The sequence below is a fragment of the Apodemus sylvaticus genome, chromosome 15 (genome assembly GCF_947179515.1).
Source record: "Apodemus sylvaticus chromosome 15, mApoSyl1.1, whole genome shotgun sequence".
In the NCBI taxonomy this organism is placed as follows: domain Eukaryota; kingdom Metazoa; phylum Chordata; class Mammalia; order Rodentia; family Muridae; genus Apodemus; species Apodemus sylvaticus.
Window position 1 is genome coordinate 73,666,981 of NC_067486.1, and position 72,089 is coordinate 73,739,069.

General features: G+C 37.3%; 1 protein-coding gene across 1 annotated transcript; it reads left to right on the forward strand.

Moving 5' to 3' along the window:
* The first annotated feature begins 3,124 nt into the window (after positions 1 to 3,124).
* Positions 3,125 to 60,414, forward strand: Gmnc (geminin coiled-coil domain containing). The gene is made up of 11 exons (XM_052158151.1): positions 3,125 to 3,158; positions 22,655 to 22,786; positions 24,243 to 24,353; positions 28,074 to 28,110; positions 30,680 to 30,810; positions 52,004 to 52,199; positions 52,387 to 52,555; positions 54,643 to 54,817; positions 56,490 to 56,578; positions 57,416 to 57,532; positions 59,791 to 60,414. Exons 1-11 carry the CDS (start codon positions 3,125 to 3,127, stop codon positions 60,412 to 60,414), a joined length of 1,815 nt encoding a protein of 604 aa, XP_052014111.1.
* The last annotated feature ends 11,675 nt before the right edge of the window (positions 60,415 to 72,089 follow it).

Here is a 72,089-nt window from a genome sequence, read left to right on the forward strand (position 1 = left end):
GTAGTGAGTTAATCTTCCTCTGAGCAGCAGGTAGCACCCGCCAGTCTGTCTGTTGGGGCTGTTAGTAACCCAGGGGCAGATCACAGAACAGCAGGGAAGGGGATCAACTCAGCCTGCAAATGCAGTCAGGAATGTGGCAGGAAATTATTTCTGAAAACACACTTTGCAGCATAAGGGCAGCCATCAGATGCTACATGATAATCCATCTCCACCTCATCCTGGCAATTACCCAGAGCTCTACAGGAAGGTGTGAACTTAAGTTATAGTTATAGATGCATTGTGCATGTGATTTTTCTTTCATGAGGCAGCTTGCATTAATATAATTATTCTGTATACACCTTAAAAGAAGATATATAGGCAGAAATATTTTAAGATTATGAAAGAGGAAGAATTTATGTAGGCTATTTATACTAGTAAAGAGCATGAACCTATTCAAAATAACTATAAAAACAATTGACTTGATGTATAGCTAAGTGGAAGATGGATCTAGACAGTTTTTCAGTTAAATAGGAAACTAGAGAAAAAAACCCAAAATTAAAAAAAAATAGCTTAAGATTAGGTTGAGAGCATGAAAAGGCTGAGTTATGAAACCAGTAAAGCATGAGAAATTTAAAATCCAAGTCTATCTATCATCTATCTATTGTCAATCTTTTCTTCTGTATATCAGTCCATCATATATATAATTTATCTATCATCTATCCATCATCAATCTATCAGTCTATCATATCTATATTCTATCATCTATCTTACTATCATGCCATCTATCATCAATTTTTTCTTCTATTATTATATCATATATAATCATTTGTCTATCATATATCTATTTTTTTCTATCAATCTGTCATATATAATCTATCTATGGTGATCTAACTAAAATCTATCAATCATTTACCTATCCCTATCTATCTATCTATCTATCTATCTATCTATCTATCTATCTATCTATCATTTTCCTTTATACTATAGTGTGAGGTCAAATGTTAAGAATTGGCATATTCTCATGTTCACAGGATTAAAGTTAAGGTACTTATAAAAATGAACTAGACCAAGAAATCTGCTTACATGTAGTCTTTTTGTTACTTAACCCTGAAAGTAAAGCAACTAATTTTCCTAGACTTACTAATATTAAAACAGTCAGAACATTGCTTTCATATTTTAAATAATGAAGAAAAAAGTTCAAAGAGATAAAATCTTCAATGAGTAAAAGGAAAGTTGATTTAAGGGGATCACTTCTACTTTCAGGACTATATGTTTTAGATGATTTAAAATGTTTTCGTAGAATATTCAATGTATAGCGTGGAGAGATCGCTAAGCTGTTAAAGGTTAGGCTCACAACCAAAAATAAAAGAAAATTACACTTATCCCCACCAACATCCTTCTTCCCATGAATAATTACAATAATTAGACCTCGTATTGGAACATTGACCACAAGATACAAATGACCAATGTTATATTTTTGAAAAAGAATTGAGTGCCTAATATATACAGTTTAATTTCCCCCAAGAAATGCTGAAAGACAGACAGATATAACCGAGATATGGCTAGTGTACTACTTGCTGTTGCATAGATTGTAGATCAAGAAGCATATATCTGCATGACCTTTATTAGCATGAGTGTAAACAGTAGGAACAAATGGCTCTAGGAAAACCCTACTGTAATTTATATATTAATACACAACTTTTGAAAATATAAACATGTCTTTAATTGCAAAGATCTTTAGGATATATTCTATAGTGGAGAAAAAAATGAGCATGAGCAGAGTCTGAGTTCATGTGTGCTGTGTGCTGGCGAAGTTCACTCTCCTGCTCCTAAGGTCTGGCTTTTGATTTCAGAGCATGCAGTTCACTTTCTGTGAGATATTTCCAACCAATTTTCTTATTGTTTTTAAGGAAGACATTGTGAACAAAATGGCTTCGGAAGAAGGACTTGAAGTTTTATGTAATGAAAAGGAGAGAAGTAGATTTTCCAAGCAGACTCCAAATTCCAGGATGTGTCCAGAGTAACAGTGTAGCGTGATGGGAATTTTAATTATATTGTTTCTAAAATCCATGCAGAGACTTCACAAAATGTAACATTCAAAATGTGATAACATACCAGAAGTTTTATAATGAAAAAGACAGTAAGCTTACAGAAATGAGCACTAGGCAGAGACTGATGATTATCCAAGGTAGAAAAAGACAGCAGCAACAAAACTCTAGTCTCTTGTTACTTAGCCATCAAAGTAACGTAATTATATTCCCCTACACTTACCAGTAGAAAAACAGGCAGACACTTCAGGATAATGCTAGCAATGATTTTAGCATCTAGTGCAAAGTTAGGTATGTGCATTTTAGACAAAAGATTAGCATGTCTTTAGGTGAAGAGTACTCATGTATCTTTTCAAACAATGGAAACTTGAATTTTACTTACAAATACACTATTTTTTTTTATTTACAGATAACCCAGGACAGTATAAAACTATGTCATTAAAATAGGCCACAATCACAACTGTACATCTCATGTACAGGTTATACAGAAATAACCCATTCCCTCAGTATTTTAGTGTTAATAATTCTTTTCCCTTAAATCTTGGTAATGTCTGCAGAATCAATTATGCTGTAAAATATCAAAATGGTGGTATTAAAGCAATAAAATCCAATTCTATTCATTTATAGCACTTTTTGAAAGACATAAATGTCCATTGTTACCAATATGCTTTTTAAGCAATATAATCTACAAGTGTTTCTGAATATGATTGTATTCATGGTTTATAGTTATTTTAGCATGTCTGTTATTTTTAACTCTAATATATACATCACTATTATCCTCCTTAACAAATCTATATAAACTGAAACAAACCTTCCAAATCTATGTGTCTCTGTAGCTTTCCAAACACCTTGGAAATTTGGGCTTTGCTTAACCTATACAAAATTTTATATCTACACACTCACTATCCCTTATTGTAAACTTACAAGTGAAATGCATTTTAGAATTCAGTAGTTTTGGGACATCAAATATTACCATAAAAATTCACACATTATTTAACATAGGCCTGAGGATAAAGTATATATGAGAATGTAGGATTTTTTTCTCATATGAGGAAATATTCTTGTGAAGACACTTTATATTGTCCAGCATAATACGGATGGCGCATACCATTGCTCGGGTTCTCTCGGAGAGTAAGTTGATAGCACTTCAACTTTGGCAGATGGTGGATCAGAGAAGAAAGCTGACTTTTTAATCTTAGATTTGAAAACCATTGGTGAGTGAATATGGAAGTATATTAAAGAACAAATTCTAATAAGCTATTACTGTACTTAGTCTTTGCTTTAGAAGAATGGCTTCACTTTGTCCTTTCCATTCATTGTGTAGACTTCACTTTGGAAAGACTTCTTACTAAATGTCTTCCTTTAAATCTGTACTTCCTGGCTATAGACCACTTACCTGTGTTCTCTAGCAGATTCAATTTGCCTGTTGGCTGACTCAATAAAGTGCATATCAACAATAGACTTACATCACTTTGTATGACAGTCATGTTTATTCACATGTATCGTCATTGTTCATTTCCATTATTATGGGCATACATTAGCTTCATCTACTTTTCCCACCCAAAGGCATTCCTATGAGCTCACTGAGAATACGAGAGCCTTCCCAGCCGACCCTCTCACCAACCTGCCAACCCAGCCCAACATGCACATCGACATTTGCTTCAGGTTTCCCACAACATATTTAATTGCTCCTCAATCAGTATTCCATCCTGGAAAATCTTTTGATGTATATTTTGTTTACAAATGCCTCTTATATTTTACATTTGGAATATAAATATAAAAGTATAGTTTTGTTTAAATGTAAGCATATTCATACATATTCATATAGCTTACCAGGAATGATTATAAGTATACACACACATACACACACACACACACACACACACACACACATATAATTTTACATGTTATCATATTAATTTTCTTTACTAATTTTTAAACCAAAACCACCAAACAGCAACTACTAAGAGTAATGCTATCAAGAAGCAAGATGCCAAGGTGCAGGACATAAATCATCATAATTTAAAAATATTTTTAAGTTCAATGTAGAATGCAGTACACACAAAATAACAACTCACATACAACTCTAAAGTATGAGTAAATGAAACAAACTGCTGCATCCTCATGAAAAATTCAGAACAGGAAACTGACTACAGTTTCTAGTCACTGTGGTTGTCTCATTTGACCCTACAGCAAGAATGTATGAATGATGAAATCAAATAAAATTATAAAATGTACTACCACCACAGTAACCAACTTAGCATACATAAGACTTATCACAGCTTGTTACTCACCTAAAGTTTCACAATAGACTTTAAATATCTTACAAACTATAGTTTAAAACTAATATAATACAGCAAAACTAACAATTTTTACATGTGTCACTTAGGATTTAAAGGGATCTCCCAAATTTCTGAGTTCCACATAACATGACTAAGTACATTTCAAGGTGTTAATTACTGTAGGTTATTTGGAAGTTTTTATTTAAGGAATTAAGGCAGTAGCATTGAATTAGTACTCAGAAGGGGAGGGGGAATTCTTTTTATTCATTTGTTGAAGTACATGTTGTTGAAATTTTTTTTATGAGAGGGAAGCGACTACTTCTAAGGTCCCTATATTAAACCAAGGAACAATTCCATGAGAGTTCGTCTTGAAAAATGAGTGTGTCAGGCTTACTTACAGAGCAATGAGTAAGAGCTTGTGAACAGAGTATAAGTAACATTAGAATAACTGCATTGGAAGGTCTAAACCTAGCAAGGATGACGAGTCCCTGTGGCTGGGTAGAGGGAGGCCCTTTCCTTTCAGTCCACTCCTATCTATATATTTAAAGCTCTCCCAGGGACATCAAAGGCACATGGCAGAATTGTATCCAATTTATTGAGAGTACTGGCCGGACCCTCAGGTGTGGGTTGCCTGACCTTTCCTATGTCCTCCTTCCAAGAAGGTACACCAACAGTCTACAAGCCTAGCTACGGTGATCGCACACTCAGCAATTTGTCTTAGCCAACAGTATGGACAGCTGACACACAGGCTAATCCTGCAACATGCCTATGTGAGCAACATTGGAGTAAGCAGGAATGTGTAATTATATTGTTAGTGTGGGGGCTTAGATTCCTTTTGTTCTATTCAGTTATAATAAGAACAAATGATGGTGTCTCGTGAGATTGCTCAGCAGTTAAGAGCAGTGACTGCTCTTCCAGAAGTCATGAGTTCAATTCCCAGCAACCTCTTGGTGATTCACAACCACATGAAATGGGATCTCATGCCATCTTCTGTTATGTCTTGAAGACAGTTACCATGTACTCATATAAGTAAAATAAATAAACCTTAAAAAAAAACAAATGATGTTATTTTCATATTAATGAGTAGAACTTAGTATCATGTGAAATGGGCCAGACTCAAAATATGAATATCTTTTTTTGGCTCATCTAGAGGTGTGTATTCTGCAAAGAAAACTATTTTAGAAGAGGAAAGGGAGCCAACTAAAAAACAGGAGAGAAAAAAGTGAAGTGTAATATGGGCAGTTACTATCAGAATTTTATGAAAATGCCAATGAAATTCACCATTTTTAAAATTTTTTATATTCATACATAAGGCCAAAAGACCCAGCCCACTCAGTTTGTTCCATTTTTACAGCTTCTAATATCTACTTTCTTCATTTTCATTGGCCAGAACCAGCTTTTCCTTTCACAACAATGTTTTCTAAGTATAAACACCTCTATTTTATTCATATGTGAGAAGTACCAGGGAACTAATTTCCAGGAATACTACTGAACCAGGTATTGATAAGAATTGTTGTGTACACCTATGGCCACTTGATCCTCAACAAAGAGGCTGAAAGCATCCAATGGAAAAAAGATAGCCTTTTCAACAAATGGTGCTGGTTCAACTGGAGGTCAGCATGCAGAAGAATGCTAATTGATCCATCCTTGTCTCCTTGTTCTAAGCTCAAATCCAAATGGATCAAGGACCTCCACATAAAGCCAGACACTCTGAAGCTACTAGAAAAGAAACTGGGGAAGACCCTTGAAGACATCGGTACAGGGAGAAAGTTTCTGAACAGAACACCAATAGCGTATGCTCTAAGAGCAAGAATTGACAAATGGGACCTCATAAAATTACAAAGTTTCTGTAAGGCAAAGGACACCATCAAGAGGACAAATCGGCAACCAACAAATTGGGAAAAGATCTTCACCAACCCTACATCAGATAGAGGGCTAATATCCAATATATATAAAGAACTCAAGAAGTTAGACTCCAGAAAACCAAACAACCCTATTAAAAAATGGGGTACAGACTTAAACAAAGAATTCTCACCTGAAGAACTTCGGATGGCAGAGAAGCATCTTAAAAAATGCTCAACTTCATTAGTCATTAGAGAAATGCAAATCAAAACAACCCTAAGATTTCATCTTACACCAGCCAGAATGGCTAAGATTAAAAATTCAGGAGACAGCAAGTGTTGGAGAGGGTGTGGAGAAAGAGGAACACTCCTCCACTGCTGGTGGGGTTGCAAATTGGTACAACCACTCTGGAAAGCAGTCTGGCGGTTCCTCCGAAAACTGGGCACCTCACTTCCAGAAGATCCTGCTATACCACTCCTGGGCATATACCCAGAAGACTCCCCACCATGTAATAAGGATACATGTTCTACTATGTTCATAGCAGCCCTATTTATAATTGCCAGATGCTGGAAAGAACCCAGGTATCCCTCAACAGAAGAGTGGATGCAAAAAATGTGGTATATCTACACAATGGAGTACTATTCAGCCATTAGAAACAATGAATTCATGAAATTCTTAGGCAAATGGATGGAGCTAGAGAACATCATACTAAGTGAGGTAACCCAGACTCAAAAGGTGAATCATGGTATGCACTCACTAATAAGTGGATATTAACCTAGAAAACTGAAATACCCAAAACATAATCCACACATCAAATGAGGTACAAGAAGAAAGGAGGAGTGGCCCCTGGATCTGGAAAGACTCAGTGAAACAGTATTCGGCAAAACCAGAAAGGGGAAGTGGGAAGAGGTGGGTGGGAGGACAGGGGAAGAGAAGGGGGCTTACAGGACTTTTGGGGAGTGGGGGGGCTAGAAAAGGGGAAATCATTTGAAATGTAAATAAATTATATCGAATAAAAAAAAAGTTAAGAAAAAAAAAAGAATTGCTGTGTAAATAGGTCACAGAGTAGAGCTACTGTCTCTTCAACTGGTCAATAAATTTATCCCTATGGTAAGACGCAGCTCGGGTAAATGAAGAAGTCTTTGTTTGTTACTACTGCTGCTGCCGCGGCTTCCTTGCCTCTTCCTCCTCATCCTTCTCCTCCTCATCATCCTCATCTTCCTCCTCTTCGTCCTCTGGATGAATCCATATACCCAGAGGATTCCCCAGCATGTAATACGGATACATGCTCCACTATGTTCATAGCAGCCCTATTTATAATAGCCAGAAGCTGGAAAGAACCCAGACGTCCCTCAACGGAGGAATGGATACAGAAAATGTGGTATATATACACAATGGAGTACTATTTAGCTATTAGAAACAATGAATTCATGAAATTCTTAGACAAATGGATGGAACTGGAGAACATCATCCTAAATGAGGTAACCCAGTCTCAAAAGATCACTCATGGTATGCACTCACTGAAAAATGGATATTAGCCTAGAAGCTTGGAATACCCAAGACACAATTCACATATCAAATGATGCCCAAGAAGAAGGAAGGAGTGGCCCCCTGGTCCTGAAAAAGCTCAGTGCAGCAGTGTCAGATAATATCAGGGCAGGGAAGTGGGAATGGGTGGATTGGGGAACAGAGGGAGGAAAAAGGGATTATGGGACTTTCGGGGAAGGGGGATCCAGGAAAGGGAAAAATCACTTGAAATGTAAATAAAGAATATATCGAATAAATAAAATAAAATAAAATAGATATTGCTTTCTCCTGAAAAAAAAAACAGCATAAAAAAAGCAACAGGTCCACAAGTAACAACCCTATAAAAAAAGGGGGAATCAAAATACCTATGGCTCACAGCCAACCAATGGACTGAGCATAGAGTCCCCAGTGAAGGAGCTAGAGAAAGGACCCAAGGAGCTGGAGAGGTTTGCAGTCCCATAAGTGGAACAACAATATGTAGCAACCAGTAATTCCAGAACTCCCAGGTACTAAACTATCAACCAAAGAGTGCACATGTAAGGACATGGGATTCCAGTTTCACGTGTAGCAGAGGATGGCTTTTTCAGACATCAATGAGAGGAGAGGCCCTTGGTCCTGTGAAGGCTTGATGCACCAGTGTAGGAGAATGCCAGGCCAGAAAAGTGGGAAAGGGGGAGGTTGGTAAGCAGGAGGAAGGGGCATGGGGTAGAGAGTTTTGGAGGGGTAACAGGAAAAGGGGATACCATTTGAAATATAAATAAAGCAAATATCTAATAAAATAAAATAGGATTGTTTTTTAGTACCTGGGATCAAGTTTAAGTACCACTTTATTGTAGAATTTACTCATTCCTTTCATGCCTTTAATACAAGTTCATATTAATTAATATTATTAATATTAATTAATCTCTAAGCCTAATTTCTCAACATAGCAAAGCTGAAAATTCCTAATTAGAATCTAGACTATAATTAAACTTTATATAGATAGACTTTATTAACTATGTCAACTCTTGTAACTACTAATATTTAATTGCAAATCAAAACTTGAGAGAGACCTATAAGGGGCCTGAACACACAAAAAGCTTTCACCTACAGGCATGGCATTTCTGAAAGTCAGGGTGATTACAGTCCTGTGACGGGAACTGTGTGGGTCAGTAACTCTAAAATATTTTTATTTTAGAAGTAAAGTTTGTAAACTCAGTGCCTAAGTACTATGAATCTTTACAAATGTTCAAATTGAGAAATGTTCTTTATGTCTGTTTTTCTATTATTTTGTTCTGTATCAACTTAAGTGTTATAGGTTTTCATATCAGTAAAAGATCTGCTGGGAACTTCATTTGCATATTATACCTGTACTGAAGCTGATGTCAACAGCATACTCTGTCCCCTAAGAAGGATATCATGACTCCAATTGGATGTAGACACTTCTTAGAGCAACATTTTAGGGTCTAATACTTGACTCCTTTTATCTAGTAGGTTCTTCTTAATTGCAATGTGCTAAACCTAGATAAACAAGTCATCATCCACATCAAAGTTCAGAAAGATAACTTCTCTGTAGAACTGAAAGAAAAATACTTGAAATTGTATGATACTAATATTTATAAAATTTAAGATGAAAGGCTTTAAAAAAAAAAACATAAACGTCTCAACAGAAACCAGTAGAGCTATAGTGTACAACATGTAGGTGAGCATCTTTGGGAGACTGGAAGATCTGTCCAGAGCAGGATTCTACATCAGAATAGCAACTACTCAGCTACATAGAATATTATTAACTTATAGCATTAGATTTTTCAATATTTATTTTATTGAGTATTCTCAAATTCTTCAACCTCCCTTCTAGGCCACTGACCAGAGGTAGGGGAGAAAGAAGACTAATAGGAAAAGAGAGTTGTGAACATGTTCAGAAGTCCCTTGGGGTCACGCCATTTTTTCCTTGTCAGGATACCAGAAGTCCAGTTCAATAGCAAACACCAAACATGAATCAGCAGTGGCAGCAGGATTGAGCAGAGACAGCATGGCTCTGCCAAATCAACATGAGTCAGCAGAAGCTGTAAGTTCTCTGGTATGTTTCTCTCTACCAAGAGAATAGCAAACTTCAGCGAAGACCAGTAAAGACATTGCACAGTCCATCAATGAAAAAAACGTCTTCTCACTGTTTGTGGGGTTATTATTTTACCTCTAAACATCATGTGCTTTCTTAAGGGTTTGCTTTCAGCAAAACAGCACATGCCTTCTCACAAGAAAACTGACAAATTTAAGTGAGATAAAAACTAACTGGAAACAAGGCAGTTATTTTTATAATGTTATTAAATCATCTATGAAGTGTTCTATTCTCAATTTAGAGTAGAATGTTTTAATTGAAAGGTGTCTCTTGTTAGCTCCATGAAATAATAACACAATAAAGAATAAATAGCAAATTTAAAAGAAAATGGAGAATAAAATAGCCTTTATTTAATGTAAAAGCAAAAAAGGAAAGGGTAGTATTTGGGACTGATTGGAAAACATACAAAAGTGATTGATTTAAACTTGCTATTAACACTTGTGCTAAATATGTTGCCCGAAGACCAAAATTAGAGGATATTTTTTTCTTTTTTTTTTCATTCTTTTTTTTATTCGATATAATTTATTTACATTTCAAATGATTTCCCCTTTTCTAGCCCCCCCCCTCCCCGAAAGTCCCGTAAGCCCCCTTCTCTTCCCCTGTCCTCCCTCCCACCCCTTCCCAGTTCCCCGTTCTGGTTTTGCCAAATACTGTTTCACTGAGTCTTTCCAGAACCAGGGACCACTCCTGCTTTCTTCTTGTATCTCATTTGATGTGTGGATTATGTTTTGGGTATTCCAGTTTTCTAGGTTAATAACCACTTATTAGTGAGTGCATACCATGATTCACCTTTTGAGTCTGGGTTACCTCACTTAGTATGATGTTCTCTAGCTCCATCCATTTGCCTAAGAATTTCATGAATTCATTGTTTCTAATGGCTGAATAGTACTCCATTGTGTAGATATACCACATTTTTTGTATCCACTCTTCTGTTGAGGGATACCTGGGTTCTTTCCAGCATCTGGCAATTATAAATAGGGCTGCTATGAACATAGTAGAGCATGCATCCTTATTACATGGTGGGGAATCCTCTGGGTATATGCCCAGGAGTGGTATAGCAGGATCTTCTGGAAGTGAGGTGCCCAGTTTTCGGAGGAACCGCCAGACTGATTTCCAGAGTGGTTGTACCAATTTGCAACCCCACCAGCAGTGGAGGAGTGTTCAATTAGAGGATATTTTAAGAAAGGATGCAAACGGTAAACCACCCAACACTCTACTTTTAAATACAAGAAAGTAGCGGTCAGAGAGATGGCTCAGTGAGAATACATGTTGCTCTTATGAGGAACAGAAATCTTTTTCCAGTATCCATGTTAAATTGCTCACAAACACTTGTAACTCCTGCTCTGGGATTTCTGACAGTCTCAATGGATACTTCATGTGAGGATATACACACACAAACACATATACATCCTCTTCTGGACTTAATGGACACTTGAATACATATGAACATCACACACACACACACACAAGTTTGAACTTTTAAAGAAATACCAAGAAGGTTTATATAAAAACCCAACTAGGAGCAAGTGAAAAGAATACCCCATGCTATCACCAGTTTGAAGAGGGCTCACTGGATACCTTATTTAAAAAGTAAATTTTAGAGCAAAAATATTTTTGATTATAAAGACTATCATGCCCTATTCAAAATCATTTTAATCAAATGGATTTTTTTTTTTTTGGTAAACAGCAAAAACATCAGAAAAAAATATCTCTACCCAAGCAATTTTAAAACAGTCTAATTATAACATGGAACCATTTAAGCTTTCTGGAGAATAAAAGCTGAATTAAAAATATGAACTGGAGGATGGGAGACAGCTCAGCAGTTAAAGGCACTTTCCTGCTCCTTCACAGGACTCGAAGTCAGCTTCCAGCACCCTCAGCAGAAAGTTCAAAACCACTAAAATTCCAATTTAGGGTGATCTGGTGCCTCTGGCCTCTGAAGGCACCAGAAACCATGTGTACACGTGTGTGTGCACGCACACACAATTAACTTTTTAATTAAAATGTTTTGAAGGTCATAAATCAATAGTAACACTCGATTGCTTCTCTAGAAATACCAAGATGTCCACAATTAAAATGAGAAATGGTACAACCCTGTAAGATTGTGATATGAAAATAATTTGTATTTCTAATATTAGCAGCATAGTTTCTCAGTGTTTTGGTTTTTGTTTTGTTTTGTTTTTTTACAATACTGCTAACACTAACTGAGCAATGTAGAAGGAAAGAAGATTATTGAAAAAATAGGCAAGTCGAGAAAGAATTAGACAGGCTAAATGGCATTGTATTTATTAAAATAATCATTGTTTCAGTCAAAAAATTTTCAGTAGCAAAACTTTAAGACTTACATGGCTTTTCTGGGGAATGATGAGTAACATTTCAGAAAAATACCAATTCTGCTGAAACTCTCTTCTAATACTGAAGAGGAGGGTGTATTCTGCAACTCATATTAAATCAACATTCTCTCAATAGGAAAACTGGAAAAACTTAAGCAAGGAAAACTTCCATTATGATAACTCTATATGTAAAAATTATCTTTTTAATGCTTTATTTTTTCTTACATTTATTTAATTTTAAGTGAGGGATGGTTTACATCCAAAAACACCCTGTGCCATACCTCCTCCTACTACTCACCAACCCACCCAGTCCCTCTACCTTTTCCTCGCATTCCCCTATACTGGAGTATCCAGCCTTCTCAGGACCAAGGCCTTCTCCTCCCTTTGATGACCAACAAGGCCATCCTCTGCTTGAATTTTGTTTGGTCTATGAATTTTATCTTGGGTATTCCAAGATTCTGGGCTAATATCCACTTATGTGAGTGCATACCGTGTGTGTTCTTTTGTGATTGGGTTACCTCACTCAGGATGATATTTTCTAGTTCCACCCATTTTCCTAGTAATTCATGAACTCATAGTGTTTAATAGCTGAGTAGTATTCCATTGTGTAAATGTACCACATTTTCGGTATCCATTCCTCTGTTGAGGGACATCTGGGTTCCTTCCAGCTTCTGGGTTCTAATAGATAAAAATTGATCATGATGTAAGAGTAGTTCCCATGCAAAGCACGTGCATGGGGGGCAGGCTTTATAGTATAAAGGGATGTGAGGACACACTGGTCAGAAACAGGTGCAGTCATTCTCTTAAGTGTGGTGGTGGTTTTATAAATGTAGACATAGGAGACGGAAAGATTGCTCAGTGGTTAAGACCTTTACTGCTCTTCCATAGAACCTCAGTTCAGTTCCTAGCACTGTCAGGCAGCTTACAACTGCCTGTAACTCCAGTTTCAGGGGCTCTGTTGCCCTTTTCTGACCTCTACAGGCATGTGACACATAGGTTTTATATATATATATATATATATATATATATATATATATATATATATATATATATATATATATATATATATACAAACATAAACACACACGTACAAATATTCATAAATACTCTTAAATTAAAAACAAATAAATCTTTTTTTAAACACAGTTGGCATTGAATAGTGTCCTTATTTTTTCCTTTTAAAAACCTTCTCTCATATATTAGATCCTGACAGTGGTTTCCCTTTCCTTCACTTCCCCAAGGCTCTCCCCACCCAGTCTCCCCTCTCCTGTGCCACCCTGGGCTTCTCAGAAAAGAGCAGGCCTCCCAGAGATATGAACCAAACATGGCATAGCTAACTACAATAAGATGGTACAAATGTCATCCCATCAAGGCTGGATGAGGCAGCCTAGTAAGACAAAATGAGTCCCACAGGGAGGCATATGAGTCTGAGCCCCCTTTTCTACTCTTAGGAATCCTACAAGAACACCAAGCTACTCAGTAGTAAATCATCCTAGTGAGGATGTAGAGAAAGGGGAACACTTGCAATGCTGGTGTGAGTGTAAACTTGTACAATTTTGGAAATCAATATGCTGGCTTGTCAGAAAATTTATAATCAATCTACCTCAAAATCCATTCATACCACTCTTGGACATATACTCAAAGACACTTACTTATCTACATTCATGGCAAATTTATTCATACTAACCAGAAGGCACAAAACCTAGATGTCCCTCAAGCAATGAATGGATAAATAAAATGTGGTACATTTATACAATGGAGTGTTACTCACCTGTAAACAACCATGACATCATAAAATTTTCAGGCAAATGGATAAATCTAAAGGAAAAAAGCATCCTGAGTGAGGTAGCCCAGACCAGAAAGGCAAACATGGTATGTACTCACTTATAAGTGGACATTAGCTCCAAAGTAAAAGATAATTATGCTACAATCCATAAACCAAGGGATGCTTAGTAACAAGGAGGGCTTAAGATGGGAGACAAAAATCACCCTGATAAGGAGAAATAGTTTTTTCTGGTGGACTGTGGGTGAGTTGTGTTGTATCTTAGTTTCAGTTTCCATTGTTGTGACGAGATATTGTAATCAAGGCATCTCTTATCAAGGACAATGTTTAATTGGGGGTGGCTTATAGGTTCTGAAGTTGGCAGGAAGCATATACCTAGGCAAGGAATGTTGCTGGAGGAGCTGAATTCTACATCTTGTTGTGAAAGGAACCAAGAAAAGACTGTCTTCCAGGCAGCTAGCAGGAGCTTCTCAAAGCCCACCCTCACAGTGACACAATTCCTTCCACAAGGCCACACCTCCTCCAGTAAGGACACACCTTCAAATAATGCCACTCACTGGGCCAGACCACCACAGCTGGGAACAAGAGGCATCTTGTTGGACAAGAGGGAAGGAGAAAATGGTGGAAGAAATGACAGAAATTGGGGGAATTTTAGTGTAATACAAACTCCATGGAATCTATGAGAATAACTCTAGCAGACTCTTAGTAATAGATAACAGGGAGCCTGAACAAGACATCTTCTATAATTAGTCAAGGCCTCAAGTGGAGGGATTGGGACAGCAACACAGTCACAAAACCTTTGACCTACAGTTTGTCCTGCTTGCAGAGTATTCTGGGACTAAAATCTAGCGTAATCATAATCAGAGAAACTTCATCCAACCACTCATAGGAGCAGATGCAGAGTTCCACAGTAGAGTTTGGGAGTCTTGTGGAGGAGGGAGAGGAAACAAGAGGGGTCAAGGACACCACAAGAACAAGGCCTGCAGAATCAACTGATCAAGACTCTTGGGTGTTCACAGTGATTAGGGACCCTGTAGGAGTCTGACCTAGCTCCTCTGCATATATCTTATGGCAAAAAAGCTTAAAGATATAAATTATATAAGCATTGATGAATGGTTGTAAATTGCACAGTATTGTGATGTTTCCTTGACATCAATTATAACTTGATAAAACTCTTTATTAAAGAGTACACAGTATAGAGATATGTGAGTTTATCCAATAATGATGGAGTTTAGTTTAATGCTAGCTCTATAGCTACTCAGTAAATACAAAAATCCCCTAAGACAGTCTTTAAAATAATAAGATATACAAAAAATGAAATAAACAAAAGTTTAATTTAGAAATCAAACTAATTGTAGTACAGTAAGATATTCAGAAGTATTATGAGACTTTGGAGGATTACTTTGTCCCAGTAATGATAGCATTGAGAAACAGAACAGGAAACAAGCAACATGAGTGAGAGACCCACGAAACCAAACATTTTCAAAGCAATTTGGAGCATAAGAAGATGTAGAAAAAGTACCTGAGAAACCAGGAGTCAGGAAGTTGAATTAACTTATAATATTAAGTTTGTCTGCCAACCAAAAATAGACAGTGGTTAGCAAGAGTTATCCAGTATTGATGAGTATATATATATATATATATATATATATATATATATATATATATATATAAAGTTCTCTGTTTTTTTTTTTTTTCAAAACAAAGCCTCATTGAGGACAAACAGTTCACTAGCTGCTGCTTCAAATAAAAGTACTCAGGAAAAAACTGATTTCATGCATGGTTCAGCAATATTAGTATGGGTGTTAGTGTGGGACTCTGGGTTTCTTCTTCACACTATATTATCTGCAAACTCAGTTGGGAAGATTTGAACAGCTCAGTAACCACTGCAGGCTTCCTCAGGTCCATGGGAAGTACCATGGTCTGAATCAGATGACTTTGCCACCTACATTACACCAGAGCCTATCTAGCAAACATAACTAAGGCAGTGTCCCACTGTTGTTGGATTTCTTATGCCATAAGTCGGATCAACACATGGAGTCTCTCAACAAACAAACAAACAAAAAGTTTCATGACCTTTGTTACATTTACATGGTATCATTACATCTATGCTCCAAAGAAGTAAGAGGGAGGAAATTTAGATGTTATGCAAGAGGTTCCAAATATTGAAGCTGTTTTAAAAAGCTATAACAATGGCTTTATTTTATAGAAGCGAAAAAGTATTCCTGTGCACATGAATGGACACACATATAAATGGATGGCTAAACTTCCCTGAATAATTTTCAAGAGAATACATGATATATCAGTCTTGACACATTTTTTGGGGAAGGACATGGGCTAAAGATGAGAAGAACCAGTGATTTGATAAGGAATTAAAATGTGGAGAATTAAAACACAAAGAGTAGAGATGTGGAGATTCTGCTGCACTTGGGGAACAGCGAAATTAGAGCAAAGTTAAGATACACTTTTTAACTTACTGTTTTATTGTATGTATTTGGGTAATTTTCCTGCTTGCCTGTTTATGCACTTTGTCCGTTCAGTGCCCTCAGAGGCCAAAAGAAGCTAGAGAAATCCTGAAATTGGACTTATAGATGGCTGTGAGCCACTTGGATGGTGGGAACCAAACTGGCGGCTTCTGCAACATCAGTGAGTATATTTAAACACTTAACTGTCTCTTCAACCCCCCCTTTTTATTTTTGTTTTTTTTTATTCGATATATTTTTTATTTACATTTCAAATGATTTCCCCTTTTCTGAAATGATTTTCCCACTCCCTGAAAGTCCCATAAGCCCTCTTCCCTCCCCCTGTTCCCCCATCCACCCCTTCCCACTTCCCTGTTCTGGTATTCCCCTATACTGCTACACTGAGTCTTTCCATAACCAGGCCCACTCCTCCATTATTCTTGGACATCAATTGATGTGTGGATTATGTTTTGGGCATTCCAATTTTCTAGGCTAATATCCACTTATTAGTGAATGCATACCATGATTGATCTTTTGAGACTGGGTTACCTCACTTAGTATGATGTTCTCCAACTCCATCCATTTGTCTAAGAATTTCATTAATTCATTGTTTTTAATGGCTGAATAGTACTCCATTGTGTATATATACCACATTTTTTTAATCCATTCCTCTCTTGAGGGATACCTGGGTTCTTTCCAGCTTTTGGCTATTATAAATAGTGCTGCTATGAACATAGTAGAGCAGGTATCTTTATTACATGCTGGGGAATCCTCTGGGTATATTCCCAGGAGTGGTATAGCAGGATCCTCTGGAAGTGATGTGCCCAGTTTTCTGAGTAACTGCCAGACTGATTTCCAGAGTGGTTGTACCAATTTGCAACCCCACCAGCAGTGGAGGAGTGTTCCACTTTCTCCACATTCTTGCCAACACCTACTGTCTCCTGAGTTTTTAATCTTAGCCCTTCTGACTGGTATAAGGTGAAATCTCAGGGTTGTTTTGATTTGCATTTCCATAATGACTGATGATGTTGAGTATTTTTTAAGATGCATCTCAGCCATCTGAAGTTCTTTGGATGAAAATTCTTTGTTTAGCTCTGTACCCATTTTTTAATAGGGTTATTTGGTTGTCTGGGGTCTAACTTTTTGAGTTCTTTGTATATATTGGATATTAGCCCTCTGTTGGATATAGGGCTGGTAAAGACCTTTTCCCAATTTGTTGGTTGCTGATTTGTCCTTTTGATGGTGTCCTTTGCCTTATAGAAACTTTGTAATTTTATGAGGTCCCATTTGTCAATTCCTGATCTTAGAGCATAAGCTATTGGTGTTCTGTTCAGGAACTTTCCCCCTGTACCGATGTCCTCAAGGGTCTTCCCCAGTTTCTTTTCTATTAGCTTCAGAGTGTCTGGCTTTATGTGGAGGTCCTTGATCCATTTGGAGTTGAGCTCAGTACAAGGAGATAAGGATGGATCAATTTGCATTCTTCTGCATGCTGATCTCCAGTTGCACCAGCACCATTTGTTGAAATCAACAAATGGTCAAATGGTCAAATGGCCATAGGTGTGTGGGTTCATTTCTGGGTCTTTACTCCTATTCCATTGATTCACCTTCCTGTCACTGTACCAATACCATGCAGTTTTTAACACTATTGCTCTGTAGTAATATACCTTTTTCTCAGCACCTCATGGTACCTTCTCCAAAATCGACCATATAATTGGTCACAAGACAGACCTCAACAAATATACGAAGATCGAACTAATCCCATGCCTCCTATCAGATCACTATGGAGTAAGAGTGGTCTTCAATAGCAACAAAAACAACAGAAAGCCCACATACATATAGAGGCTGAACAATACTCTACTCAATGACACCTTGGCCAAAGAAGAAATAAAGAAAGAAATCAAAGCCTTTTTAGAATTTAATGAAAATGAAGGTACAACATACCCAAATCTTTGGGACACAATGAAAGCAGTGCTAAGAGGAAAACTCATAGCCCTGAGTGCCTCCAAAAAGAAACAGGAGAGAGCATATACTATCAGCTTAATGGCACATGTGAAAGCTCTGGAACAAAAAGAAGCTAACTCACCCAGGAGGAAAGAAGACAGGAAATCATCAAACTCAGGGTTGAAATCAATCAAGTGGAAAGAAAGAGAACCACACAAAGAATCAACAAGTCCAGGAGCTGGTTCTTTGAGAAAATCAACAAGATAGATAAACCCTTAGCCAGACTGACCAAAGGTCACAGAGACAGTATCCAAATTAACAAAATTAGAAATGAAAAGGGGGCTATAACAGCAGAAACTGAAGAAATTCAAAAAATCATCAGATCCTACTATACAAAAGCCTATACTCAACACAATTGGAGAATCTGGAGGAAATGGAGAATTTCCTAGACAGATACCAAATACCAAAATTAAATCAGTACCAAACAGATCATCTAAACAGTCCCATAACTCCTAAAGAAATAGAAGGAGTTGTAGAAAGTCTCTTCAACCCCCTTAACTGTATTTTCTTCATGTAATGCATGGCAGCAAAGCAGGCATAAAGATAAAGATAAAGGTAAAGGTAAAGAGGGAAGTAAACAGGTGTAAGCAATGTGTTCAATACTAAAATGTTTGTAAATTTACAAGGTGACTGGGCATGTGGAACATCCTGTCCTAATCATGAGCTGGCACCTGATGAAAGCCTAGAAAAAAGGGACTCTGAAAAATCTTTTCATGCTAAGGTCTTGGGATAGGTTTGAATAAGAAACTAAAGACAAGTTTCATTGTCAGATTTAAGGCTGTGTTTTTGTTACTTAAAATTGTCTAGTGACTGTAAAACACAATCAGGCAAAATAGGCACCTTTTTATGTTGGATAGAGTCAACTGCAGGGACATATTCAGTTTTTAAAGAAGCAGTAGTTAGAATGTACATTTTCATAGAAGATTTTATGTAGAAATGCAGAAGCATATACATATTTGGAAGAAGAAAAACTCCCTAAATCTGTATACAGTGTGTTTTGAATAATTGCAGTTTATTATATTTCTAACAACTTGAGTATAGACTGATAATTGGTGCCCTTAAAAACTCATAAACTCAGATTTCCCCTATGAATAGCAGAATACTGAGGAACCATCAGTGCCCAAATGCTGTTCTCTCTTTATCCCATCAGGTGGGCCCCAAGCTTTTCTATCCCCATAGTTATTGCTGGACTAGTCACCCCCCTCTCCTAAGCCTTCGCCTCCCCTGAGCCATGATTCTTTATGAAGAGATGACTCATTAAGCTCTCTTCTCAGTAGGGCGCTGACACCCGATTAATGAGCTGACACTGTTCTGTGTCTCTCTCACTAGTGCAATAAGGCTCTGTTTACAAACACAGGCTGTTGTGCCTGTTAGGGAGGGCATGTTAAAATCTCCCTGCTGGGCCAGTTTGTTCAAAATCATAGGCTTTTTAAAACAATGTCTTTGTGTCTTACACACCAGATAGAGTGATTTCAGCAGGAAGCAAGTCACCCTACTGACAACATCCTGTTTGTCAGGAGAGGGACCAATGGGTTCAACTTTGGAAGGATAAATAACAAGAATTGCTGTATGCTGTCACAGAGTTTATAGCTGTAGGATGCATGGCTGATCGTTGTTTACCCCAAACAGAAAATTTTATCCTTGTAAGCCATTTTGCAGATTGAATGTGTGGCTAAATTTAGTATCTGTTTTGCTTTCTCCCTAATGTTGCATTTGCCCTTCTCAGATCGCCTTACTCCAGTCTAACAGTTTCCTTGGTGGTGTTTTTTTCCCAAGTGTTCAGTGAAAGACTAGAGTGTTGTATTTGTGGTTTTGTAATTGCCTCTATAAATTAGCATTTGTTACAATAGGCTCTGCTACTTCTTTTCCTACAGCAAAATGTAGGTAAGCTCTGACACACCTCATTGTTCTTCCATCTCTGTGAGCAGGGGTTTCTTGGGCTTGGGCTTGTCTGGTGCATGCGGCTATTACATTTTATTTTTAAGAAATATCTTGCTTACCAATAGCACACACCTCTGTATACAATTTTGGTTTCCTGGGCTTATTCTGGAAAATTTAGTTATCCAGATTAACTGTCAGAATTAAAGAACCAATTGCTAGGGAATGGAGAGGTTTAATGTGCAAAACAGCATACCCCACAGACTCCAGCCTGTGAAGAAGAACTGGTCAGGGTTGCCCATGGGTTACTTTGTTGTCTTTATTGTGTATGGGGTTAGTATGGCTGGATTGAGAGATAAAAAAAGTATAAAGGGACCAAGAGTTAGAGAAATTGTCTGTCAGTCATGCTGAACATAAGCTTTCTTACATTGTTTGGTCCTCGGTATGAGGAAAAAATAGAAAGGATTAAATGGATTTAAGTAGGGATCAATAATGGGATTAAGTGTACATCACCAAAATATTGACTACCTTCTGGAATTGAGATTGAAAGATAATCTTAAGAGATACTGGATAAAGAATATATCTAATAGAAAAAAAGAGAGAGATACTAGAGGAGCAGTTCTAAATCTGTAGAAGTATCTGATAGACAGATTGTGGCAGTTCGAGTAAGGTTGGCAACGGAATGCAAAAGTTGCAAAGATAAAAATATGTGATGGATTTTGGAAGTGTGTAGAACATAAAAAAATACAAGTGATAAGTTCTGTAGGACAACACGGTGAGAAAAGGTTTCAAGGGTTCAGACTTCCATACCTGCTGAATGCAGGTTCACAGGAGATTAGCTCTCTATTCAGATAACAGGGCAAAGATGAATGTTAGAACTGGGGTGTGGTTAGACGATTTGCTTATTTCAAATATCAAATACTTGGAAAACATCTACATGAAGCTGCAATGAGGCTATAGATTTTTGTGTCAGGACCTCAGAAAAAGTCTGTAGAGACCATTTTTATTCATCTGCATCCATCTGGATAATAGATCCACAGATGTTGATAAGAAAATTAGCAGAATATTATAAAAAAGAAAGAGTGTAAAATGTTTAGGAGCAGTCAATGAAATGAAAGAATAAGAAGACCTAGGACTGATTTTTTTGGGGAGACAATGTAATCATAGTGGGTATCAAGGGAAAGGTTAGCAGGGGTGAGTGAGTGCCTATGGTTGAAAACACCTTCGAGAGCATAGAGCCAAGTCTAAGGAGAGAGTTCCACACGGCCTTAGGGTTTTACATGATTTAAAAGTTCCAAGGTGTCAGAAGAGGTGAGGGATATCAAACTAATACTCTTGCAAAAAAATACATTGAGATAAATACTTACATTTTAATTACTTTTAGCAACACAGGACATATTTGGCATATTAGCAGAGCCTATGCCAGTTGTGTGATAGCAGAAGCATTTTAAAATTGAAGCTAAATTTTTATACCACATGTTCTTATTATAATTTTTTTTATCTCCATCCGCTTCCAGATTTTCTCCACCTGCTTCCAACCAAACTCCACACTCATTCTTGCCCTTTTTCATACAGGCATTTTAAATTAAATGAATCAAATCAGAATAGGATAAATAGGAAAAAAAAGCAAAAGAAAAAGCAAAAGAAGTTCATATAAACATAGTTTGACACACACACACACACACACAGAGAGAGAGAGAGAGAGAGAGAGAGAGAGAGAGAGAGAGAGAGAGAGAGAGCATAAAACCATGAAAAAATAATATATAAGAAAAAGGTCCTAAAAATAACATTGAGTTCATTTTGAATTGTATTGAGCAGCTATTTCTGGAAATAACATAAATGTGGTTTGCATACCCAGTGAAATTCCAGTTAAAACTAATTTTCATTGGCAAGCAGTTATTGATGGGAAGTAGCTTCCGCGTTAAGGATGTGAGCTTGTGTCTACTTCCCGTCTCAGTGATGGATCCCCTATCTGGGACCTGTGCAAGTCACCTCTATCTCCATGAGTTCATATGTACATCAGTTCTGTTATGTCTGAAAGACACTGTTTCCTTGGTGTTGCCCATCGCTACCTGCTCTCACAGCCTTTCTGCCTCTTGTTTTGAAGGATTCCCTGAGCCCCAAGGGAAAGGAGTGCTCCAAGAGAGCGCTTACTCTCTGCACGTTGTGCCATTGTGGGTATGAACAATTAGTTCCTGTCTACATAAGTTCCCAGCATCTCTGATGATTCAGTTACTCATTTTTAATGATAACGACTCTATGAACAAGCACTTGAGAAGTATATAGTTTAGAGGGACAAGTAATCTGTCCAAAGTAAGCCAGCCCCTAAAAAGAAGTCGTCCAAGGAGGTCAGTATTATAGAGATTAAGAGAGAAAAGGAGGGACACTGTTGATTTCATGATTTCTTTCATTTTAACACAGCCTCTTGCTACAATGACAATACTGGTATTGAACTTCTAATTCTTCTGCTTCAACCTGCCAATGACAGAAATAACAAGCCTATATCATCAGGCATGCCTCAGGGACAACTTCCTAATGCAAGAAAGGAAAAAAGTATGATATTTAGAAAGCTACGAATTTCTCTAATTATATATTCATACATTTTGATAGGAAATAGTAAAAAAAAGAGTGCAGGAAGGGCAATGTTTTTGGAATTCTTCAGAAAGTGGAGTGTTTTGATAAAACCACTTTAGACAGTAGGAAATTAGGACTTTGCCAGAATAAAGAAAACAATGTTGGTGGTGGCAGCAGATGTCCACCTGCCCATCTTGGCTTGGGCCTACAAGAACTTTACCCTATCTTTCCAATATTAACCATTGCCACCAAGAGGCCTTTCACATGTTGATACATATAAACACATCCAAGTATATATATATACATATATATATATATATACACACATATATATATGTGTGTGTGTACATATACATATATATGTACATATACATATATATATTTGTATTTGTAATCAATACAATATATAAAGTATTGAATATGACTAATGAAGTTATTAGTCATGTATAATAATGTATGTATATACATTTATTGTGTGTGTATATATTGTGTGTGCACATGCCCACACACACTCAACTTTGTAGTCATTTAATTCCACTGTAACTGAAAGAATAATAAAGTTGATTTTAAAAATTAGAATAAAAGTTCCTCTGACAATGAAATAGCTAGTAATTTAAACTTAAATGATCACATGCACTGAAGTGCATATTGTAATCTATGAAGTAATCTAAGTGTCTCCTGTCAATGAATTCATCTTTGTGTGTAGTGTGGTATATGTGTGTTTGTGTGTATGTGTGTGTGTGTGTGTGTGTGTGTGTGTGTGAGAGAGAGAGAGAGAGAGAGAGAGAGAGAGAGAGAGAGAGAGAGAATAATTATTAAAGGAGAGATTATGAATTTGAGAGGTAGTCGAGTACACAGGAAGAGATAATAGGGAGAGAGTGGAATGGGAATTATATAAAATTAAAACTCATGTATAAAATTCCATGGGGTAGGGGTTGTGGACATCCACGTAGAGACAGGGGGTTAGGGAGGAGGTATGGGATGTGGAACAACAGTTGGAGAGTGAACAGGGAAGGGGAATAAAATGTGGAGTGTAAAAGAATAAATTAATTAATTAAAAAATAAATTTAAAAAATTAAAAATGGAGAAAAAAGTTTTTAAAAATTTAAAATAAATTAATATAATCATAAAATAAATGTTCATTTCATATATATATATACATTGGTGGTGAAATTTCATAAGCCAGTGGCTTAGATGGAAAGCTACAGGAGAAACTCTCATCTAAGGTAAAGAGATACAGGCATCAGAGATTGTTCTTACTGTTCAGACTCTTCAGACAGCTGGATCTAAGTCTGGAACCGGGTTTATCAGGCCCCAGGACTCCTGTCTTTATTCCCTACAGTACCAGGGTTCCAGGCCATGGACTCACCATGCATGTCTTCTTATAAGGATGCTGATTTTTATTTTTTAAATTCTGATTATCCTGCTTCTTCAGCAAGTGGTGTTACTGTCTACGCCATCTCTGCAGGTTTTGTACATACTTCAGTATCTAAGAAAGAGATTCTGAAGCTAAGTGGCTGCCTGAGTCCCAGCTGTGTGAAGTGTGGTCAGTCTTACTGTCATTTGCCAGTGCAGCCTAACTGAGTGCTGATAACTAGGTACTTTCTACCTAAGATCAGAAAGTCCAAGCTTTGACAATATCAGATACATAAATGTCTATTGTTTGAGTTTTTCATGACTGAGTGAGTGGTTTTAATATTGGTTGTATAACTCAGTTCCCTGAAAGCAGTCACTTAATGTTAAGATGACTCAGTTTGAGTCCATTTTGTGAGAATACATTGTGATCAGATTGTGCATATTATGTGTGGGTTATGGAAACACAAGTACATTGACATTTGTATTCTTCCTTCAAGAATTTGTTCTACATGTACAAGACTTCAGATACATGCTTAGTAATCAAAACACAAAGAAAACTATCTCAGGTGCCATTTCCTTTATACTTTAAGATTCAGGTGCTTACATATGATTGACACTCTGCATTTTCATTATATCATCCTTAAAGAACTCAGCATATCATATTCTTATTCTATGGACATAAATTTCAAACTTTGAAAAGCTCAGCATCTTAGTCAAGGTCATAGAGCTAATTAGTATCAGAGTCACAGTTAGGAACTAGACTCAGTCACTTTTCTAACCTGAGGCCCATGTGCATGGAATATTCTCTATCTCTTAATTAAGTGATATAATTAGCATGAAGTCATGTACATGGGCACGTGTGGGTAGAGTCAAATATACTTTAAATTGTACAATAGAAATAGGAGATGAAACCGGGCAATAGTGGCCCACGCCTGTAATCCCAGCACTCTGGGAGGCAGAGGCAGGTGGATCTCTGAGTTCGCAGCCAGCCTGGTCTACAGAGTGAGTGCCAGGACAGCCAGGGCTACACAGAGAAACCCTGTCTTGAAAAAACCAAATCCAAAAATCAAAAAAAAAAAAAAGAAAGAAAGAAAGAAATAGGAGATGAAATAATTATTGCTTTTTAGTCATGAGAAAAAATAATGGACCTGAGTTTTCCTTTTCTTTTTTCTTTTTCTTTCCTTTTTTAAATTAAATTTAATTTTTTCACTTTTTCACTTTACATCTCACTCAGTGACCCCCTCCCAGCCACCCTCTGCCACACCCTTCCCCTATCTCCCCACACCTTCTCCTCTGAGCAGGTCAGGCCCCCTTGGGTATCCCCCCATCCTGGCACTTCAAGTCTCTGAAAGGCTACGCACTTCCTCTCCCACTGAGGCCAGAGAAAGCAGCCCAGCTAGACGAACATATCCCACATACAAACCACAACTTTTGGGATAGCCTCTGCTTCAGTTATTCAGGACCCACATAAAGACCAAACTACACATGTACTACATATGTATGGGAAGGCCTAGGTCCAGTCCGTAATTTGGTTGGTGGTTCAGTCTTTGAGAATCCCAAGGGTCCAGGTTAGTTAATGCTATTGGTCTTATTTTGGAGTTCCTATGCCCATCCACTATTGGGCTGTTGGTGTCTGCATCTATCTGAGGTAACTGCTGGGTGGAACCTCTCAGAGAACAACATACTTTTGTCTGCAAAACATAATAGAGTATCATTAATAGTGTTAGGGATTGGTACTGGCCCATGCATTGGGTCTCAAGTTGGGCCAGTTATCGGAGCTGAGTTTTAAACAGCGTATACATTTTAAAAAGTAAGTGGGAGGAGAGCATTGTATTTATAAAAGAACTGAAATGAACAGTATTGCAAGTTCTTGAGAAGACAGAAAATGACAGAAATTTGCCAATGTCCAAGTCATAGCAAGGTCAGAAAGGTTATAAACTCCTTATAGATTGATTTCACATTTTCTGGGGCACAATTATCTATGCCTGATATAGAAGATTTAGTAAATAGCAAACGTTTTATCTCTTATGTATTTAATTCCTACTTTTAACCCACTTACACCCACCTTAGGCAGTGAAGCATATAGGACAATTTATAAGAGCTTTTCTCATAAGAACTGCAAGCTAAAATCCTAAAGTCAGTGTGGAAATGTAATCAGATGTGTGTGAAAACACTTTATAAGGTAAAGAATCACATATGAGCTCAAGCACTAATAGCTTCAAATTTTTCATTTCCCCCAAAATGACTTTCCTTTTAGCTTCTTTGTGAGGAGAACGGTCAGTGCAATGTAGTCCTTCTCCACAAGCATTGCTTAGGAAACAATTCTCAATTAGGGAGGAATAAGACATAAAATACAAAATAAGTATGAATGACTAGATTTGAGTAGGAAAGTTAATTGATTCTATTGGATATTCCAGAATTCTCATGCAGGTAGCACAGAACAATGCAGACCCTGGATAACCCTCTTAGCAACTTTAATTCTTCTCTTTTGGTCATTTCTGGCTTCTGAAAATGAATGCAATATGTAAACGATATTCTCACTTCATTTCATCATTCCACTAACCCCTGAAATAGCTCAGAACTCAAGAAGGTCCTCATCCTATCTGTAAGTAAAGACTCGGAGACTTCAAGACATTGGTGTGCCTAATATCACCTAATATCTGCTAAGGTTTGGAACCGGGTTCCAAAATTCATGCCCCGCCCCCTAATATTTTCTTCTGAATGCTCTTATTCCAAAATTATTTTGTGTGTATTTTCAATGAGATATGAGGTTTGAAATTAAAATTTAAATTGTAACCATGTTAAATATGAATGTCTGAGTTGACTTTTCCAAATAAGCACTGAGGTACACATTGATACTCCTCCCTGGGTCCCTGGAACAATCCTCCTTCCAGCTAAGTCAGCTATAAACACTGTGATTACTAAGTGATCAATAATGGAGGCTGCATACGTACATTATGTAATTACCAGGACTAATGCAAAGAAATATTTCTGTAGTCTAGCACTGAAAAATTAGCATAAGGAAATTAGCACATAGAAGATAAAACATTTAAACAAAGTATTTCCAGTGGTAAGGCATTGCCACAGATGTTAGACTTCAAGAAACTTTAAACAAAATCTATTCAGACATTTTTCTTCTAAGCCTAGTGTAGAGAAGATATAGTTTTATAATCTCAGAACTCAGGAGGCTGAGCAAGAAAATTATAAGTATATAGCCAAGATATCCTGCCCCACACCAAAGCAAGACAGAAAGAGACAGAAACAGAGACAGAGAGACAGAGATTTAGACTTGTAAACTTGTAAACTTAGACTTGTAAAGTTGTAAACTTTAGACAAAAAGGAGCCTATTGATGAAAACGATAAGCCCATTGTGGCCCATATTAATTGGAAACCTTTATAGTACAATAAACAATGTACTGAAATGTTTAAGTGTTTGTGCTTAAATACTGAGAACTGGATACTTGCTTGGTCCTTACAATCACATAGAGTTCTGTTCCAGCATCAGCATCCAACTGTCCAGCAAACTCACAACCACTGAAACTCCAAATCCAGTAGGATTTAATGTCTCTGGCCTCCTTGGGCACCTGTACCACACGCACAAATTCATTCACACACACACACACACACACACACACACACACACACACACACGTTCACACATACAATTAACAAAACAAAATATGAAACATCCAAAGTACATTTTATATACACATATAGATTACATACACACACACACACACACACAAACTTATAGTTATGAGAAATTTCCTATTTATATGACTTGCTGTTGAATACTAAGTGTGAGTAAATTTCTATTTTATCTTATATATTTGTAAAAGTCACAGGAGTCTACAATTCTGCCTACAGTACTCTCTACTGTTTAGCTTTAATTATTTTCCTTTCTATAAAGTGCAAACACCCAAATCCCATAACCCGCAAGCAGTGCGGTAAGTCTTCTTCCAAGCCTGTATACACCTGTGTTTTCCTCGAGGTAATTTGCACACAGAGTCCACACTTGGCTGCTCTTATATTCGCTTTCCTGTATTCCACTCCCCGAGGATTCTCTTATTCCTCTACTGTGGATCACATCAATAAAGGACGACATCTGTGCAGCCGATCATGGTGAGCCATTTCAGGTAGACCATGTGTTCTACCTTGACCTAACTCCTCATTTCTGTTCTCACCACTGTGGCCAATTAATACGAGGCCTTTTAAGCAGCCAGTTGACTGGTCTGGTCGTGTGCCGGCTATCACCACAAGAGCTTAAGGGCCACAAATCTCTGTTATTACCAAGCTGTTGCTGCCAGAAGCACACTGACTGCTGACAAAAAGAATAGATTAGGATCAGTCAAATCTCCCCCAGGCTTATCAGTGGGACTTTTAACCGCACCTTCTACCTCAAAGTTTCCCCTTCTCCTGCTTCCAAACACCTACGCAGCAGCAAGCTAACAAGGTGCCTGCCAAACCATATGTTCATAATTAGTTAACTTCTTTCCTGTCGCTAGAGGCACCACTCAGTCAGCAACAGCCGTCAAGGGTGTTGGGCGTCCAATAAGGCACAACCAAGCTGTACAGCCGCTCAGCCCAGCAGTAAAAGGGGCATACTTAATTCCAGCTGTGGCATTGTTAAGTGAATTAACTTTATCCTCAATTTAAAAAGCCAGCATGAAATCAAAGGGGACCTTAGAAAAGAAAAAAAAATAGAGAAAATAGAAAAAAAAAAAAAAGAATGCTTGTAGGTTAACTCAAGAGTCCAGTATGCTGAATGAAACTCAACTGGTTGGCCCATTTAGCCAATCATTGCAAAGCAGAGTTTTGGCATCGTTGTTGCTCCTGGCACAGTTCTTCCTTTTATTTCCCAGTTCTGTGGTTAAGGTCTCTTGTTACACACGGAGGGGACTGATGATATAATTGTTTATGAGCCAGGGGACCACATTTATAAGTAGTAGTGAGGTTTCCAGAGGGTAATGAGAAGTTAAACGTTAGAAACAGTGGTGTACGAGTCTGGCTAAGAAATCTCATCTCAAGGTAAGAGTGCTACATATAAAATTAAATGTATATATTTGCAGGTCTGGGCTATCTCTCTGGGAAATAGTTGTCACATAATGTGTGGGGAAGAAATGAGAACTTTCTGGAATGTTTTAGTTACCACTGACTACACAAAAAAATCTCTAATATTTTGAAAATGTATATATAGCTTTAAATGTGCTTATTTAATATAAATGAAAGCTGTTGAATACTTGAATGCATGTACATCCACATATGTATGCTGTACCTACCATGCTTATCAATATAGCTGTTATTGAAGGAATAACACTAATAACAACAGCATCGAATAATGTTTAATTTTGATACCAGAATTTGACAGCATTATTTTTTAAAACCTAGTATGACTGTGAGGAATATATTTCTCAACTTAAAAGAGAATATATTTCCTATAATTTAAATGTTACAATATTTTATTTTGAATTAATATTCATGAACATATTATTGTAGTTAGAAAGAATAATCTTCATTGATGACATGTATGGGGCCAGAAAGGTGGATATAAACACAGAAGGTGTTTATGAGATGGATAAAGGTGGATATGAGAAAACAGAAGCAGTAGTTAAAATATAAAATTTAAGAAACTAGAAAATTAAATATAAATAGGAAATTGGCTGTTTAAATAAGGCTAATTTTGAGACTTGTGATTTTGTTGCTATTTTTGTAAATCCTCTGATAAATCAATCTGACAATAGTCTACTGTCCCTTACAACTTAAACCTCAGCCTGCGATCCAGTTTCATTGTCGATTACATAATCTCCGCTATCATATTAAATAACCATTGAAGGTGGCAAGGGACTTGGGGCTTCTGAGTAACAGACATAATGACATGTGGCTTAAGGTGAATTAAAAAACAACTGATATGGTGTATGACCAGGGAATTAAAAGACATAAGTCAATGGGAAATTGCAGAAACCACAGATCGGTACAAGTTACAGGCAATTTTCTTAATAGCCCTTTAGGATATTATTAGACAAGCTGCAAAGAGCGTCTTCACTACCCCCTGTGGAGCAAACTGGTTAACAATCAGAGCCAAAGGTTTGCTTTAAAACACAATTTACCATCATAAAAATATATTTTATGATTGTAATTAAGCAAGAAATAATTTTAACCTAAAAATAAAAGTATAAATTAATAAACTTACTTTTTCAGTTTAACCTTTCCAACATTTCTATTTTGATGTGTTTTAATTAAAGAAAATTTAATTGGCCCAAACTATAATCTTGTTTCCATAGCAAAAGGCTTATTTGCAAGGTCATAGTGGGAGGTCTTTACGTTCACTTTCAGTGTGATTAATGTACAGTGAGATTTTACTTATTGTGGGTATTAAAACCAGGAACATAAAGAGGTGCAGATTAGACATGGGAAATTACATTGATTAGACACGGGGAACTGATTTTGAGAGCTCTTAAAATCTTGTAGCGTTTTATTTTATTTTTATTTTATTTTATTTTATTTTTATTTTTTTAGTAAGAAAAAGTGGTTCACTGAAGAAGGACTTCGCGTGAGTTCACAGATGCCAGGATGCTTGACCAAAACTGAGCGGTTGATGAGAAGTGCGGACAGGGCAAAGAAAGACCATGGAAGATGCCGTGTTCCAGGTTAGTGATGGGTTCATGGCCACTGTGGTGCCAGTACGACCGGTTAGAAAGAGGCAGAAACAAGAAATGCTAAGGGCTGACTCAGAAGGCTGTTTCTGGCAGAAGAGGCAGAGAGAAATTAATAATGCCAAACCAGTACGTGTTAATAAAATGTGAATGTCAGAAAAAGGGTGAACACGAGTATATTAGAAGCCGGTTGTTGGTACACAGAACATGCTGAGTTTGCTGTCTGTCTAATTAGAATGGATCAGGGAGAGTGCACAGTGAAGCAGAAGGGTTGACAGGACCAGATGCCTGATGCTCAAGTGGGGCAGCTCTCCAATGGGAGCCATCACTGCAAAGAGAGTTGTGCACTCAAGGCAGTGGGTGCGGAGTGTGAGCGGACTGCAGAGCGAGGTCAAACCTAAAACGGGGATATTTGGAAAACGTTCTGGTAGCGGCTCTGCACAGTGAGAAAAAGTACTTTGTGAATCTAGAGAGCAAGCATGAGGAAATGGCTGTAAAGTCAGAAAGCACTGGTATCCTTCAAACCCTTCTCTAAACCATGGGTGCTAAGGATGGAGGGCTAACACACAGACAAAGGCAACGCTTGCTTTCCTGATTGTGGAACTTTGCAGCTATCATTATAGGAAAGCTTGAGTAATGCGTCTTCCTTTCTAAGGCAGTTCTTTTATTTTTCAATAATTTATTTTTTATTCACTTTACATCGCCATCATAGCCCCCCTACTCCTCTCCACCCAACCTTACCCTTACAAATCCCCCCACCCCTCCCATTCTCCTCAGAGAAGGGGTATCCCCCTTGGGTACCACCCCACCCTGGGATAGCTAAGACAATTCTCAATCAGCTTTCGCCTGAATGTTGCATTAACTTTGTCAAATACTTCATATGTGAAGTTTCTCTCTCTACCATTAATGCCAACGACATAAGATTATTGAGGTTTTGTAAGGAGAATTAAACATTCATTATGAGAACACATAAGCACAGTGTATTATTATTTTCAATTACTTTTTCACATTTTTGTGCATGTATGACAATGTATGAGTGTGAGCACTACATGTGTATGCCCATGGAGACCAAAGGAGAATTTTAGGCCCCTTGAGACTGGGGTCAGGAGGATTTGTGAGGTGCTTAGCAGGAGTGCTGGGAATTGAACTTAGGGGCTGTGGAAACACAGGAGCGCTTTCAATAGCTGAGCCATCTCTCCAGCTCCATAATTAACATTTTAAATATCAATATTTCTAAAATATTAACAAGAAAATGTTCACAGTTATTGCATTAATAAATTCAGAGTGCCTTATAAATTTTTATTATAAGAAGTAACTATAATTTCATAGTTGTCTTGGTATCTCAGGCAGTTTAACATCCTTTCTCATTGCCAGATAGCTACATGAATGCCCATTGAATAGATTTATTAAAAACTCATTAAAGATATTTTCTAATGAGCTCAGTATTTTTCAGTTTTTTATTACAATGACTCACATTCTGTCGCCAATTTTTTCTTTTTCTTTTCCTACTTTCACCATTTTTTCCCTAGTTTTGTTAGATTAAATAATAAGGCCAATTTTCAATTTTTTTGTTTTCCACGGACATTTGAGAATTTTGTTTGGCAGGAAGTGGAAATGATTATGTGTTAGGCAAATGCTCTACCACCAAGCAACCAAAACTCTTTTCAGTAGTTTTAAATCTATAAAGCACATTTAACAGATTTATTCCTAACAAATTTTGATGAAAAAAATCCATCTTTTCCTATAGTTCTAAATACATTATAATAGCCATTGTAACTTTTCTTTTTTGATGAATTTATTGTTTAGTCATTTAAACATATTATTGATTTCTAAATTTGTTTAAAGCCCAGTAATTTACTATAGATTAAATGTTAATCTTTGACTCCAGTAAAGCCTTAAAATAAAGACAAGAAGTTATAGGACTTTATACCAATGATCAGGTCATGTGATCAAGTCAAGAAAAAAGAGTATTTGAAGAAAGTACAAATTGATCATTTGACGAAAATGGCATTAACCAGGAAATCTAATGGTTGAACATCATGATGATAGCATGTTATAGAAATCAAAATCTCAGCCCACTGAGTCCCCATTAGAATTATGAATAATAATTCAAATAGTGATTTTGATATTGCAGGAAATAGTGTAAATTATACATTTTACATTGATATGATTGTAAGACACAAGTGTTTTATTTATTTATTTTTGTTTCATGTTTAGCTTTTGCCGAAGGGACACCTTTTTGGGGAAAGCACTTGACTGGCCACACAGTCATTAGAATCCACTCTAATTACCTGGATCTACTTCATTCTTTCTGTTCCATTCATGTTACAGTAGAAGGCTTACTAAAATATCATATGTATCTAGTTGAAAAATGGTTTTGGAACTTTTCCTACAAGTCTGTCCACTCAAGATTCAGTAGACTTGAATTTCAGGTCTCATTCATGGGTCTATTCCTACACTATGTGTTGCCAGAAGAGCCCTATATTGGAGGTTATAAAAAAAAAGACACCCAAATTCACACACACACACACACACACACATGCAACACACACACAGACAGGCACACAGACACAAACACACACCACACCACCATACATGCACAGATGCTGATTTTCATATACCTTTATATGCATATATTTCACAAGCAGTAAAATGCAGATTAAAATAACATTATTATTATGTTTATATATTATACATTTTAAAACTGAAATCTAAAGGTATATGTGAAAGGTCAAATGACCATGTTGGAAGTTACATTGGATTCTACTGGATCATATGATTGTTCTAGCCTAAGATTTTTTAAGAATTTCCATACTAATTTATTTAGTGCGTATAAAATTTATATATCTACCAACAATGCCAGTGTTCCCTTCTTATTTCATCCCCTACCATCACCTCTCATCCTAGTCTCCTCAGTGAAGGAAGGGGAGGCCTCCCCCAGATGTCAACCTTTCCTGACATAGTCTGAGTTGGGATCTCACTCTTCTGAGAAAAATCCTCCAACACAAATCCATCCAAACACTTGTCTTGTCCATCCTGCCCAGCATTTGTACATATTTTCCTCATAATAGAGACATCTGCATATCTGTCTTTATCACAACACTACTGGAAATACCAAGTTATAAACCAGCCAAGTTTCCACTAATTAGTGGATTTGAAGTCATCAGTAGTATAAAATTCCAAGACCTGAAAACATAATAAATTTTATTCTCATATTTGCATATATTCTTAGTTTCATTTCCTAAAAATGCCTTTCATTCACAAATCTAAAGGTAGGAGACAGAATGTACTAGATCTGATCAATATTTAGAGCAGGTTGATGTATTAGTCTCTCTCTTTGTGTTGTTTATTTGCTTGTTGTTTTTGAGTTGGGTCTCCTGTAACCCAGGCCGACCTTAAACTTACTCTGTAGCTGAGGTTAACACTGAACACACAATGTTCTTGTCCTTATTTCTCTAGTATATGAATTACAAGTATGGACTGTCATACCTAAGATTAAAGCAAGTTTACTGAGCTTCATACTGCAAGGTCACACAAAATAGACATGTTGCTGCAGTGTTTGCAACATTCACTTTATTTATATGCACTTTAAAATGCAAAATGGAATTGCATTTCCTTATCTAGAATGATTAATCCTGTTAATGGAGTTGTTCTTTGCTTCCGTTTTGGGGATTACAATGGTCTTTAGTAAGCCTCTCCTAGTGTTTAAAGGTTGTAACAGCTCACTGAGGATGACTTTGTGAGAGAAAAAAACTAATTAAGTTATTTATTTATTTTACCTTCAGATCCCCTCTGTCCTCTCCTCCCAGGCCTTCCCTCTCACACCTCCTCCACCACCACCCATCTAGCATCCTCTTCTCCTCAAAGAAGGAAGGGGAGGCCTCCCATGAATATCAGCCTATCCTGACATAGTCTGAGTTGAGATCTCAGTCTTCTGAGAAAAATCCTCCAACACAAATCCATCCTAACACTTGTCTTATGTTTGTGTGCTTCAACACCATAAACCTTAGTTCCTTACACCTGTGGCTTATTGTTTTGACAAAATCCTTTGCACTGATCTTCAATTCCCTTTTTCGTCTCTTTTGTGCCCATTTATGACCTTCCTAGCTGTTCACAAAGCTACATTTATCTACCAATGGATGTGTTATCTTCTACTTTATAGAGAAAATTAAACTTATCAAGTAAACTCTTCAGCTTTCTCCTAAAGTATGCCATTTCAAACCTCCTTCCATATCTTGTCATACAACTTTACATGTAATATCCCCAACCCACTAGATTCTGGTCTAAATAAGAAACATCTCCTAGGACTCCTTTTGTAAAGCTTAGGCTAACTTGGTGGCAAATATTTTGGCAAATTCTGGAAACCTTAAGGTTTTCGTTCTACCTGGATGAAAGTAAGTTACTAAGGTCAATTCCTCTTGGGATTGTCGCTCTGGATCTTATCTTATGTCGCCTTCCTCTTATCTTTGTTTCTATCATTGTGTTGAACAGCCCTTTCCTGTCATAATATCCTTAGCCATGATTTTCTGTCCAAGCTTGTGTGAGAAATGACCATAAGCTGAATTCTCTGAAACAATGCTAATAAATAAAACTTTCCTCCATTACATGTTCGATCAGGTATTTGGGTCATACTGGTAAGAAAATACTAGGGCAGTTTCCATGGTGACCTGCTTCATTAATAATTCTTCACTTGGACACACTATGCCCATGCTTATGAGAATCAGTTTCCACACACTGATTTTTTTTTTTTGAAAACACAATACATTAATTTTGCTCCCAACCAAACCTCAGAATGTTTTGGCAAAAATTGACACCGAAATTAATTAATTGAAAATGAAACAGCCCAGGAAAGTGATTAGAGTACATAGCTTTAACAATACAGTGATCATGATAATGTGAGACTATAGGATACAAACAAGAAGAGAATGGAATAAAACATCCAAAAAAACTTATTCAGAATATGATCACATAATTAATATGCATGGTGACGTAGCAGTGGGCTACAGATTAGTTTCTGGAACAATTTGAATCTGTTAATAAAGATGAATTTTAACCTCTGTTTCAGGCAACATAAAGTTGGTACACAGATACTGAAGATAGGGGATTGTTTGTAAGCAATATAAGAAAATTCACTGAGGAAAGACCCACTTCCATAAAAGGAAGTGGGCCAGTGCAGGGAGAAAGATAAGCAGCTCACCCACACTACTATGTAAAGTGTGGAAATCTTGTTTCTGTGCCATTTACATCACAGATGTTTCCATACAAGCTCTACATGTTATGTTAGCTTACACATGACTTCATGCATCATGTGTCTTAGTAGCATCTTAAATCTCAGTGTAGTTGTGCATCTTAGTATTACAGTGATAGGCTTCTTGCAGACAAATTGCAGTATCAGTATGCTTTCCTCTTTGACAAATTTTGTTACATTTTTTAAGTATATACTGATTTTATATAAATATGTCATACTGTACTTCACTATTACACTCACCCTGGTTTTTCTGCTTGGCAACCAATGGCAGTGACAATTGCCTGTATTGTTTTAGGGGACTCTGAAGACCAAAATTGGAAGAAAGTCCAATTTCTGAGATAAAACAATAAGAGCTTTAGAAAGAGAGAATAAAGAAAACTGACGTTGAAGCAGCTAAACAAATTAAATATAGGACAATAATTAATATAAAGAAAATGTTCATTGAACCACTTTAAAATTATATTGCCCAATACAAAAACATCCTAATAAGATTACAAAGGCAACACAGAGTATAAGTGAAAATGTTTTTGCTTATTACAAAATAATAAGCTTTTAATAGTTTTAATGTAAGATAGTTAAATTCTACTTCATTAAGTATTGAATTACATTTCACATAATGTATAAAGGCCTAGTAAATATGCACAGGAATCTTTACATGTAGTATTTCTTTTATTCTTCAAAACTAACACAAAGTATATGGGAATAAAGTTTCTTTAGCGATAAAGAAATCAAGGCATGAGAGAACTTAGTAGCATACATGCTTGCTTCTAACAGGAGATGACTCTGGTTTAAGACAAAGCTTTCTTCAAATTTATAATTCTTCCTTGATTCTGCCTCCTTCAGCTTAACACATAGATGAAAGGATGTGTTCTGTGGTGTATTCAATATATACAGAAAATTTAAGTTATGACTAGAAAAGGGATAAATGTCATGTTGATTGCAAAGAACCCTTGGGTACTATAACAAACAGGTACTGGACTTGAGGAAACTCTAAAGGAAAAGGAAGATGGGAGGAGAAGAAGAGGAGGAGGAGGAGGAGGAAGTGGAGGAGGAGAAAGCAGAAGACAAAGAAAAAGACAAAGACTAATCCGGCATTACCCAGGAAGACCTAGAAAGGAGTGAGGAGAACTTACACAACCTGAAACCCAATTGGGTCAGTCTATCTGTGAAGCAAGAGATCAGTGGGGTAAAATCCTGAAATCGTGTTAAAGAAAGAGCTATAAACAAGACCTGAATAAGGATGGCATAAACAGAAATGATACCACAGAAAGTGGTTTTGTCACAGGGTTCCAACTCTAGTCAAAGAACTAACTGCAGGTCACGAAGAAATTCTGAGAGGAGGAATAGTCATCTCTAAACAAGAGCTGCCCAGTTAGTTATCCAGTGCTAAGTGTTCTATATGAATTGAGATACATACAAGCAACATTTCAGAGACGAAACAGATTGTCTTTACATCTTCATACTGAATATGTATCTAACAATATAGAGGAAGGCAGAGGCCGTGAATTTGAGAAGAGGGAAAATGGGATGGGCTGAAGGGATGGTAAAATTCTGTAATCATATTTAATTTTTTTAAAAAAACATCATGAAAGGGATAAAGAGTGAGTGAGCTCTGCTCAGAGGGTCTCTGTCACTAAGACAAAAACCACAGTGGTTTCACTGCTTCCTCATCTCTGTCATTAAATTATCTCTCCAGAAATCTTCCAGAAGGAAGATCAATTATGGGCACCAGAACATGTAGCCTTTAAACACTGAGCATCAAGTCACTTGCCCTTACTGATCTTTCCTTCTGTTTATTTCCTAAAAAAATAGATGATCTACATATCAGTCTATGATTTTAGAACAAATTTTATCCAAACCAGTGTCTATGCATGTGTGCAATCTTCAGGCTTTACTTCGGTCTGGCATTTGTAGTCTATGTTAAATTTCACTGAGCACACATATGTTTGGCTCATGTAGCTTCATTCTGCAATCTGCGACTAGGTAATTAAGAACAAATCTGCAGAGGAGGGAAGAGAATGTGAGAAGAGAAAGGGAATAGAAGAGGGAGGAAAAAGAAAAATAGAAGCGCTGTAAATCAGCCAACGTCCTATAGAGGGCAGTATGGTTCAAGTTGTCTAAGTAAGAGACCCTACTTGGTTGTAAAGAATATAATGCACTCAGTATACCTTCACCTTAATTTCCTGAAAATATTTATGTAAGGTTACCCAGTACCAATCGGCCAGCCATGAAAGCATACGTACAACATTTTAGGACATATTTATGCAATTAGGAATGTGTGTGTGTGTGTGTGTATGAATGAATGGATGTAACAAAAAAGAGGCCATGAATTCAAAAGAGAGCAAGGATAGTTATATGGTAGGGCTATGAGAAAAAGAAGGGAGAAATAATGTATATTATATTCTCAGAACATAAAAGAATATAATGTTTATCAAATGTACAGAAGTATGAAATAAAATGGTGCTCAGAGGGAAGTGGTAATGGACAAATGCATTTTAAAATATTAGAACATCAGGCTCAGAATTATCATAAATAAATAATCATTATAAAATCTTTACAGATTTATAAAACTGCACTTTATGTTCCTAAGTTAGGGCAGCCATTTTTATGTTCTCAGCAACTCACGCTTGCTGACAAATCATACAGCTTTCCCTTCTTATCTTCGCAGGAATACGTAAGATATTTCTAGCTTGAATAATTTGCATATTTTTAATAATTCTTTGAGATGCCAATTTAACTCATCTTTTCTTTCCCTTACCTGCCTCTACATTCACCATTGTTTTGAATTTATAGTCATTTTTTTATCTTTTACATATTATTTTTAATGGATAAATAAAATTCTTTTATAATATTAAATGTTACTAATACATCCAGATTAATTAATTTTTGATTAATTTTATCACATATTAGTGTTATAATAAACATATTTTAATTTAACTTACATTTTAATTTCTGAACAATTATGATATGAATTCCAAGTGGAAGAGCGGATAAATATTTTTCAATATGTAAGGTATTTCTGTCAACACACCATTTTTCAAAACTGCCACACTAACTTATTCTGCATGCTCCAGACATTTCTTGATATTCACTTTGATCTTAATTTGATTGCTCCTGTTAGCAATGGAATGTCATTTGACTATGTGATATGGGAAAACATTGTTCAAAAAAATAATCTACAAGTAAACATTCTAATTTATCTTGTTATGGGGATCCATCCCACATACAGATACCAAACCCAGACACTATTGCTGATTCTAAAAAGTGCTTCCTGACAGGAGCCTGATATAGCAGTCTCCCAAGAGATCTACCAGAGTCTTGTAAATACAGAGGCAGATGCTTGCAGCCAATCATTGGACTGAACATGAGGTCCCCAATGGAGGAGTTAGAGAAAGGACTAAAGGAGCTGAAAGAGTTTGCAACCGCAAAGTAAGAACCAGACACCCCAATGCTCCCAGGAACTAAACGACCAACCAAAGATTACACATGGAGGGACCCATGGCTCCAGTCGCAAATGTAGCAGAGGATGGTCTTGTCAGACATCAATGAGAGGAGAGACCCTTGGTCCTGGGAAGGCTCCATGCCCCAGTGTAGGGGAATGCCAGAGCAGGGAGGCAAGAGTGGATGGTAGAGTGGGTGATCACCCTCAAAGAAGCAGGGGGAGAGGATGGGATAGGAGGTTTCCAGAGGGGAACCTGAGAAAAGGAATAACATTTGAAATGTAAATAAAGAAAATATCTAATAAAAAAGAAAAAATTGAGATAGACTCTAAAAGAATTAGTAAATTATTTCATAGTTATTTTTTCTTCTGATGACTCTCTTAGTATCTCTAAGTCATTATATACTTTCAATTTCTAAAAATAACCTTTTAGAGGAATTTTAAAAAAGAATATACAAAACATCCCAAATTTTGCCCAAATTGAATCTACCTGATTTCAAAAACGCTAGCTAGCTCCATTTCATATTATCTGCACAATTTGCACAAAAACTTATTTTTCCTCTGTGTTTTATTATTTTGCCCATCTTGTAAGGGTGTAAAGATTGAATTAGATACTATGGATACTTCTAGACTTTTAGCTCTAATCTATAGATAACATAGACTATTGATTATTAATAATTGGCAAGCACATAAAATGTATAAAATAATATTAATATTATTTTAGAGAAATATCTGTAAAGATATGTCTTAAATTTGAACTTTAAAAGTAAAATAAATAACAGACAGTATGTTACATGTCAAGTTAACAAGATGCTGAATACCAACTTTGTCAAAAAGGCAAAAATAGAAAGAAAAACACGATACATAAATGTTTAAAATGAAATAGAAAATGAAGGGAAAGAGAAGAATGAAAGGACAAAGGATGGTTTGTGGCAGTGGAGCTAATGCTGTTGACAATTTACTCGTAAATTACACATCAGTCAAAATCCCAGCGTGACACCACAAAGAGTGCACCTAAATCTCAACCATGGACTGTGCTCTCTTAATGCTCCAATTGTCTCTTGAAAATTTAACACATTTATTCCTATTGTGGAGTGTTAGTTAATGGAGGAACTGAGGGATGAAAAATCAGATCATAAAATTCCATACTTCCCATCCAACTTTCCTTTAATGCTGAAAGAAGTAAAATAAAAATTACTAATTTTTAAAGTGATGCATTTTTTGTGTTGTCCTGTACATCCATCCATTGATGTAAACTTGTCAGTCATTTAATGTGAAACATTTGTATTTGTTTTTAATATATGAATTGCTACTATGTTAACTATAGCTTAAAATTTAAAGTGTTAAGTAGAGCTTAACTTTATAATTTGCTGTTTTAAAGTATATATGTATATATGAATATATGATTGTAATAATCCCAAAAAGAATGATGACAGTTTTGTTATTCTTTTGAATTATACATGATGTCTAACCACAAAGAAGATATAGGCAAATTGTTTTGATTTAAGGATATTCGAAATATTTTACTAAACTGATAAAAAGTATAAACTCAAGCCTAAAGTACAATGCCAGATAGTAAACACTTTTCCAAATTATAATGTTGAGTGAATTATAATCTTCAAAAAGATTTATGCTGTTTTATTTAATTTGAAAAATATATCTGAGAGTAATTTATAAGAATCAGAATAAAAAGAAAGCAATGAAAATTGAAGAGACAATAGAATGTAAAACAGCAACAAAGGAGATGCAATCCTAAGGTTCACAGGTAGAACTCAGGGTAGCGAGAACGGTCTAGAAGATGAAGTAGGTTATGATCCATTGATAAATGCACATTTGTGGAGAGACACACAGTCACTGACCTCTGTATAAAAAGCTTTAGTAGATGATGACCGAAAGGAAAACTGCTTGTTAATACATGGGCAGCTAGATAAAACTACAATTACAGTAAGAACTTTGCATGTAGTTCATTTCATCCTTGAGCAAAATAATCATCTCATAAAGATGAACCCAGTCATCACCATAATACCCGTTATATATATTATATTATTATATAATGGTGCTACGGTAACTTCTGCTTACAACTGAGGAAAAACACAAAAGACAAATCAGCAGAGCTTTGAAAAGCCACACTTGATGTGATAATGCCCTCAAAATCCCAATCAAGGACAACAGAAAAAAAGTAAAATTCACAAGCATTAGAAAAAAAGAATCAAATAGCAGAGACATGAACAGAATGCATGTTGTGCTGCGCTATCTGGGGATTCATTTTATAAACAGTCACTAAACCCCAACACTATTATGGACGACAAGAAGTGCATATCAAAAGGAGCATGTTATGCTTGTCTCCGGAGGGGCTCTGCCAGAGCTTTACACATACAGAGACAGATGCTAGCAGCCAACCATTGGACTGAGTGTGGGGTCACCAATGGAGGAATTCGAGGGCAGACTGAAGGAGCTGAAGGGGTTAACAGCCCCATAGGAAGAACAATTATCTAGGCCACCCAGATGCCCCAGGACTCCCAGGGACTAAACCATCAACCCAAGGGTACACATGGTTCCAGCCAAAAGTGTTGCAGAAGAATGCTTTGTAGGAAGAGTGTCAATGGGAGGAGAGGTCCTTGGTTCTGTGAAGGCTCAATAGAAGTCTCAACAAAGGGAAATCGAGGCAGGGGTGGAGGGTGAGGGTGAAGGGGGGCGTGGCATATACTTGGAGGCAGGGGGTGGGAGGAGGGGTCGGGGGTTTTCGGGGAAGGGGGGAAACCGGGGAAAGGTTTTAGCATTTGAAATGTAAATGAAGATTATATTCAATAATGTTTTTTTTTTTAAAAGAATGTGTATCCTGATGAGATTTCTATCATGGTCTTTTGGAAAATAAATGGAGGGTTTGGGAAAATTATATAACCACTCAAATTGAAGTTTAACAGAAAATATGATAAAAAAACATTGAAATATGTTTAGGTAGAGGCATAGGGTTTTCAATCAAGCATCTGAAGAACGGGTGCTTCTGAGACAATGAAGAGACGAAGAAATAGCGATCAACCCCCTGCAGTCAGTGATACCAGAGAGGCAAAGGACACAAGACAGGAGCCATTGCTAACTACATCAAATGGATAAGTGAAGGAAAAGTAGACAAGTACTTGGGTGCACACAAATCAAGGAGCAATTAGGTTTACAAATCTCAAAGGCTTGATACCACTTTATCTAAGGTTGGACTTTTAATTGGGAAGCCTGCTGTTATATTTCAATGATGGCTGAGAAAGTAAAAGCATTAGGATAAAGCTTGAGACCGATGGGGAGGGGGAACCGGGAAAGGGGAAAGCATTCGGAATGTAAACAAAGAATATAGAAAATAAAAAATAAATAAAATAAAATAAAAAGATTAACATTACTGTGGGAAAGAGCCTTGCTTCTTCCTGCTGGTGGTATGATTCTAGCTAACTGAAGGGAATCTTTAAAAATCATGTACAATTAATTTAGGAGTTTTCATTAAAAATATAAGATGTATTTTTAAGAAATCGGTAAATTTTGTTTGTTTATTGATACAGAGTCTCATTATGTAGCATTGATGGCCTAGATTTTACTTAACAAACTGGCCTAGATTTTTTTCTTTATTCTCTTATTTTTCCATTTTCAGTATTTTATTTACTTACATTCCAGTCATTGACCCCACTCTTGGTCCCCCCTGACACAATTCCTCATCCCATTCCTGTTCCCCCTTGCCTCCAAGGGGTTGCTCTCTCTAACCCCCCACAGGTCTCCCCCTTCCCTGGGGCCTCAAGTCTCATGAAGATTAAGTGTATCCTCTCCCACTAAGGCCAGACCAGGCAGTTCTCTGCTATACTTGTGCCAGAGGCCTTGGACTGGCCCCTATATGTTCCTGGTTGGTGGGAGCCACCTGGGGCCTGGATAATTTGAGGCCTTCCTATCCTGACCTTCCTATGGGTCGCTCTCCCTTCTGCTTCTTCTATCCTTTCCCTAATTCTAATATGGGGTCCCCCGACTTCATTGGGATTGGGTGTTAAGTATCTGCTTCTGTCTCAGTCAGCTGCTGGTACAGCCTCTCAGGGGCTAGTCATGCCAGGTTGTGCCTACCTGTGTCTGTTCTCTCTCTCTTTCTCTCTCTATCTCTCTCTCTCTTACACACACACACACACACACTCCTTTCCTCCCTCTTTCTTTCCTTCCTTCCTACCTACCTATTTGAAACAGACCTCAAACTCACTCCAGAGCTAAGGATGACTTTAAATTCCTGAACCTCTTGTCGTACTCCCTGGCTATTGGGATTTTTTATAGACACAAAGGCATAGGAGAAATCTGAACATATCCATTAAGAGAGGAAGTAGTGAATGCAATATGTAATATCTCTCCAATGTAACCGTTTGGAAATTTATTTGGGGTACAACAAATCTGAAAGAATGCATTAAAATTGCTTCAGTTTACTTGATTTCTGCAAGATATTACTGAAAAAATGTATAAATAAATATTTATAATACCCTCATTTTTTTTGTAAAGTACTGTTAAGATAGTCTTATATTTTGCATGTGCATTTACTATAGACACATTTACTTGTGGACATTAAATTATATGGACATGCATAAATTACCTTGGCCACTGTGGGTCAGGGCACAAGGCTAGCTCTGAAATGACAGGAAGAGTGTGCTGAGGGTTAATTATAGGCTGTAGGCTAGATTGGAGGCTGTCAATCAGAGCAACTATCCCAGGTAGCCTCTGCATGCCTTTGGATTCCTATCTTAAGAGGTAAGTTTAATATTTTTGCATACTGGCAGCCACTTGTTTTCCTTTGTGCATGTTAATGCCCACTGTATATTTTTGTCATAATTATAGAATTCCTTTATTTTCTTAGACATGTTAATTTATTAATTGTTTCACCTTTAAGAATATGGTGCTTTCTATATTATTGATATGGTACCAAAAGAAACAGTATGCGAATTCCTACTGTAGTTTAATTCAGAATATTTGATAAATGTTTCTCATGATGCTAAGAATTATCAAAGAATGATACTAGAATCACATTTTAAAGCTCTAAATGACTGCAAAATAAAGAATAAAATGTTGCCAGGCTTCAGATTTAAAATGGGCATTCACTAAAGACTGCAGAATTATTGCAGTTTCTGTGCATTGTTTCCCAGAATTGATGAACAACAAGATTGGTCAGGATCTTGCAATAAACACAGTTAAGATATTACTAAATTAACACCTTTATGGTTATGAAAACATATTTACACACATTTTAACATAATGAAAACAGTTTTGTTTCCCAGGAGCAGCAATCCACACTGTAGACAGTCTAATTTATTGAAACTATTCTTATTATTCCAGCTTTTTAAATGTTATAAGGGGCAAGCAATCTGGGAAAATAGACTATCAAATACAGCAAGCTCGGGTAGAGCAAGAGACTACCTCCATACAGGAGAGTGAGACATGAAGCTACCCAATGTCACACTTGTGCAAATACACCATGCACCTAAAATGCAAAAGGATGATGTGTGCTCTTTATATTGTTATGTGAGCAAAGTCATAAACTAGTTGTGAGCAAGAATTTCTATTGGTTGGTTTCTTTTGCCTTTCCATCTGGAAGAGGGGGCATAGCTCTTGAAACTTATTATATGTACCCCAATGTCAAATGAACAATTTTTTTTCTCCTAGCGATTTGATTTCTGAGGAAACACTCGATTGCTTCCTTCCATACAGCAGTTCTCACAACACTTGCTGAAACACCACCTGTATATCCAATATAGATGCAGAAATACAAGTTGCCTTTCATATCTTTTAAGTGGTTGCTGTTGCAGTTCAAGGGAAAAGGAGTGTTGTGAATTAACAGGTATAAAATGTATGTGTATAGGCCAACTGGGCTTCTGAGCATGCATGTCAGAAGAAGGCAAATATATTCACATTTCCCCATATAATGTGGGGCCAACAAGACACTCCTAGGGAAAAGGCTTCTCTCTAAGTACTCCCCAGGGGTAGAGATGCATTGGTACACAAACACTGATGTTAGTAAAGGGAAGAAATATTGCTTTCATTTTTCCAGAATCACCAATCAAACATGTCTAGACTGATTATTGTCTTTTACTGAGAATCTGGTACTGCAGAATACGTGCTCATGCCTAACATCTGAATGTTTTTATCTCTAAGTATTTTGAGGCTTGAGCTTTACTGATTGCTCGAGGACAGGAATAAACAAATACAAATACATAAACATATGTATACATAGATGTATATTCATGAGTACTAAAGAATGCAAAGATTGAAAGTTTTCACATGATACAATTTTTTTAAAGACTTATTAATTTATTTCATGTATATTAGCACACCATTGCTCTATTGAGAGACGGGCATCAGATCTCATTATAGATGGTTATAAGCCACCATGTGGTTGCTGGGAATTGAACTCAGGACCTATGAAAGAGCAGTTGGTGCTCTTAACCATTGAGCAATCTCTCTAGCCCACACATGATACAATATTTTATGAAGAAAATATCATTTTAAGTCCTAGAAAATGCTCTCTATGTCTCAGTTTATTTTTTAAGATAGTTTCTCCCTATAAACCTGTCTGTTCTTGAATCTCTCTGTAGATCAGGCTGGCCTCCAACTCAGAGATCCACCTTCCTATGCCTCCCCAGTGCTGAGGTCAAAGGTGTGTGCCACACCCCATTACCTTGCTCTGATTGCTCTCTTACCCAAGTACAAAGCCTTTGAAATGTGTGTATCTGTCAAAAGAACTACTGAGGGGAATAAACATAAACACATACACAAACAGAAGAACACACACAAGCACACACACACAAGTACACAGACAAATAAACACATGCAAGCAAAACAAGAGGGAAGGAAGGAGAAATGGATGAAAGGAAGGAGGGAGGGAGGGAGAGAGAGAGGGAGAGAGAGAGATCCTGCTGTGTTCTCATTTGCCATTTGCATTCACAGAGTATTTGGATGCATCCTTAGTTGATGGTGGGTTGGTATTCTTACTAAAGTGTTTTCCAGAGTAGAGTAATGTTACTTTCACTGCAATAAACACTAGGTATATTCTCTTAGACTGTTTTAAAATATGTAAATGCTTACATTCATACAAATTGGCATTACATTTTATTTTCTCAAAAAGTAAATGTGGAAAATAAAATTTGACTAGAAACTGAAATTTGATTGACTTAAATTTTCTTTGATGTGATTGTAACTAAGTTGAATTAGTGTGTTATTAAGAAATAAGGGGATTCTTTTCAGTTTTTGTATACATTTTGTGATGCAATTAACATTTGTTTTAGTTTCTCAGGTAAGGCTGGAATCAAATGAGTCCAGTTGTGCTGATAGAAATAGGCTTTCTGGTTTCTATATTTTCAATAAATGTAAATGTTATAGTCACAGCCAATTCACCTTCCAAGCTGTTAATGTTGCTCTGGCTTTCTGTCATCTAGCCTGCCAAGCATCCCTGACAGGAAGTCTTGAACAATGTGGGCACTGGAATCTAGTTGGTAAAATATTGATTTTCATGAGGCAGAATTTTATATTATGTCAAAGTTAGATGAGCATATCCCTAACACACATTAATCATCATAACTATTTTAATCATTTTTCAGTGCACTGAGGTAAAGTGTGCAGAATAACGCTGTATTGATTTATTGACTTGCTTGTGTATTTTGTTACTGCTGCTGGCTATTGATTCTGGGCCCTCACAATATAGTCAAGCACTGAATCACAGAGCTTCCCTCAGCCCTGAGAACTCTTTGCTGGGTTTAAAATGCTTCCTCTCCAATGTTTGTGTTAATGTGAGGTAAATTTCAATTTTGTTTTTATGTTCTTTCATAGTACTATTGACATTTTCTTATTTCACTTTAGATACATAGCTTTTCTTGGAGCGGAGCTTCCCACCAGTGTTCACATAATAAGTGGCAGAGAGCTAAGGTATTGATTGCCCCAGTTCCCAGGTGGGACCTGAGGGAAGGAGGAACTCCCTTATCTATCGACAGCAAGGTGAAGCTGCTTCAGTCTGCCTAGATTCAAATCCTATGCTGAAATGTTAAATTATGGCCAACGCCAGAGAGCAGGGCTCCCAGGAACAGAAAAGCTTTCCTGAATAATGAATACAGGCCTGTGTCCATTTGAAAACAATCTCACATATGCACACTATATAGATGATATTGGAAAGAAATGCTCTTATAATGATAAACTTCTGATTTTTCAAAATGGCGGCGCTATGTCATTTGCCTTAACAAAATACATCAAGTATAACTAAATTATCAGCAATAATTTATGAGTAAATACACAATGGTAGATAAAAAGCTATTAAAGAAATTCTGGCTGACATAAACACACACACACACACACACACACACACACACACACACTTATTCTTTTTTATTTTGTCACATTTCACTCCTGATCTCATGCAAGGCACTTCTCTTTTCTACCTAATAACCACTACACTCTTCTCAATTGTGATATTTCTGTTCTCAGAATTAAATGCTGGCTATTCTCATACATCCTGTTTCTGTACAATTTTTATCATTTTAAAATGTATACTATATATCATAACCATGAGAAATCTCCAATGACATCCAAGTGGCAAGCAATAGGTAGGTCTCTGTCCATCATAAAATACTGATCCCCACATATTTCTTTTCATGAGTAAAGTTAAACTGTATCTCATAAGCTGAATGTGTAGCACACCTCTCCAGATACACTAAAGAATAGCAAATGCTAAGTCTTAAAATACAACACTGTTGCACTGAAATTTTTCTACATGTAACACTCTACCTGTAGGAGAAAGGAGAAACATGATCCTTTTGTTACTTGGAGACTCAGCTGTCTATACTATGGGAGGGAGCTGTGTTTACAAAGAAAAATGATTCTTCTCTATTATATATGCTAGCTACTGAATCCACTAATGGGCAAATGGAAGAAAGCATTCTCCAGGGGTGAAAGAAAAGCCCTTTCCATATGCCCATCTATTTATATCTTCGCCCCACCTCTGATCACACTACCTTCCGCTGTCTGTAGACTTGGTTCTTGTGTAGGTCAAATTACCTCCCATTTTGTTATATTTTTACCCTGATTCAACAACTGAACTGTTATTAGCCTCCTCTTCAACACCACCTCTTCTAACACAATACAAAGGCAGCTTTTAACTGATCTCATTGCTTACATAAGAGAAGAATTTGCATGGGTTGCATCACAAAGAACCCTGAGCCTTTATATCGTGCACATAGATATGCATAGCAAAGGACTTCACGTTATTGTTTACTTTATCCAGTATTTGTTTTTGTGGTTGCTGTTTTTTTTTTATTAACATTTTTTTTATTATTTGATATAATTTATTTACATTTCCAATGATTTCCCCTTTTCTAGCCCCCCACTCCCCGAAAGTCCCGCAGGCCCCCTTCTCTTCCCCTGTCCTCCCACCCACCCCCTCCCACTTCCCTGTTCTGGTTTTGCTGAATACTGTTTCACTGAGTCTTTCCAGAACCAGGGGCCACTCCTCCTTTCTTCTTGTACCTCATTTGATGTGTGGATTATGTTTTGGGTATTCCAGTTGTTTTTAATAATAAAAGGAATCAAGCTCCTGCTTCAGCAATAAATCTTAGGACAATAACAGCTATAGCCAGAGGTCGAGGGTTTAAAGTGCTGCCACTGTAGGTTTTCCAGTTTTCTTTTTGTTGTTGGTTTTTAATTTTTGATTTTTGGTTTTCAGATTTTGGTTTCAGTTTTGGTTTGTTTTACTTTGGGAGTTCTTTTTTCCCCCCTTTGGTTTTTTGAGATGGGGTTTCTCTGTATGACAGGCCTGTTATCCTGAATTTAGTTTGTTGACCACACTGGCCTCGAATTCAGAAACCTACCTACTTCTACCTCCCAAGTGCTAGAGTTAAGTGTGTGGACCACCATGCCCATCTCCACTGTGTTATAATTTCAGCAAGAACATATGATCTGACTTGCACTCAATCGTGAATAGCTTTCCAGTGTTCTGTGATTCCAAATCACCACGTATTCATCGATGTCTATGGTGCTAAAGTAGTTGATGTGCAAAGCATGTATTGCTAAAGATGCACTAAAGAATTTTAAAACTTAAATCTAGCCCTCAAAATAATACCCATTTTGCAAATCAATATGTCCTTTAGAAAATTTAACTGGCCTAGCCGAGCAATAGACTTTTATGCATCATCAAAGTAGGAACTCCCCCTATGAGTAATAGTAAAAATGTTATTCATATTTAATCAGCAAATAGGGAAATTATTGACCATTAGCAGATACAATTCATATTTGAACTCTCTTGTAAGAATTTTGCTTCTAATTCATCAAATGGGTTACCAGTATTTAGAGACTTTGATATAGCCACCCACATGGTTCATCTCAAAAAATACCAGGAATAGGAGGTCACATGTATTTTAATGCAAAGCTGATAGCCCTTTATTTCTTTTTATCATGCTTTATCTGCTCATTTACCTGCTTTGTGTCATTGCAAAGGCTTACACTTCTCAACTGTGACAGTTTCCCAAGGCAAGTCTACTCAGCCCTCCTGTCTTTGCCTCTGTAGCTCATCACATAACTAACTTGGTTTTGTTAAAGAGCTTAGGTATTTACAGGACTAATGCATGAACAGCCCTTTGACTTGAACAAGACCATTTATTCACAAGATTTAAATAAACTTTTGGCTTTGTCCTTTATACTGCCTAAGCAGAGTGGGAACCCTTTTCCCTTAGAATACACTGGAATGGGTTGGCATTGAGTGATCCAGTTCCCTTCCTGACTCCCAAACAGATGACTCTTCAGTCTGTCCTCCTATGACCTTTTGTTTCTGTGAGTGGCACCCCAGGTCCCTGGTGTGTCTTCCTTCTGGTAATACTACCAGACATAAGGCCTCCTATGAGGAACACATTTAAACTTTGTTCTTGAAGTAAATTTTATTTAAATGTATTAACACTGGCACCAGAACTTCAACCTATGAATCTGAAAGAAATGCAAATCAGTATTGTAACTGTGGCAGTTACACACACACACACACACACACCTACCTATGTGTAGAAGTGAGAGCATTGAGTGCAATGTTCTTATGATAGGTACAATGAAGCTGGATTGACTTAGTCTGAAGTCCAAAACCCAAGTGTGACACTCACTTACTGTGCTGACAAGTGTTCATTTTCTTATTCCCGGGCTTTCCTTTCACTCTGAGAGAATAGTGGAACATGGCTTCTCTTTAGCCATTTTATTTATTTATTTATTTATTTATTTATTTATTTATTTATTTATATTGAATATCATCTTCATTTACATTGCCAATAGTAAAACATTTCCCGATATCCCCCCTCCCCTAAGACCTCCCAACCCCTCCCCTTCCTCCTCCCCCCTGCCTCCACGTGTATATGCTCCTTCACCCAACACACTGCCACCTCCCCCCCTCAGTTTCCCTTTGTTGGGGCCTCTATTGAGCCTTTACCTGACCAAGGACCATTCCTCCCACTGATGTCCAACAAGGCCTTCCTCTGGCACATTTTTGACTGGAACCATGTGTGCCCCTTGGTTGATGGTTCAGTCCCTGGATCAATTCCAAATTGTACAAAATAGCAGGCTTCCTCATATTGCCATGCATATACTTCATGTACCTTGGTTATATTTACACACATTACCCTCTATAGTCCCTTGTACCCGCTGGTCCTTTTCCTCTTCTCAAGTAGTTAAATAGTACCCTTTCTATTTTGTAAACACACACACACACACACACACACACGTACATACATGCACTTTAGAGATTCTTCATATAAAAGAATATATAAGCTATTTGTTCTCCTGGGTCTGTCTTATTTCACTTAGCATTATGACATCCAAGACTACGATTATTTTTTCTACAAAGGACGTAATGTCATTCTTTAAAGCTGAATAAAACTCCCTGGTTTATACATTTTCCCATGTTTATCTGTTGGTGGGCACTCTCACTCCTTGTATACTGTGATTTGAGCGGTCATAGACAGGGTTGTGCAGGTTTCTCTGGCAAGCTTAGAGTCTTCTGGTGGTAGGGGAGTGTTCCCAGGCTTGCTGGAACTGGATCCCATCCATCTACTGCTTTATATCCTCTAATGGTCAGCACAAGTAAGAGCTGGCTCCTGGGGTTTGTTGAAAGGAGGAATTGCTTCTCTGTAACTCCTAGTTGAATATTATAGAGATACCTGTGAGAAATAAAATATCCTATGAAGTATTGACAGACGTTATTTTTTTAATCTTAATTTCTCATTTTATGTAATTGTGATTTGCATCTTCCCAACTCAAATAGATCCCTAAATATGAACATTAATTCATTGTTTGAACAAATTTTATTGTGTGCAGGCAATTGTCCACGGTACATGTCTTGGAAAAGGTACACTCTAGATTTTATACATTTTCTCCTCACATCTAAACCGTGCAAGAACTGTGTTCTTGCACCAAATAAGGAAAAAATAAAATCAAGTCACCGTTATTATTAAGGTAACATCACTTGTTATCCTGTGCCCAAGGAATGTATAGAGTGCCACTCACACCAGGGTCCCTTGAATGGGCTTCTTTAGCGCTGCGCAGAGACCAAGGTTTGGCCTTCAGATGCCTCCGGGGGCTGGCTGGCCGCCCTGCGCAGCCCCGCCCTGCCGGCTGCTGGGCGCGTGGCACTAAGCGAGCAGGGCAGCCAAGTCCCCATCGCCGGCTGCCCAGCACCAGGTAGACTCTGTAGAATCAGCTCGCACAGGCAGCGTCTTGGACCAGGCGCGGCTTTGGATCCTGCCTCCGCACCCGCAAGGCGACGCGCGGGGTCACACATCTCAGTGATGGTGTCTCCGAAGTGGCTTAGGCAGGGCGGCTCCCTAGACACGCACGTCACCTGTTTGACAGCCTCCTACTAAATCAGAGAGCAGCACGAGCCAGCCAGGAGCCTCGCGGCGCCGCCAGTCACTAGCAGCTCCAGCGGATTAGAACTCGCCTCCGTGCTCCTCCCTGCAGTCCCATTTAAAGTTAAGTCTGGCTTTAAGAAAAAGCTGAGTGGGCCTAGGTTCTGCAGCGCTTTCTTCTGCAAGATGGTAAGTGAGGAGCTGGCCTTAACTGGTCTGCTGCCAGGACCCGGGGTCCCAGGAAGAAAATAAACTGCATTTAAAATATACTCCTTGGGAGATGCCTTTGTACTTAAAAACCGAGTCTGCTGCCCCGTACCCCCTTTTACTCTCTGTTCCATTTCTGAGCACAATCGGCTCCCCACCCCTTTCCCCCCACCCTGCACAGGCTTTCTTTCCTACCACCTGTTCCTCCAGACGATGCACATATTTGCAAACACTTAGATTTAAACTACTTAGGAATGTTTGGGGTTTGTTTTCCTCTCTGGTATCAATTGCATAATAGCTTAGCTCTGATTCCAATAATAACCTCCGAAAAGAGTCTACAAACATACTTTTAGAAAAAAAAGAAAAAAGAAAGAAAGAAAGAAAATAGCACTTGATAAACTTTTGGCTGAATTTCTTTAGGTTGTCCAAGCTGTACTCCAAACGTTCACTCCCTGGGAGCAGGGCCCAAGTGTTAGTCTAGTGACTCAATGATAATAAATCTATTCTTTTATTCCTATTTTCTTCCTCCCCCTTCTCTTCCTCCTTTTCTTCCTACCCCTTCTTCTCCCTGCTTTCTGTCTTCTCTTCTGGTTTCTTTATTTACGTTATGTCCAAGAAAGTCTTCAAGGCAGCAACAAACTCACAGTGTTTAAAGAGTTTGTTCAAACCTGAACTCCATGGCCACAGATGTCTTTTATCTGATTAAACATTGACACATAATTAAGAATGGGCTGTTGGACAACTTAAGCTAGCAGGCAGCCTACCTGGCCCGCACTGACATTTGGAAAGACCATATCTGAGGACTGAGGCATGAGTGGGGCGGGGCAGGAAGGTGTTCACTGAATCAGAACAGAGTGGAGACAGCATGCCAGATAGCTGCTGGTGGCAAGAGAACTTATAAAGGGTACTCAGCTTTAGTGATGAAGGGAACTAGAGCCCACTGACTTTATTCTCAGCCTTTGACTGTTTACTTAGGTGATGTTAGGCTCCAGTGACTGGAGCTAGGGGAAAAATATATGTAATCGCCTCTGTATACATATATACCTATATGTGCATATCCATTCATGTATATATCATCCAACCATAATGCAGAGGTTTGGACTGTTGCTAGATATTGTAATGCTAAACTCTGTACCAAAAGGTCTAACCCTATGAGTAAATTACAAGCTTTTGTTGTGCAAACGGTGTCCTTAATTTAAAACCATTGGCTAAATAAAATCGGCTACTGCCAGTTCCTGGAGGGTTTTAAGCTACCTGGTCAGGACTGGAATGGCTAGTTGAGGAGAGAGAAGAGCTGAGGAGAAGAAGGGAAAAAGAACGAGAGGAGAGGGGGAAGCCACGGTGAAGGGAAATGAATCATGAGCATGTGGAGAAACAGCCTGGACTTAGACTGATCTAAACTACACTCCTCCTGAGGTAGCCAGGTCAGCAGTTAGAAGAGTAGATTAGGAGTTTACCCCCCCCCCACACACACACACAGTAATTGTCAAAGCCAAATAAAATAACATAGTCTGAGTCTCATTCATTTGTAAGCTTGTGGGGATAAGCTTGAATGAGTTTTCCTACAGTATAAGGCACACACATGATTCAGATTCCCAGTTTAGAAGGTTTGTTGATAAGATGCCATGTGGAACTGTTCACTTAACACATTGTAGCCTGTGATCTTTATCTCCCAAGGCTATTAGAAACATAGTCAAGATGTCTCCTCCAGAGTGACAGATAGTTCTTATATTTTTGAATCATGAAACTAAATTCTTTTTATTTAATATCTGGGTAGCTTATAGTTGGCCTGGGAACTACAGTATGAAATATTCTTCTCATATTTACTAACCTGGTCCATCCAACACTAGTTATTTTGTGAAAAGACCTTAGGAAGAACTGGGTAACTCAAAAAGTCTACTCCTTTTTAGCAATTGTAATTACACCTTTCAAATATGTATATGGACCTGTAGTTATCACCTTGTTTATTTGCTTCACTGCATATAATTTCTCTATGTTTCTCCTACTCTCTCCCTTTTTCACCTGCTGCCATGCCTTCTCCCACACCCCCACCATACTGAATTTCACAGAACACCATTCTGCCTTGCCAAGATCAGTATTTTGTAGGAGGCCAGAGTTATAATTGCCCGTATTCCACTACGACGTCAGAATCTGGTGTTGACGTTTCCAAGGAGACTTGGGTCTCTTTCTGGACTGCAGGTCTCCTGGACAACACTGAGCTCCAACAAGCACCACAAGTGCTGGGTAAGTTCTACTCCTCTGCTTCCCTGGGAGAATGGGCCTTTTCACAGCCTCCATGACAGGGCCAAACCTCTATAGAAATAGAGATATTGTAGATAATTCAAGTAAGCCCCCAAACTCCTACATTTTGTAGGATAAGTCTGGTTGTTCTGTATTCATCAGCTAGTAAAAATGAAACCCTTCCTCTTGTGTGTTAGATAACATGTTATTTTCTACATTGTGAAATTCTTAGAGATTTCCAATTCATGGAGTAACTTTGGGTCTTTAACAAAGTTTCACCAACAGCACATTTTTGGAGTCAAGGTATCAGGCAGAGCATTTATTTTGTAATTTGGTTAGATATTTTGTGACCTTGAGAGAAAATCAAGAATGAACAACAATGTTTATTTCATAATACAAATTCTGAGAACAGTATTACATATACAGGAACAACCATTCCTCTTTCTTATATATACTTCAACTTTAGAAAGATACCTAATGTCGATGGAAATTATACAGAGAACATTGGACTGGAGCTCACGCATACTAAAACAGATTCTACATTAGTGTGTAGTTTCTGTAAAACTCTCAGGCACTGCGAAATCAAAGACCCGTGCATTCATTCTGCCCCAAGGTATTTGGAGACTGGAGTATTTATAAGAGGCTGAAGCAAAACCAACACATATGCTGTGGAGGAAGTTGTTCAGTCTTGTCCTTTGATTATAAGCAAAAGCCTAAGTAGAGCATCTCAGCATGTGAACCCAAGCTTTATTTCGATTTTCTTGCCCATCATTGTGATTTAATACTAAATGTTTAAACAACAACATTTTAAGTCCAGCCCAGAGCAAGACTAAGAGTGAGCCAGAGTTTTGAGTTGCATTAAGTCATAAAAAACTTAAACCTTTTCGATAAAAAACATTAAAATATACAGATATTAACACTTAAAATAGATCATGTATGATATGGTAGTAAAATCTCTGTGAAATTCTTCAGAGAAACAGGAAGGATGTCATTGGGGTCATTGGTAACAAGAGCTGGAGATTTGTCTCAGCCATGGAGGGGCTCTCCAGCATGTACAAGGTCCTGGTTTTAATTTCCATCACTAATAAATAAACAAATACTGGGAAATGTTATCATACCGTGGCATAAAATTCTTAACAAATTCTGCCCTTTCAGATTTTATAAGTAAGCAGAGTGAGGGGGAATGACAGTTTCACAATATAGGATTTGATCATGGAGCCTAAGATAGCACTATCAAATGCTAAAAATCAGAAAATATAAATGCTGGGAAGGGGTAGTAGAAGTATTGAGCCTCCTGGAAGGCAGAGTCAGTAAATATTCTTATGAGGTACTGATATGGAAGAGATAGATAGCCTCTATCTATTCTCTTAGCCAGCAAGAATGTACAGGTACTGATATGGACAAGATAGATAGCCTCTATTCTCTTAGCTAGCAAGAAATGTACATATCCATTCCAGGAGTCGCTCAACTCTCCTTAGAAGGCATCTCTGTAGCCACTTTTGTAGGCAGTGCATAAATATTTCCTCACCTCCTTCTTCTGAAATCCTTTAAAAAATTTGTTTTCCTGTGTGAAAGAGAAGTAATTAAGTCTATTACACATTCAAAGCCATTTGTTGAGTTTTTAAATCACACAGTTCTAAATATGCTCATTCATTTGTTCCGTGTTTTCACATAGACTCACCCTCTGAGTTAAGTTTCCCTGTTCTGGACGCATGTTCATGGGAAGAAGCTCAGCTCTCATCTCAGCTCTACAGAAATAAACAGGTACGGATATATATGGAGGATACTGAGACCATCTGATTCCATAAAGTCCATTCTTTCCTGAGTCTCCCCTTTTTTCATATTGATTTTTAGTTTTATATTGTTTGTCTTTTTAAAATCACAGTGGCTCAGTACTGTGTGTCCAAAGAGATAACAGTTAGATGAACAAAGTCACAGAAACAGTGGCTCCAAGAAAACCCATGATTGACCTCTCGATTCACCAGCTATTTTCATTATATTTCTGGAATGTTTCTGCAGCCCTACTCTGGGCTGCTGCCAAGAGAAATGAAGGAATACAGTGATGTTTTCAACAATAAACATAGCTCATCTTTGAGAGGAGGGATGATGATAAACTTTTTCCAAAGATCACTCCTTCTCCAGGTTTTGTTTGTGGCTCCTCCTGGGGAGCAATCTTATTTATTAGACACACAGGCAGACCAGTCTGACCACAGCAGAAGCAAGGTCACATCTCTTGTTTTTATTTTCATAAAGGTGTAAGGAAGGAGTCCAGTCAAACCTTCTACCTATCCTTGCTATGTTTAAACGGTTCCGTGTGGCTCACTTTCCTCCATACCCACCTGATTCCCTGTGGTTACAGTTTTGAGAGTCATCTGATCTCTTTAAATACTTTGCAATGAATGGAATATGTGGTGCACAAAACTGAACAATCAGGTGGTAGGGAGTGTGGATTTAATTTAGGACTCGGAGGACTAAGGCTCTTTGAAACTATGTTCATAAAACAAACAAGAATACTCAAGTTTAAGAAGGTTGGGGAGCAGGACATTATTATTAGGTTACAAAACCAATACAGCACCCTTCACCTTTGTGTGCTTCCTGCAGCTCCAGGATACTCTACTGCAGAAGGAGGAAGAACTTGCTAGGCTACATGAAGAGAATAATCACCTCAGACAATACCTGAATTCCACTTTGGTTAAACGTCTGGAAGAGAAGGCCAAGGTATGTAATTATCTGTTTTCTGAGTTCAAGGCAGTGAGTTAACAGAGGAAATGACTACCTAGCATCCCATGATGAAGTATATGAAGTTTACTTGAACAAGATGTCTTCATGGGACTTAATAGGATCATTATCCTTCACAATATAGATAGCTTCAACAGGATTTCTATATACCATTTCCCAGAAGTTTCTAGTTTCAGATTTTACCTAGCTGTCATTTAGGAAGTTGTTTAAAGACAACAGTTCATCAGAGGAATTGATGACTATGGTGCTCATAAAATGTGAAGTATTGGAGAAGAAATCAAATGGAAAAAGTATCAGTAGTTCTAAGTATGTATTAGATGTTAGCTATAGTTTTTCCTTAGGCCTGTCTTAGGGTTTTATGACTATGAAGAGATACCGTGACCATGGCAACTATTATAAGGAAAAACTGGTTTACAGTTTAGAGAATTAATCTATTGTCATCATGACAGGGAGTATTGAAGCACATAGGCAGACTTGGTGCTGGAGAGGTAGCTGAGAATTCTACATCTGCATTTCAAGGCAGCAGGAAGAGATTGCCATAATAGGCCCTGCTCTAGTATCTGAGACCTCAAAGTCCACCCCTACAATGACACACTTCCTCCAACAAGGCTATTCCTACTTCCTAATTATACCACTTCCGATAGGCCAACCATTCAAATTCATGAGTCCATTCCTACTCAAACCCCAACAAGGCCTTTGTTATCTCAATTTGTAAATGGATGGGCTAAGAACCCAGATGGAATTCTCTCTGGGTTTTGTAGAGACTGATAAGTAAGTAAAGCATGTTTATGCATCCTTGAAGAAATAAATTTGGATCCTGATGATTTCCCCTTAAAAGCGAACAGTATGCATCTGCAATCCCAGTAGATTACAGGGAAACTGAGTAGATTCCTGCATCCCACTGGCCAGTTAGACTAGAAAGATCTGTAAGGGACTCTGCCTGAAAATAAAAAGTAAAAAGTGATAAAAACACCCAACTCAACCTCTGGCCTAAACACACACACACACACACACACACACACACACACACACACACACACACACACACGCACCTGCGTGCTCGCCCTGCCTACCCTCCCAGACTCTCCACTGGTGATTAGGGATATGCAAACATTCTTTCTTCCCATTTTTCTTGCACTTCTAAGTGAACTACTTTAAATCAAGGATAAATAGCTCACCTGTAAACTTTTTGTTTTTCCTTTCATTTCACATTTCAGTTTGCATTTGCCCTCACTCCCATTACTGTGTCTATCATCAGATTAATCTTATTTATAGACAAACTATGCCATTAATCTAAATTTGATTTAGATTGCCACCCATTTTTTTCATTTCAAAGGGCCACTAAATTTGATTCCTTTGCAATCTAGTTAGCATTGGCTAAAACATATTTTTTTTACAGTAGCTACTATGAATTCCTAACATCGGTTATCAATCCCTAAAAAGTATTTTATAAAACCATTTAAGTGATATTATTTTTAATTCTCTCGATATCAGGTTTCTAAATTTAGAATAATGTAACACATCACAAAGGAGTGTCTTGAAAGTTAATATAGTAAAAGTAAGAGGTGGTTTGTAGTATTTATATTAGAGGTTCTGCTTAGACTCAGATGAATGAGATTTAAATCTAGACTAAGGAGTACTTTTATCACTCTTATGACTGTGTCTTACTTTATGACTTTAATAGCATCTGTATCCAATGAGAAAAAAAATCATGCAATCAATGGTTTATAAATGATGGTCCTATTTTATTTACTTATAAATAAGTGACACCTATGATTGACATCTGCTTTTCCTTCTCTTAGTTGAAACCTTACAGATGTCATCTGCTTCCTTCAACTTTTAAAAACTGAGTAAGGAAAGTGAGTTAAAGTAACTGTTAGCATTCTGTCTGAACTCCACCCCACGATTACCTGGCAACAGCCAGGTGTGCTCCTCCCCACAATTACTTGGCAACTGGTTCATTATAAAAGGGGTTGCCTTCTCCTTCCTCCTCTTGCTCTTGCCTCTTGCTCTTGCCTCTTGCCCTCTCGTGGAGCCAGGTAATTGTGGGGTGGAATTTAGACAGAATGCTAACAGTAAAAACTTATTAAGAATATTTATGCAACAACCAATAGCTAATTTATTAGTTTTACTTGTGTGAGAACACACAAGACATTTACCCTTTTTTTTTTCCCTAAGCAATTGGGCTATCAGTCAATAGCTGAAGAAAGTATAGTTTTCATATATTGCTTTTCCAGAAATTGCTGTCATCAGATGAGTTTTCCAAAGTGTTTGGGAAACTCAGAAAAGAGAAGAGGAAACCCAAAGAACACAGACACCCCCCTGCTGAGATTCCCCAGTCCAAAACTGCCAAGAGAAACCTCTCCACGGAGTTTTCTAACTGTAAAGAACAACCTGGGCCCCATGTGGACCCATGGGTTCTTCAAACACTTGGGTTGAAAGACCTCAACACCATTGATGACACTCTACCAGCTAACTACAGTGCCGCCGCCGCTGACTCTCATCCCAGAGCAGTTCCCAGTATTTCCTCCCAGTTTGTACATGATGCAGCTGGCTATTCAAATGTCCCCAGAGATCTACACCTTGACTATGTAGGTCAGGGAACTCATGCCTCGAATACCACCACCATTCACCAGGAAGATTGTCATAGTTTTTCTAGGTTTTCTAATACTCCAGTGAGGGTGCAGACTCTTCCTTACCACACTGCAGATGTGTCACCCAACAAAACAGAGGTGGCCTTTTCCACATCTTTGAGCCCTCACTGTAATGTGAAAACTCATTCCTTCCACCAAGGACAAGCCTTTGTGCGTCGAGATGAGGAGGGAGGTTGGAAGTTTACCTGGGTCCCTAAGCAGACCTAGTGACTCCCTTCTATCACAGAGTACTGCCAGGACTTCTGTCTACAAGGACCTCTTGTGTATGGACTTGACCACCAAAAACACAGCAGGTCTCGCCTGCCTCTTGCCACTGCCAGTGTTCCTTAGGTTACTTACACAAACTTGTAGGGAATAGTTGTCAATAAACGACATTGACAGGGATCTGCTGTTCCTTTACTCATATTTGACCGGTTTACAAGGTCATACTTGCAGTTGGCTTTCTCTCATTGTCTGAGGCCTGGAAGTATATTTTCTAACTACCTGTATAGTTTTTCAAGACAAACTGCCATTTTCCAATTATTGCCAGTTTAACATCATATCACTTTACATCAAATTGTCTAAACATGGCTTTTATTCCTCCTCTGCTTGTTTTTCTTTTTTCTTTTTTCCTGAAGACAGCCTGTAGAACAAGTCCCAATTCTATTTCACATGCTTGCTACTGGATATTCACACATGGGGGTTCTGCCCTTTGGCACTACAGAAAACACAGGGTCAATATTAAGCTAGAAAATCACTAGCATTCTTAGTGGAGTGTGAGTTGCGTCAGTTTTAGTCAAAAATGACATCCCAGGCTATTCTTCCCTTTAACTTTGATAAGTGATGCAGATATTATGTAAAGTAAACCTTATATACAACCAAAACAAGAAAAAAAGCTATAAGTACTATGTATATGTATATGTATGTGTATGTGTATGTGTATGTGTATGTGTATGTGTGTATATGTGTGTGGTGTGCAGCATTACAAATTCTGTTCTTGTCATGATATTCTTTAGCAAAAATCCAGTTTTGTGTGCTAGTGTAGCCTAGTGGATAGTCATTTTCATCTTCCAACAGATAGGGATTATTTTTCAAACAGTGTATAGCTTGAATGCAAATCGTGATATCAAGGCTTCATCCTTTCTAGATTAAAAAAATGTTCCCATCTGTTTGTTTCCTTTCTACCCTGTTCCTGTGAGAATTAAGGATGTATCATGAACACACACCTGTATTGTTTAGATAAAGTTCATTGCTATTTCTCTCTCCCCCATTCCTTCTCATCCTGTCAATTCACAGAAAGCAGGTCTGAAATGTGTACTGTCTGTAATTTTTTGTAAGAAAGATGTTCTTTTTTTATTTCTGTTCCCTGTTATCTGTTTCAGTTTGATCCTAAAAAAAATCAAAGAATCTGTTTCATAATTTCTATTGCTAATCAGTTTTGTTTACTATCATTGAAGGCACTAGTACTCACTGGGGTGTTTGCATAACTTATGGAGCAATAGAACTTTAAAAAGCTTTCTTTTCAAAGGAGTGCCTTTTACATTTTAGTATCCGAATCTCTGGTGGGTGACATCAATCTCATTTTAGAATAACAAAGTGAACATTAGAATTGATTGTATGTTGCTCTGCTAGGAATTGAGTAAAAAATGCAATTATTTTGAAAGTCGAATAAACAGAAAACCAAATTAGCTAAAAGATATTTATGTTGCATTGTTCGAACATTGTCTTGTATACTGTGTGCCATGAGAAATACTCAAGTTCAGCACAGTGAGCTGGGGCACAAAGAACAGCCACATACATATCACAGCTTTTGAGATCATTTCAAATCAACTTGGTCTCAGCCTGGTGTATAGAAGTTACATTGAGTTGATGACTTGTTTAGACTTATAATATGAAAGGTGGTAACAGAGGAATTACCAAATATTTTTGCAATTATATTTTGAAATTTTTGATATTTATTTGAGTTATATATAGACTATCATTTTGTTGATGTGTAAGAAATTCTAAATTTTATTACGTGTGTATATGTTCTGATTTTTAGGGTTGATCTTATCTCTCCAGCAATCCTCTTAATATTTTACTAGATAAAATGACAAACAAAAGCTGTCTTTTTCTGAATGTGATGGGCACTTTCATATGGTGCAAATGATTTCCAACAATAGATATTGCTTCCTCTGGGTTGTAATCATAATCTTCTTTATTTGCACTAATTTTGTAACATGTTTATAGCTGGATTAGTATTTTTGGCATTTAGGGTTACTTATTATTTCTTTTTTCCAGGTATATAACTGAGGCTTTTGAATAATTTGTGGCCTAAAAAGGGTCAAATTCCTAATGAATATAACTGTCTTAAGCATAGCCTCACATGAGAAATTGAATCTAATGTTCATTTTAATCATATATTAATAATATTATATTAACTATGTAAAAATTTTATACAATGTATTTTAATGACCAGTACTTCCAACTCCTCCCAGATCTATCCTCTCTACCCTGAACTCCATACACATCCCACATCTTTGTTTTGGGCTATTTATGAATAAACTTGATAGGTTTAGTTCTTAAAATATATGGCATAGGTATGTTTTTAATGTGTTTTAAATATTTATTTTGTTGGATGAACATAAGCATTTAGTTTTAATTCTTCCAAAGACTATCTACAAATATCAAGTACAATTTACTACTTGGAGTATAAATACTATGATTTATTTTTGATTGGAACAATTTCTAATTACCTAAGTCAACTTTGTAATCAATCTATGACTAATAAATGAGAAAACTTATTTTATTGCCCTTTGACTCTTTATTTTAGAAATGGTTTGTAGTGAATGAAACAATGTACTAAGAAATAGATTTTTGTACCTATTTCTGCTATAAATTTTACATCATAAAACATATTTTCCTTTTTAAATCAGTTTTTAAAAAGCACAATTATTTACAGTGGAGAAACTGTTTAATAGATATGACCTGTGACCATCTCTAATGAGGATATTGAAATACAACATATTTTAAAATTAAAGTAGCTGCAAATGGGAAGCACAACTTGGGCATGTTTCATCAAAGCAGGGAATCTACTGGCTCTCAAGACAGGAATGTCTGTTCCACCATGAACTAATCCATGTTCAAGGCGTGGTCAGAGGAATCTTGTTTGGGATCTTAAGAGAAACTGTGATTGGGAGCAGATGCTTAAATGGTGATAAAGAGGTGCTTACACAAAGAAATCCAAAAGAACGAGGGCTGTGAGGAGTTCTGTGAACATAAAAAGCAAGTTTTGTCTCATAAACTACTTTCTGATCTTCTTCTCACCTATACTTGCCCCAAATGATAGAAGGAAGATAGGCTGTGCCAAGGGGCCAGTCAGCACAGCAGACTAACTGCATATGGAAACTGAGTAGTTTTCCAAGTCTATGATCTATTCTAGACAATCATTCACAAGGAGAATATTAATATCTAGAGGGAATGCATAGAGATTTATTTGATTCTTTTTTTGGTCTTGGAGAAAATTATGACTGAATTTCTCTCTTAATGAAACTTGAATAAGAATATAATGAATGCCGTTATGATAGATGTATAAAAAATAATGACTTTCAGGTAAATAGGTGGAACTAGAAAATATACTGAGTATAGTAATATGTAGCCCAGAAATATAAACGCCAAATATTCTCTCTCATCAGTAAGTTTAGCTCAAAATCCTTAGATGTGAGTATACAACCAAAAGTAACACCAGAAATCAAGAAAATAAATACTCTGAGGCTAATGAGTACATGTTAGGGGAATAACAGGATATAAAGGACTTGAAGGGAAAACAGGATGAACAGACTCCCCAAACAATATAGGCTACTGATGTTGTTTTTGGGTGAAGGTGAGTCCCTATTGATTAAGACACCATGCACTTCAGATACAGAACTTAAGGATCCATGCTGGGTCTAACCTGAACACCTTTCCTGGGAACTAGCTTTCATTGCAGTGAAGGTGCATGCAAGCTGCCCAGGGAAGGAAGCAACCAATAGTCCCACCCAGCTGTAACACCTATGAACCTCACCAAGGACCAGCATGGCACCATATCCCCCACCACAATGGTATTACTTTGTACCTTGGTGGTAGCCATCAGGTCTCTAGTTGGACTAAGAACTACTCAACAGAAGGGAAATCATGCCTGTTATTGGAAAATGTCCCAACTTCCGAGGGCTAGTGATGTCATGGATCTGAAGGAGAACCTTCTAGCACTACTTTACTAGCAAAAAACAACTCCTAACTAAATTCTAAATACATATCCTTAGAACCACAGATTAATATACCTCTTACCCTTCATCAAAGCTTCTTTTGGCAGCAAAGATTATTACAGAATGCCACTGTAGTGTGAACATTATGCTGGATATTAGATTACACTGGACAAAATACAAAGAAAAGCTAATCATGGGTTGCTTTGAAGCAATGGATACAACTACAGCATAACTTCTCCACCTTAGTCTCAAGGAACATCAAGAAAAAAGGAACGGAGACAAACGGCAGGTAGGCTATACTCATTATGCTTCAATACTATCATTGCCTAAACAGGACTTAAGCAATAACAATGATAGACCTGCTTCATTTCTTGTAAATCTCTTGTAGTCCTGTCCCTAGACAAAGAAATATAGGAAGCTGATGGCTACTGAGAAAGAGGGAGACTTAGTTTTTTTCAGAGATGAACCCCACAATTACTTATTCAATACGAAGTGGTCAGCCATAAAATTATATAATTATACATATGCAAACAACACCAAGCAGATTGAGCAGGCCATATTTAGATATCCATGCACATATACCTATATGCAATAATAACGATTAAAGAAAAAAATACATTGAAGAGAGGGCAGGGCTTGGGGAGCACATGGAAGAGGTGCAACTGGAAAAGGAAATGGGAAAAATCATGCAAATGTCTATACGAGAAATACTAGGAAGCTTAGGCCCAGTTTTCTGGTCAAGTGCAAAAACTAATTGAAGCCCAGTGAAATGTTCTTCATGCTATAATATATAATGTTTATTTTATAGAAGCCAAATGGCATCATGGCTGTAGCAGAATACACCAGACCTTAGATACAGATGCTCTGAAAGTAGACAGCACTCTTAATCCTTTATCAACCGTTACCACTGGTCTTGTTGAAGACTCAAAATCTCATCATGTACAACAGAGACCTCATTCAAATCTCACAAATTTAGTATGAGGATGGAATGTTTGCAACGTATCATGAAGTGACTACCCCTTGAAAATAGCAATGGGTTTCTTATCCCAAAAGGAAGAAAAATTAAAAGGAAAATAAATTTATTTCCCAATTATGTCTGCTCATATTAAAACCTAAAGCATAAATGGACAAATATTTCACATGAAAGTCTGCTGGATGGTGGGCAAGGGACTGCTAAATGAATAAAGTGTTTGTAGAGCTAGCAAGGGCACTAAAGTGCAAATCCCCAGGATCCATTTAAAACACAGCAGATGGACTAGCTAGATTGGATGGAATTTGAGGTCTCTGGGTTCAGGAAGAAATCTTGCCCCAATAAATACAGTGGAAAACAATTGAAGACATGTCATATCATCTGGGTCTCTACATCTACATAACACTTGTCTGCTTACATACATGTAAATATCTATGCATATATGGTACCACACATACACACACATGGCACACAAAGGCTTTCAGGAAATAGATTTCATATTCGTTGAGTTATTGGTGTTATTCTTTTTTGTGTGCCATTTCACACAATCCTAGAGAGGTAGTAAGATAGTGGTTAAAGACACATACAAAGTTTGCAAAGTAACAAGAAGTGACTAACCCTTGAATATAGTAATGGGTTTCTTATCCCAAAAGGAAGAAAAATTAAAAGGAAAATAAATTTATTTCCCAATTATGTCTGCTCATATTAAAAACTAAAGCATAAATGTACAAATATTTCACCTGAAAGTCTGCTGGATGGTGGGATCCATGCATTCATACACCCCAGGTGCTTTGTGCACTCTCTCTCTTTGGAAATGGAGGATTCAATATTCTTTCTCAGAGAAATAATAAGTGTATTTGGCGTTGGCCTCCATCTTAATCCCAGGTTGATAATTTGAAATAGAAAGGCATGGATGCCCTGCTGGGTTGAGACATCAGTACCTCAGGACCCTATGGAGCGAGTGGGTCCCTTAGGATCCTCTTTTGCAGGGAATAGGACAGCCGGAGCTGCCATTTAATGAGGATGCTGGGAGAAGTCAAAACCTCTCCTTACATTCAGGCAAAAGGCCAAAACACACCCTCCATTCATGTCAGCCTCTCGGGATTTGTTATAGCTCACAGAGGCTGTAGAATTCCCCTTCTTCATCCCTGCTGAGCAGGGTGTGGTTCCAGGTGGAATCTGGATGTGGCACCTGTACATGTGCTCCCCTGGGCCCAGCTGCCTGGTGAGCTGTTTGAACGTCAATACCACATCCTCCACTGGGAGTTAGAACAACATCTTGCCAAAGACTGCCTTTTCTCCTTTGATGTGTAAGGATCATGTCTAGCCCCACCTGGCCCTCTTACTGTGCTTACTAAACATTTGTGTCAACATTTTAGTCTATAGCCTTTTGAAGTGATAGAGGCCAAATCAAGTTTGGTGTGAACCATCTCATTAGCAACAGTGGGGCCAAAATGGTCTAGGGTTCTAAACTAGCCCACTGATGAACACAAGAAGCATTCTTTTCAGTGCCTTTATATACAGACAGATTAATATCTGCAGCAATTACAAGGATATGTTTATGAGAGAAAATCAAAACACAATGTGCTCAAATATCCCTTCCTTTTACAGCCATGAGTGTGTGAACAAAGAAAGGGTTTTGCAGTTAAAACTATGTGGCTCCGAGGGAGAGACGGCCAGGAGAGTGGACAGAAATCAGGGGGTGGCAGGTGCTACACAAGGACAGATGGACAGACAGATCCCTCTACCTTCTCAGAGGTGAAAGGTGTGTGGGAAGGACCATGTGAGGAGGCTGGTAAAATAGAGGGAGCTGCAATCAGGGTATAAAGTGAATAAATAAATTGATTAATAGAAAAAGAATGTGACTTCTCTGCTCACAGTGTCTTTAGGAATAAACTCTCCTTGTCCATGCCAGTGTTTTGACCTGTAAGTGGTAATAGAGGTTTTTATTTAAAGGATGATGTATAGCTTCAGATTCTTACCCATCACACACAGGTAAACATTCCTTTTAAAAACTGTCACAGGAAAAGCCTTCATAATTACCAAAACAGGTCATTTTAAATAAGTAATACATTAAATAAGTAATACATTTAAATAAGCAATACATTATTTCTGCTTATTTAATTGTGTGTGTGTGTGTGTGTGTGTGTGTGTGTGTGCGTGTGTGTGCTTATTTCAAAATATAATCTTGTCTCCTAGGGACTATGGTACATGTCCCAAACGTTTTTGAACATAGGAAAATCAGGAAAGTGTTTGCTGAATGCATGATATCAGGGACATTCAGGAGATTGCAAAGTGGTCATTACAAGGAGTATGGGCTTAGGTCAGAAGGGTAATGGAAGACAGACAAGTCAAGGTGTGAGACCTCTCAGGAATGGGAACCATCATTGTTAGTTACATGATTTCTTTTCATAAAGGATGATGATGTCCCTAGAATGCAGCAAACGTTTCCCCATTAATAGAATCTCCATGTTTGTAGAAAGCTAATAATGGACACTTAATCTACAATAAGACAATGGTTTAGATGTGTTGTTTCCATCCTTACCAGCAGGGGTCATGATTCGCATCAGTTTACACTGGCCTTAAAACAGTAAATACTGTTAATTTGGATACTTTCTCTGTGCCCTTTGGTCAGTCTGGCTAAGGGTTTATCTATCTTGTTGATTTTCTCAAAGAACCAGCTCCTGGTTTTGTTGATTCTTTGTATGGTTTTCTTTGTTTCTACTTGATTGATTTCGGCCCTGAGTTTGATGATTTCCTGCCTTCTACTCCTCCTGGGTGAAATAGCTTCTTTTTGTTCTAGGGCTTTCAGGTGTGCCATTAAGCTGGTAATGTATGCTCTCTCCATTTTCTTTTTGGAGGCACTCAGGGCTATGAGTTTTCCTCTTAGCACTGCTTTCATTGTGTCCCATAGATTTGGGTATGTTGTGCCTTCATTTTCATTGTGTTCTAAAAAGTTTAAATTATTTCTTTATTTCTTCCTTGATCATTGAGTAGAATATCATTGAGTAGAGTATTGTTCAGTTTCCATGTGTATATGGGCTTTCTGTTGTTTTTGTAGCTATTGAAGACCACTTTTATTCCATAGTGATCTGATAGGAGGTCTTTCGATCTTTTTATATTTGTTGAGGTCTGCCTTGTGACCAATTATATGATCAATTTTGGAGAGGGTACCATGAGGTGCTGAGAAAAAGGTATATTCTTTTGCTTTAGGATAAAATGTTTTATATATATATATGTTAAACACATATATATATATATGTAACATATATATATATATGTTAGATCTAATTGGTCCAAAGCTTCAATTAGTTTCATTGTGTCCCTGTTTAGTTTCTGTTTTCCTGATCGGTCCATTGAGGAAAGTGCAGTGTTGAAGTCACCCACAATTATTGTGTTAGGTGCAATGTGTGCTTTGAGCTTTAATAAAGTTTCTTTTATGAAAGAGGGTGCCCTTGCATTTGGAGCATAGATGGTCAGGATTGAGAATTCTTCTTGTTGTATTTTTCCTTTGACCACGAAGAAGTGTTCCTCAGAGTCTCTTTTGATGACTTTGGGTTGAAAGTCAATTTTATCTGATATTAAAATGGCTACTCCAGCTTGTTTCCTGAGACCACTTGCTTGTAAAATTGTCTTCCAGCCTTTTACTCTAAGGTAGTGTTTGTCTTTGACCCTGAGGTGTGTTTCCTGTAAGCAGCAAAATGTAGGGTCCTGTTTACATATCCAGTCAGTTAGTCTATGTCTTTTTATTGGGGCATTGAGTCCATTGATGTTAAGAGATATTAAGGAATAGTGATTGTTACTTCCTGTCATTTTTGACGTTATTTTTTAAATTTGATTGGTTAACTTCTTTTGGGTTTGATGAAAGGTTACTATCTTGCTTTTTCCAGGGTGAAGTTTCCCTCCTTGTATTGGTGTTTTCCTCCTATTATCCTTTGTAGGGCTGGGTTTGTGGATAGATATTGGGTAAACTTGGTTTTGTCATGGAATATCTTAGTTTCTCCATCTACGGTGATTGAGAGTTTTGCTGGATATAGTAGTTTTGGCTGGCATTTGTGTTCTCTTAGAGAACTAATACATGTTTATGTGTATTGGTGTTTTGCCTACATGTTTGTTCGTGTAAGGGTATCAGATTTTATAATGCTGGACTTGCAGATGGCAATTGAACCCAGGTCTCTGAAAGACAGTGCTCTCGATTACTGAGTCATCTCTCAAGCCCCAGTACTAATATTTTAATTGCTTTACTAAAATTTCCTTGAATTTTGAAGTTATGATTCTGTCAATTAATAATTCTCATGAATTTTGAGATATAAGAGGCTAATTTTTATAAACAATTCATATCAATTTCTCATTGTAGGTATAATGCAAATTCATGCTATACATCAATCATATTTTGTGGAAAAATGATAGAGAATGGGAATCTCACTAGACAGTGATTTTCCTCACTAAGTGTATTCAGAGTAAAGCTACAGCAAGGAATCATAACATTCCTGCATGTTTTGCTGTAGCTTTATTCTATTGATGATCAGAAAGTTGATGCTGATCTAGAAATGTAATGCAGTGAGAATTATTTACTGATTATTTACATCATCACACAGAATCTTTTGTTTCTCATCTAGTAAAAGATTCAGGCTGTCATAAAGTTGTTCAATGCAAAATATTGATAGTATTTTTAGTTTTATTGAATCATCTTCTGATCACAGTTGTATAAAGGGATCCTATAATGTGTCTTTTACTTGTATGTATATGAATTAAAAATTTTATGTTTTGAATTTTATATCTAAATAAATCAAGTAGAAGACATATGTTACATGAAAGCAAAAACTAAGGGTTACATCACTACATAAAAGTAATAATTTGTGTATGAACAAATCATAAAAAGTAACTGAGTAAACAATAAACAGTTCTGGAGAGCAGAAGAGAGTGAGGGTGATTTCTCCCCTCTCGTGTGTATCCTTCCTAATGTTGAAACCAGAAGAAGCTGCAGAAAATGTAACTGAGCAGAACTCCGAATGATGGACATGTGGAAGAGTTCCATCCTCCCAAATCAACAAAGAGCAAGTGGTATCCTGCGAAGAGATAAGGGGTGGCGTGACTGAATTAGATGTTTGAGCAACAAATTTTCAAGTTATTTTACTTCTTGAGACCATGATATTTCAAACTTGGAAATCAACAGAACCACAGCCCTATTTTCTTAGGTCATATCTGTTCAAGTGTCCACTTAAGTCTTAAACTACCCTGGGTTAAAAATAATTTACCACATAATCTCAAGACTTTTATATTTTTAATTGAAATACTACTTTATGTGTAGGTAAAAGGCAAAAGTGATGATGTGGGAAACTGGCTTTCAGTGTATATGTAGAAAGGTCTATTATTATGAACCATTATAGAAAATGTAAATGTGCACTATAAAAGATGTAAAACAGAAACAGCTACTTGTTAGAATATGTGATCTTCAAAACCTTGGACTGCAGAGATGTCTCAGTGGGCAAAAGAACTTGTATGAAATCCTGAGATCAGATCTCTGGAACCTATATAAAAACTGGGTGTGGTGATATGTATCTGTAACTCTACTAATCTTCCATTAGGGTGAAAACAGAGACAGAAGAATTCTCTGCATGTTTGCAGGACAGCTATTGCAGACACAGCTGCATGGCCTCAAAGTGGCATTTGAACACCAACTCTTGAGGTTGATCTGTGAATTCCACAGCCTGCTATTTTCACAGGATGTGTTGAGGCACATATGTTCCCTTATGTATATGCAAGTATGTACATACGTACATACATATATACATATATGCACACACACAAGAGATACTCTACCACCACCACCATCTACACAATTAAATTTTACAAGGCCTCGTGTACATGTGTTCATGCAATATTGTGGGGATGAAATGAGACACAATATATTCAAAGAGATACTCAACATCTCATTTTTGTGAACAGGGATACAGTTCCTCCTAAAATCTTAAAAGGAAGTTGCATAAAATATTTGTCCTTCCTGGTCTTGCTCTTCACTGTGATCTGTCCTGGATGCTTATGTCTGTTAAGACTAACCAAATTAGAGGCAACACATATGGCCATTGTTCCAAACATATTCCAAATACAAATTGATCCTTCATGAAAACTCCATGAAGTTCAATAAGTATCAATAGTTCATGTTATATAGTCACTACTACTGCAATAGCTAATATTTTGAGTATTTTCAAAATAAAGTATTATCATAGCTCACTTATTACTATTATACTATGCATGTTAACCAGTAAGTATTCTGCAAAGAATTGCCAGGGATTTATTCTTTCTAAGGAAAATGATCAAGTTGTCAATGTCTACAAAGATTGTCCCTTGTATTACAGTAGTGCTTTCTTTTGTGCATAGCATTGATTTGTTAAAAAAAAAATAACCATCAATTATGCAAAATTTGCAAGATATTGAATGTATTAATTCATCATAAATAAGTTTTATATTGCTTATGACTGTATGGTATAGCATTTCATTTCCCATTGTACTTTTAGAAGTCATTCTGAGAAACAAAAGTAAGCAGACACACAAAAGAAGAAAATGACTTGAGCCACAGCACACACATTTTATCTTCCTATGGCTATCATTCATAATACTACTCATCTCTGTTCTACTCCAAGCTGTTATAAGTAAGGGAAAGAAAGTGTGATGAGGAGGGAGAGGAAGAGAGAATTGTATCTATCTGG

Excerpts from the sequence above, each read along its gene's own strand:
- Gmnc (XM_052158151.1), top strand. The coding sequence starts at position 3,125 with ATGGCGCATACCATTGCTCGGGTTCTCTCGGAGA. Across the intron at positions 54,818-56,489 it reads ACAAGCACCACAAGTGCTGG|ACTCACCCTCTGAGTTAAGT; the intron begins GTAAGTTCTACT and ends GTTTTCACATAG. Across the intron at positions 57,533-59,790 it reads GTCTGGAAGAGAAGGCCAAG|AAATTGCTGTCATCAGATGA; the intron begins GTATGTAATTAT and ends TTGCTTTTCCAG.